The sequence below is a fragment of the Daucus carota genome, chromosome 9 (genome assembly GCF_001625215.2).
Source record: "Daucus carota subsp. sativus chromosome 9, DH1 v3.0, whole genome shotgun sequence".
Classification (NCBI taxonomy): Eukaryota; Viridiplantae; Streptophyta; class Magnoliopsida; order Apiales; family Apiaceae; genus Daucus; species Daucus carota.
In genome coordinates this window covers 39,930,237-39,991,184 of record NC_030389.2, presented here as the reverse complement: position 1 = coordinate 39,991,184, position 60,948 = coordinate 39,930,237, and the positions used below count along the sequence as shown (strand labels likewise).

At 33.6% G+C, this 60,948-nt stretch overlaps 7 protein-coding genes across 7 annotated transcripts; 3 read left to right on the top strand and 4 right to left on the bottom strand.

Moving 5' to 3' along the window:
* The first annotated feature begins 5,341 nt into the window (after positions 1 to 5,341).
* Positions 5,342 to 6,890, top strand: LOC108202843 (S-adenosylmethionine decarboxylase proenzyme 4). Its single transcript, XM_017371408.2, has one exon. It carries the CDS (start codon positions 5,598 to 5,600, stop codon positions 6,621 to 6,623), a length of 1,026 nt encoding a protein of 341 aa, XP_017226897.1. The 5' UTR covers positions 5,342 to 5,597; the 3' UTR covers positions 6,624 to 6,890.
* Positions 6,891 to 7,532: 642 nt separating this feature from the next.
* On the bottom strand, positions 7,533 to 13,875 carry LOC108202842 (AP-5 complex subunit mu). The gene is made up of 8 exons (XM_017371407.2): positions 13,716 to 13,875; positions 13,378 to 13,515; positions 11,911 to 12,222; positions 10,734 to 11,017; positions 9,721 to 10,616; positions 8,749 to 8,805; positions 8,237 to 8,284; positions 7,533 to 7,803 (listed from the first exon to the last, which is right to left on the bottom strand). The coding sequence occupies exons 1-8, from the start codon at positions 13,787 to 13,789 to the stop codon at positions 7,726 to 7,728; spliced, it is 1,887 nt and encodes a 628-aa protein (XP_017226896.1). The 5' UTR covers positions 13,790 to 13,875; the 3' UTR covers positions 7,533 to 7,725.
* A 2,025-nt stretch (positions 13,876 to 15,900) lies between these two features.
* On the bottom strand, positions 15,901 to 19,480 carry LOC108200975 (protein ACCELERATED CELL DEATH 6-like). The gene is made up of 4 exons (XM_017369261.2): positions 18,640 to 19,480; positions 18,002 to 18,370; positions 17,228 to 17,766; positions 15,901 to 16,690 (listed from the first exon to the last, which is right to left on the bottom strand). Exons 1-4 carry the CDS (start codon positions 19,247 to 19,249, stop codon positions 16,028 to 16,030), a joined length of 2,181 nt encoding a protein of 726 aa, XP_017224750.1. The 5' UTR covers positions 19,250 to 19,480; the 3' UTR covers positions 15,901 to 16,027.
* A 1,655-nt stretch (positions 19,481 to 21,135) lies between these two features.
* Positions 21,136 to 24,532, bottom strand: LOC108202154 (uncharacterized). Its single transcript, XM_064084201.1, has 4 exons — positions 23,742 to 24,532; positions 22,976 to 23,335; positions 22,169 to 22,707; positions 21,136 to 21,808 (listed from the first exon to the last, which is right to left on the bottom strand). Exons 1-4 carry the CDS (start codon positions 24,343 to 24,345, stop codon positions 21,140 to 21,142), a joined length of 2,172 nt encoding a protein of 723 aa, XP_063940271.1. The 5' UTR covers positions 24,346 to 24,532; the 3' UTR covers positions 21,136 to 21,139.
* A 6,916-nt stretch (positions 24,533 to 31,448) lies between these two features.
* LOC108200471 (probable protein phosphatase 2C 35) lies at positions 31,449 to 35,472 on the top strand. Its single transcript, XM_017368640.2, has 3 exons — positions 31,449 to 31,865; positions 31,994 to 32,908; positions 35,140 to 35,472. Exons 1-3 carry the CDS (start codon positions 31,809 to 31,811, stop codon positions 35,269 to 35,271), a joined length of 1,104 nt encoding a protein of 367 aa, XP_017224129.1. The 5' UTR covers positions 31,449 to 31,808; the 3' UTR covers positions 35,272 to 35,472.
* Positions 35,473 to 53,742: 18,270 nt separating this feature from the next.
* LOC108201624 (uncharacterized) lies at positions 53,743 to 54,255 on the bottom strand. Its single transcript, XM_017369912.1, has one exon. It carries the CDS (start codon positions 54,253 to 54,255, stop codon positions 53,743 to 53,745), a length of 513 nt encoding a protein of 170 aa, XP_017225401.1.
* Positions 54,256 to 55,998: 1,743 nt separating this feature from the next.
* LOC108200467 (uncharacterized protein At4g15545) lies at positions 55,999 to 60,229 on the top strand. Its single transcript, XM_017368636.2, has 9 exons — positions 55,999 to 56,394; positions 56,487 to 56,555; positions 57,491 to 57,547; positions 57,663 to 57,735; positions 58,599 to 58,673; positions 58,872 to 59,108; positions 59,442 to 59,484; positions 59,648 to 59,726; positions 60,055 to 60,229. Exons 1-9 carry the CDS (start codon positions 56,116 to 56,118, stop codon positions 60,142 to 60,144), a joined length of 1,002 nt encoding a protein of 333 aa, XP_017224125.1. The 5' UTR covers positions 55,999 to 56,115; the 3' UTR covers positions 60,145 to 60,229.
* The last annotated feature ends 719 nt before the right edge of the window (positions 60,230 to 60,948 follow it).

The window sequence follows — 60,948 nt, the reverse complement described above, 5'->3', positions numbered from 1 at the left end:
ATAAAAAAGAAGAAATAAAATTAAAACAACGCAGACCACACATCTTCATTTAATCATGATTTAGGATATCGTAATTCACATATTAAGAACAAATTTTCATCAAAATCATGTTAAAATAGATGAAATGATTTAATAATTTTCAACAATAAATTACAAATACTTTTAATGAGGTATAATATATTTAAAATCTAAAAGGTCAATATTAATTTCAAATATAATTTTGAACATGTATATAATATGATAGTGGATTCTATATCCTAACGAATCTGAATATAGAATAATCAGTTCAAATGGAGTTTTTGATCCATTTTTTTTAATAATATGGTACTTATTGTTAGTATTAATATTATAGGTTGCAAATATTACATTTTCATATTTATATATTTTGTCAAAGAATAAAACGTAATAGTTACATTCGAAATAATATGATGACACATGGATATTATTTAAAATACAAACACGAACTAGGCCCGTGCCTTGCACGGGCTTTTATGCTAGTTTAAAATGAAAGAGAGAACTTTTTCATTTACCAATGAAACAAGATTACTGAGCTCAGTAAAATTTAGAATGATAAGAAAGTTTTTTCATTTAGCAGTGGAATAAAACGTTACAGTGATAAGTTAATTTCTGCAGTGATAAGTGAAAATAGACAGAAATATATCTGAAAACATGTTAAAGAATGTATTGTGCTTTGTGCATATAACAAAGTATATTTATATTGAATTAAAAGATTACGTCTTGCAATTAATACTTTCGAAAAGTATTCCCTCTTGTCCATTATATAGGGTTCATTATATATGGTGTTTGACTTTTTACACGTATGTTTAGGAGGTTTGATCACATATTTGATATTTTCAAAAAAAAAATTCTAAATAAAAATATGTTATACTTTTATTCAAGAAAAATTATAAAAATATTAATATTTGCTACACGGTCAAAACACCTGTAAAAAGTAATACTCATATATGACATGTTATTTGTATTGGTGGGTGAAAAGATAATGAATAATTAAGGTCCCGGACAGCATTTGTAAAACCAATGATTCAAGGGAGTAAATGGTTAGTTAGAGGTTCCTTTCATTGCTATTCCAGCATCCAATATCCTTCCTTGGCATGCCATTAATAAAATGCAGGTCCAGCAACACACAAACATTTCCAAACTCATAAATCAACCCCTTTAGTTTAGACACTTGAAAACAATGAGAGTTCTAGTTTCTTGGAGTGACATTATTACATCCTAAAACAAGTAGCCATTTACTCCCAGCTAATGGAGATTGTTAAAATTGATGCTCATCCATTGTGTGTGTGTGTATGCGCATGGTACAGTAGCACTCACATATGTTCCTTAGTGCTCTAATTGGCTTTGCTGCTATGTGTCATGTGTGCGTACATGCCCGCGTGCAAGCATGGTTGGCGGCTAAACTACTCCCTCTGTTTTTTTTATATGACGCTTTGACTTTTGGCACACACTTTTAAGTGCTTTGACCGGGTAGTTAAAAATATTATTTTTTAAAATTTCTTTTTCTAAATAATAATATATGATCAAAACTTTTATTCAGAAAAAAAAAATTTTAAAAATAATATTTTTAACTACCCGGTCAAAGCACTTAAAAGTGTGTGCCAAAAGTCAAAGCGTCATATAAAAAAAAACAGAGGGAGTATCTTATAACCCACCTTATCTGTTATCTAGGCCGAGCCGCATCCATTAACTCCGCATTATTATGATATTGTTTATTTTGGGCCGGGACCGAAGCCGTATGAATTTATTTTTGGATTCCTTTTTCCACGCGAATTTATTTTAGGGATTCCTCCCAAAAGACCTCATCTTGCAGGACACGTCATCCGACCCCTCTAGTCAGAAATACTTTCGAAACAAGCCGTAATCGACTTTGATATCATTTATTGGACCGCGCACTCTTTAGTCGGGAAGACTTTTGACACAAGTCGTCATCGGCTCTGATATCACTTATTGGCCGCATAACACTTGTTAAATCCATGTTATGATATTTTTCGCTCCAAACTGTGACCAAGCTCACACGAATTGTTTTCGGGCTCCTCTAAAATGCCGATGATCACTCCGACTTAGTTTATCTGAAAAGCCAATTCAATTAAAATTATTTATATAATATAATTTTTTTAACTTCAAAAATGACTCACATTTAAATTTAGCATGGATTCTTTTTTGATTGAGTCGGGCAGACGCGATCACCGTCCGTTTTGATGATGCATGCATCGATTCATCTCTATCAGCATCTTTTGGGAGATACAATTCTTAGTAAGCTAGCTAGTAGGGACTACCTGTCTGTTTCAAAGCAAAAATCTTAACTAGGTTAAGATTAAGAATGACCCTCCTTGTGTCCCTAAACTATGGCACACACATTAGATGGTGTGTGGCCCAGTGGGCCCCATGATGGTGCCTGTCGGCAAGGCAACACATTCAACTGACCAGTGTGACAAATCATGGGTTCAGGATATATGATTCTGGTAGGCCCCAAGAATGTGATCAAAAGGCATCCACTGGGGCCCAATATTAACCTTAAGAGACCTCTTAATCCTCCTCTCTAATCGTGCTTTCTCCATTTAACCACCCTACTTTCAAAACCCATTAATTATCTCCAAGAAAGATTTTGCAACAACTTTTAATGCCAAAAGTTGAGATTTTACCAGAGCTTTGGTTTGCTTGGGACTTTTCAAGTTAGATTTAGGCTGAAAAATGGTCCCCTATGGATTCATCAACTCCAAAGTGTTTGACATTTGTTGAGAGTATCCGATAAGGCTTGTGATGTATTGAGTTTGGTTTGGTTTGGTGGTGCGCGTGCGAGCAAGAGACATGAAATGTGGTCATAAGATACACTTATATAATATGTGTAAGTGTGGCAGCTACCTATAAGAAGATTATACATTCATCATTTCTTACCCTAAAAATGCAATATTTTGGTTTGCTAAACTCACAATTTGGCATGATTGATTAACCCTTGAAATCTTTTCACAAACTCATGCATGCATTTCTTCAACATCTCTCAATACTTTGTCTACTAGCCCATCTCTCCTCCCATCATACTCCCAATACCATTTCAAGATAAAAACATACATATTTAATTACTTATACATATTTTCTATGATGTGTCCAATTGTACACAATAGTCACTAACTCTCATAAGAATATTAGCTTTTGATTGGTGGATGGATAATAAATGTAAATGGCTCCCTGCATTTACACCAATTCCACCAATCAAAATAAGTCATTTTCATAAAAGTTGGTACTTATTGTGTGTCTATAAGCACACATCAGAAAGACCGTTACTTATATATCTCTGGACTGTTCTCGAGAGATATATTAATAAAAAATTATATGTCATGTTACATGTTCAGCCTAAATATGCTCATATTTCATATATTTGATTTATAACAAATATTAATATTATTATAATATTAATTTTGTATGTTGAACATATAACTAAACATATAATCTTTCATTAGTACTGTCTATAAGTTCCTTAAACTTTTGCCTATATATATATAGGCCTATAATTAATTAAGATGATGGAAAACATATACTAACACCCTCACAAATTACGTATCTTTCTAATCTTAAAAGCTAAGTAGCTAGTGGGCATGCTTTTATTGCTACTTAAAGCGAAGTAATAAGTGGTTTCTCACAATCTTACTTTCTGCAACTAGAATTCTCTTGCTCATAAACACCATTTCTTCTTGTAGCTTTACATTCTTCTTTTGTGTATTACAACTTCTACATAACTACTTGCAGTTGCTAGTGTGCATCTCAAGTATCATACAAGAGGTCTTGGATGCGCATCCAAGACATCAGTTTCTGGGTGATGTCTAGAATAGACATCACCGACATTAACATCAGTCGAAAAAAAGAAAGACATCAGCCAGAAACTGATGTATATTAGCTTTTTTCTTGTAGTGCTATAATTAAGAAAGTTATTTTTGGTGATTTTACGGATTTAGACTAATATATATAATTGAATTAGAAATAAAAACTAGAAATGATGATGATGAGAATGCAGTGCATGAAGCATAAAAATGATTTCACGTACAGAAAGATGAGCAGTCCACTAATTAAATCATGTGATATTCTTCATAATTTATCAGCCACGCCTGATTCTTATTTAGGACTAAATTAATTATTGCTTATTTTACTCCTTATATTTTAATTCCTATAGTAGTCCAAGAACTACAAGGCGACGGACATTAACGCTGTCCGTTTTATGCAGCCTTCTTCAGTACATTGTTCATCACAAAAAACATGTATTAATACGTATTCATAGGTTTCGGGTTTCGTTGAGAAGATCGAACGATGAGAACTGTTGTTCTGTACTTTTAAAAAATGCCGAACAATAAGATATAAGATGACATCGAAAATGGGCAGAACAATATATTTTGAATTTTCCGTTTTAGGACGTGTTTATATGGAGGGTGAACACTTGAGAAGAGCTAAAAATGGAAAAATAGGGTTTGCCTCCGAGCAGGAATTCTAATGATGGTTGTCATGCAGTGAAGCATCTTTATGTATGATTATGTCTGCGTTTCTGTAAGCTACGTACCATGTGATAACTTAAGTGTGCATTACATTCTACACCATTAATCAATTTTGATTCTTGTTGGGGAATTCATTTGATTCCTCCCTTAATTTTATTACTTGCATCTTGGTCCCCAATTAAACACTACGGCGCCTTCTTAATGGAGTATTACAACCTACATTGTTAATTAACTCTGTATAATCATGTATGATACAAGTGAAAACTATGAATGCACCGCAACGAATAAGCGTATTTACGACGGATAACTACTAATACACTATAATAAATAGGCTAACTTCAAAATTGTTCTCACTTGAAATCGGAAAATGAAATGAAATTTGTATGGGATGATTATTGGAGAAAATTATTTTAATTTTTATTCCTTCGATCATTTCATTTAACCTATTTAAATTAAAAATTTAACCTCTGTTCAAAAAAGGCGCTTCAATCTACTTGTGCGTCATTTTTCCTGCCATCTTCATCGTATAAAATTTTAGTCACACGTACTTATCACATATATTTTTCTTTCTCCATAAGTTTTTTCATAATTCTTCAATTTATGATCACCAATTGTTCAATCAACCTAAACATTTACGGGCTTAATATTATTAGTATATATAGAATATAAACGAATATAGTAGAATACGCTCAAACTTCCTTGAAAAAGAACACGCTCGTGTCTGCACTGAAGCGTACTTAGATTCAGCTGAACACAACAAAATGTGTGGATAAAAATGTGGTGGTCTCCCAAAAAATACGTTACATAAGTTGGCAAATGAAAATCTTGTATTTGTTGTGCCTGCAATCATCATTCTTGGTTGCCTCAACCGCATGCCCCTTTCTCCCCACTTCTCCCCTCACACTTTCTTCTTCCCTCTTTCACTCCCCTCACTGATCCCCTATCAATATTCACAACTATACAATCCCCTATATAAACAAACAGAAATCTCCTATTCCATAACCAAATTATATAAACTCTCTTCTACCATCTTAATATACACATATACACACCAACAACTACCATATACAAATAGATATATCAATCTTGATCAAGATGGCTGAATCAGGGTTTGAAGGGTTTGAGAAGCGCCTGGAACTCCACTTCTCGGGAGACGATCCCATCACCGGACTCCGACAAATAGAGTTCGAGACACTGGAGGAGATACTCAGTGCAGTGCAGTGCACTGTGGTTTCATCAGTTGGTAACCATTACTTTGACTCCTATGTGTTATCAGAATCAAGCTTGTTTCTGTATCCCACAAAGATTATCATCAAAACCTGCGGAACCACTCAGTTACTGAAATCAATTAGGCCATTTCTTCACTATGCTTGCACCATAGGCTTATCTCTCACACGCTGCATGTACACTCGAGGTAACTTTATTTTTCCGAAATCCCAGCCCTACCCTCATACTAGCTTCAAAGAAGAAGTTATCTATTTAGAGCAAACCCTACCGGAGAATCTTTTCTATAAAAAAGCTTCTGTTATGCCTTCCAAGCTCTCTTCTCATGCCTGGCATGTTTTTTCGGCCGTTGATCAGTCTTATCTGATTGATAATGCTGATGATCACGATGATCAGTTGTTTACTCTTGAGGTTTGTATGACTGAACTTGATTGCTTGCTTGCCAAGAAATTTTTCCGTCGACATAATGATGGGAAAACTAGTGATGCAGCCGGAAAAGAGATGACGCTGATGACCGGGATTTGTGACATAAACCCTAATGCTCACATCTGTGACTTTGCATTTGATCCTTGTGGATACTCTATGAATGGACTTGATGGTGACAGGTACTCTACTATTCATGTGACTCCAGAGGATGGCTTCAGTTACGCAAGCTTCGAGTGCGTGGGATCGGTGTACGACGATTGCCGGAAGATATCCGAGGTTTTGAAGAAGGTGGTGCAGGTATTCCGGCCCGGGACTATGTCCGTGTCAACCACGTCCACTAGCCATGAGCTGTGGACACGTGTTGCCACCGCGGTAGAGCAGCAAGGGATGAAATGCAGGAGTTGTACGGTGGACGAGTTTCCGGCAGCCGGGAGTGTGGTGTTTCAAACCTTCACAAGCCGCCGGAAATAGGTCATGCATGATTAGGGTTTAAGGGGCTGGGAGGGCTTCTTTCTTAGGGGTTTAGTCTTCGAGGGGAAATTAAAGAAATTGAAAATGATGCATGGGTGATGGAAAAAATGAATGTAATCAGAGTGGGGTTGACTTGTCTAAAAAGATATATTTAATTATTAAAAAATATTCGAGATTTGAGAAACATGGATATATAGGATGATGTACGTTGTGGGATCATCATAATATTGCACCCCACTTAAATTTGTCACGCCTATATTTGATTTTGAGCAAGTGTCAGCAAAAAGCTCAGCTAGTGGACAAGAGTTGAAGCTGGTAAAAAGAGGCACCTTTTGTTTTACAAACTAATTTTCAATATCAGAATATTTACTGCTATAAATCCAGAGACGGGAAGAAACTACTTATAATCACTGCTGAAACTATCTTGCTAGACACACTCTCAACACTCTGCAAGACAAGCTAATGTCAACAACTTAAGATATTGTCCACCTTAGAGCAGAGGTGCTGTCACATAGCCTACTAAAAACACCTCAAAAATGACGGGAGATTGGCACTTGTTAACAAACAAATTTCTCTCTCGATCAACATATGATATTACATATCTATTAGTGATTGTTTATATATGTGTATGATAGGCCATATCTAATATAGTACCCTTAGTCCTAACCCTGGGATTTCTAAAAAAATTGGCCGTAATCAATGTGGAACTAGCAGGTGAATTGGGCAGAAATAGATAAAGGGAAAGGCAAAGTGACAAGCATTTCACGAGATACTAACTAATACTATTTCCTCGCCAAAAGAAGTACACGTACATAATTACCATAGAAATACATAGGGAACATCCAATGATCACAGTACTACTGGTTTTCTACATATGACCAACTAGATGATAATCTGATAGCCAGCAACTTTAACAAAAACCAAATATTATACCATGCATGATATGAAGAACATCAAGAGAAAAATCTGTACAAGTCACTTTAAGAGATAAGGGAGCTAACAAATACATGTATTGCACCAAGGTTTAATGTTCTAGTAACCAAACAGGCTAGATTAATACATTCAAGTCTGTGTTAGCTAGAAAGGGGTACTTATCCCATCTTTAGCACATGAGATCACCCCTTGCAGCAACTGGGCATTTACCTAACGTATTCCACAAGATATAATCCCCAGATATGACCTGTTCATGTCGAAAAATAGTTATTATTACGAATGGATGCAAACAAGTAACTTCTTAGAGGACTCGAAGAGGGAAAAAACCCCTTAAAGTTATTTTACTGGTGAAACTATCTAAAGAAGTCTTCACACAGCTACTAATTTTCAGTTGTATCAAGAGCCCTGGACATTATTGGCTCCATGTGCATTCATATACAGTCACTCGATCAGGATTCAAGGCATAGACGACCGAAACAGATTTCTGCTTAATTTCTAACTAACTTTTAAGTGTTGATACATTGTTAATTTGATATTATGCACTTTTTTTATATCATGCAATACTGAATCACGCTAAATAACCCACGAAACTGAAGGATCTATTGCATGAAGGTCACTTACCGGAGAACAGATTAAAAAAAAACCCGACGGATATAGCTGATGACCTACAGACAAATTACCTGAGTTGAAAACTCCACTGGTGCTTTGATAGGTGGAAATATATTTATCTGCACAAAGCAATACTTTGTTAAAACAAAAATATACAGCATGTAGTATCTTATTCAATTTCTACATAAACTAGAGAATATAGCACTGTCTCTCAGAAATCCAAAATTCTTCGACTCATTCCGAAGTAATAATTTGATCATAAGACCCAAAAAGGATACCAATAATTGCCACTCAGTGAGGACTAGATTAAGGTCAGGCTTCAATAATATATTCATTTTATAGATAGGTGATAAGTCTAGGCAAGGCAAACATGTAAAACATAACTTAAGATATCATCTTAATTAATCAAGACTTCACCATTTCAAATATTACGGCTGGAAACCTTTTTTCAGGACAAACAACCTGTAAAATTAATATTTCCAATCCAGCTGCATTTATGTGATACAACGGACAAAAAAATCATGAAGTACGTGTGCAAAACCTTTGGGCTTATAATTTTAATGTTAAATAACGTCGTTCTTACAGATTTTGGATCTATAGACATCCCTGATAGGGATGATCCCACCATCTTGAATGATACCTGCAAAAAAAATTGACAATATCTTATGTAAGAAATTTCTAATGCATCACAAACTTAAAAGTAACTGGAGTACATGTGAAGATGGTAGTACAAATCAAACGCATTACTGAGCTTGATAAATCAAAGTGGCTCCAAAGAAAAATGGTTTAACTTTAAATAATAATCTGTGAATAGTTTAAGTTGAAACTTTTTTATTGATGTGGTATTGGTTTCAACATTAAGTGAAAGTGAAACTTTGGCACCGGATAAATTCATGAATAACCAGCCTAACAATCTAAGAGGCTTATGTAATATATCATAACACCTTGTCAGCAGAAAGCATATATTGCAGTCTGAGCAGTTCAACTTCTAGTTCAGGCCTTGCTAAGGGCTCGTTTGTTTGCATCTTATTGATGCTTAACGAACAATATGCTTACCACATCTGGCATTTAGCTTGTTTGGTATTGGATTTTAAGCAGGCAGCATCAGTCAGATATCACTGAATGGCTCGGTTGTGAATTTGTAGCTCAACGATTCAGCCATGATAGTTTGCATATAACTTTACATGTAAGAATAATGAGTCTTATTTTCCTAAACTATAACCAATTATTTTTTGAATATTCATAACAATATTTTATGTTAAATAAATTTGTTTGTTTAATAATATTATTTTGAATTGATTTCATTCAAATTTTTCAAAGTATCTGTCAAATGATATTATTGATTCTGTAATCAGATAACTTATGAGCTCAGATCATTCAGATAAGATAATGAATCAGATATTTTAAATTCAGATTTGCCAAATGACCCCTAAAGTTAGTAGGTCTTAAATCATGAAACTAAACTGCATAAGCAGGAGTAAATATTATTTTCCAGGAGTGCCTAGATACATCTAATGACACAACAAAGTTAGTAACAATTATGGAGCATGTGTACCTTCGCATAATTGTACGCCTGCCAGCAAAATGGCTCCTCTAAGTCAACGGATTTCAGATCCTTGTTCATTTTTTCCATTAATAAATCCTCAACATTTGCCATGTTATTGGATGACTCCATCTCCGCATCACTATCTTCACCCGCTAAAACTCCATATCCTGGACCAGAGGATCCTGATGTGTGTTGCCAAGGAGCAAACTTAACAGATCCGGAAAAAGTTGCTTCAATACTCTTCCCCGAAACACCTCGACCACTAGTTAGAATTTTCCATTCAATAGAGTGATCGGTATAGCTAACTGTTCCAACTGAAGGTGTACCATCAAAATGTATCACCCTCCTTTTTGGGAAAGGCATAGTCACAGAACAGACCTCCATTGTTAGAGGAGCTTTATAACCTTCCATCAGACGCAATTTAAATAAGAATGCACCTTCATTTTCAGATACCATGGAGAGCTGGTAAAATCCTTTTATCGGAGGCCCAATACCACAAAATGCCTGATAACGCATCAATGTGAAATTACCTAATGGTGGGGTAAACATCACAGACTGCTTATCACCGCCACCTTGTTCCGGAACTTGGGCACAAGGATGGAATGACAATACCTCAACTCGAGCAGTGTCCAACCCAGTCAATGGAAATAAAACATCCGGTAGACCTTCTAATTCTGCTCGACAGTTCACTTGACCAGATATTGATATATTATCTGGGATTTCATCCCGGTCATACATAGCAGCATTAACCGTCTCTTGTATTGTAAGAAGTATCCTCTGCTTTCCTTTGTACAAATATGGTTTCCAAGCAGGTTGCTTACGGTCTGCAGGAGGCAGATCTGATGACAAGAATCCATTGTTTTTAACCGCAGAAAAGTTGGAGTAGTTAAGATCTAGCGGTGTCCCTATATAGAGGAATAACAAAGGAAGCAGGGAATATATTAGACAACTTATTTTTCCAAAAGGACTGCATAACAAATAAAATATTGAAGATAAGAAATACCATACTAGAAATTACCAACCAAAGGGCATTGCAATCGAGATATAAGTTCGAAGAGCATCTTTATCCAAGGGCCTGGTTCCGATCTTAGGAACATCTGCTGAAAGTGCTCCAGTAACAGAAGTACCCAACGGTGATGATGTTGAAACTGGTGCAGCTACAGGTTTTGCTCTTGCAGAAATACCTATACTTCCAGTAAGGGTATCCAACAATCCTCCTACGGAAGGACCCACGTTTACAACTACTTCGGGTTCTACAATGTCACCAGTAATGATATCACCTATAGCATGTGCCACCATGAATGCCCTGTGCATTAATACCAAACATTATATGCAGGATGAACAAGCAATTACTTCAGTACATAGATAAAACTTACAAGACATCAAGATGAGAAACTTGAGTGACACTAAATTGACTTGAAGCTATTCATAGTATATTGGATACTCAAGAAATCCTGTGTAACTGTTGCTAGACAATGAACTTATCAGATATCCAAACATTTGCCACACAGAAATCAGAATTTACAAGGAAAAATACCTAAAAATATGTTTCTTTGCAATAAAAGTTAATAGGGCTATAAAATCCATAAGAGAATGCACTGCTAAATGTCTATTCTATATTAAAATTTCAGAAAGTAAAGGACAAGAAAAATTCACAGCAAGACTAATTATATATTAATAATATGTATAATCATATTAACTTCGTATAAAATGTTCAATTATAATCGTCATATTACTCTATTGGAATAACAGTGACCAACAAGAACCACCACAGGTATAAATCTTTACATATCTGCTCTAGCTTTTAATATTCTGAATAGTAAAAGTGTGGGTGTGCTTGTTTTATATTAAAAGTGTCTTATAAGCTTACCGACACAGAATCAATGACTTCTTATAATTCCGAAGTTAATTTAGAAAAACAGATGAGAGATGGCCAAAAAATATTATAAAATTGTTAGGGGGCACATCCACTTCAATCACTCAACGTATTATTGTTGTAATGTTTTGTGAAGTTTCGACTTTGAGTTTCACTTAGAAAATGCATGACCAACACATTTACATGAAGACATCATAAATCTAATCCCATCAGACTGAGATTTAAACACCACTAGTAAAGCTTAAGCAGAAGGGACTAGAATGTGGCATAGTCTCTGTTATACTGTAAATTATAATGTCTAAATTGCTCTTAACTTACCATACCCTGTCATTGATGGAAGCTCAAGTAAGAGGGTAGATAGACTTTCATCCTCACCAACAGCACTTCCACAGTCAGACCTTCTACACATTTTTCCATATGCTTTCAAATGACGTGGTTCAACTAAAGGCAATACAAGGATACAAAAATGGCCTTTTACGTGCAATATCAACGGCCACAATAACTGATCCTCTCCTTCTGGTTCTTTTTTAATACTGAGACTTATGATATGTCTTGTAATTGGGTCATCCACCCACGAATCCGATCCTTTGACTGACTGCACCACACGTATACCAAACCCACGAGTTGATCCCTCCCTGCATTGTATGGCTAAATAGTAAGGACAGCCACATGTGTTAAACCAAGAAGAAAATTTTTCCATTCACCACATAAAGGATATTAGGATAATAGGAAATAACCCTGACTGTATCAAGTTCACAACAGCACAAGTGTAAATATCAATTATAAGTTGCTCGACTTGGTTATGATTTCAAGTGGGCGAGTCGACTTTAAAAATAATAAAGCAATAAGTACAACAAATGTAGGCGTTTAAAGAGCCTAACTGTTCGTGAGCTACTCTAGATCGTCTCGAAATATAGTTTAATCTGGCTCGCCAATAATCAAGACGAGCTCGAGCTCAAGCTAAAGCTCTAAATACTTTATCGAGCTTTGATTTACTCAGCCCATAAGGCTAAGCAGCCTAATCAAGCTACTAATTAATTATTATTATTATATATATCTTCATAAAAATAACAATATTTATACAAATTTACACCGGTTGAACTTGTCATATTCGAACTTTGTGAGTATGTGGTAGATTCAATTTGAGCTTTTGAGCCAAACTTGAAAATATTGAACTTTTGCTGAGCTGAGCAGAGCTTCAAGGTTGAAATTATGGATGTGACTCGAGCCCAACTTTCTAGTCGGCTTGGAGCTCAAGTCTAACAGAGTTTGGTTTGGCTTGAACTATAATTCAGCAATAAATTTTGAGGTCACACTAACAGGTATACTTTTCTATCATTTTTCTCCTTTTCTAACATAGAAAGTGTATATCCTAATATTGGAAAACTTGTGTGCACTGAGCATGCTATGTGCAGCTGAAATAATTAATAATCCTATTGTGTTCTCCATTCTAACTTGAAACTAACAAAATTCCAAATTCATAACATTAAATGTATACCACCGAGCATATAACTGTAGTGCAATTGATGAAGCCCAAACTCTCTGGCTTGGCTTGGCTCGAACTCTAAATCCAGTTCAACACTATTTAAGGTCACAACTACAGTTAGCACTATTTAAGTTAATTAGAATTATATCGGACACTTCATTTAAATATCTAAATTCACATACAGGCACAAACAATAAAAATAACCTTAACACATTAATTTCACTTAATAGTCATTGCAAAAATACTAATAGATACAGTTTTTCATGATCTTAATCTAGAAATACGATACACGAGAGAATTAGACCTATTCTTGCGATCGGCAAAAGCAGTAGCCAATTCGGAATGAGAAGGAAGAACCGGAGCGACACAATCATCCTCCGCAACACTCTCCTCCTGCAATTTACAAGCCGCACGCCACCGTCTTTCGACAACAGGAAACCTCCTGCAGAAGCAGAAAATTACATCAATCAAGAGTAAATAATTGCAATTATAACAGCAGGTGACAATAGTTAAGAGTCAATTAAACAGCATAAATATAATTGAAAACTGTATGTGTATATGAAATTGCTAATGAACAAACCCTAGAAAATGAAGCAATTGAAGCATAGAGATACAGAAAAGTGTGTGTATATGTGAATATACCTGGAATAGACAACTGTGTGCTGAGAATTGAGGATCCATATAGCTCGAATGCTGCAACCACTGCTACTACTCATTCTCGCTCTCTCTCGGTTGATTCACTGGATCTGCTTAAGCTATGCTTATGCATTACAGGGTACGACGCCGTTTTGAAATACCATTATATCGTTCTATTTGTTAAATAATACGGTGTCATAGAATTTGTTGAGTAATAATTTCAATCATTTTAATCAATCAAAAATTCAACCACTTTGATCTTTAATTTTTTTTATTTTATCTAATAGGTTAGCAATTTTATGATAAAAGTATCCGATTGAGGCGATGCTAAGAAGCGACTACAATTAAAATGTTAACTTATTTTTTATTAATATTTTTTTAAATTATTTATTTTTAAGTTAACATCTCATAAATAATATTTATAATTATGCTTATGTATATATATGTTTGAATTATTTCTAAACATGACTTAATATTTTCATTACAAGTTGATGGATAAAAAATTAATGGATAAAAAACAATTGCATGCGAAGCACGAGGCATATTATTCAGAGAAGCAATTTTGACTGTGACCTATCGAAATAATTATTTTTTTTCATCGTCGATAATCGATAATAATTTAAAATCTTGGAATGGAGTATAGAGAATTTTCGTGTGCGAAGTACGCGCACAAATATTAATTATCTACATGTTATTATGAGAAGTAATTTATAATTATAATATCCGTCAGTAATATTTTGTTTTGTCACCATCAAAAATCTGTTGAAATTTATAAAAATTAAATAGAATATCAACAATTTCCGTGTGCGAAGCACGGGCAAAAAGCTAGTTTGTTAAATAATACGGTGTCATAGAATTGGTTGAGTAATAATTTCAATCATTTTAATCAATCAAAAATTCAACCACTTTGATCTTTAATTTTTTTAATTTTATCTAGTAGGTTATCGTTAACAACATATACAATTAGTTTCAAAAAAAAACCACATATGCACTTAACTATGGAAAGTATTTATTACTTTATGAGTTTTTAGGTAGTGATATAAAAAATAAAAATTCAAATTATTCGGTAAAGTCTTTGTCTAACAATTAATCACATAATCTAAAATTTATCATGATATTTATCGTTTATATCATATCATAGTATTTAATTTATTAGATTTATCATATTAAATTTAAAATATATATTATGATTAATCGAATTTCAAAATCTGGATCGATATGATATTTAACGATATGCGATTTTCAGAAAATGGTTGGCATCGCCATGACTCGCCGAATAAAATGTTGGTTACCACAGTGTTGTTGCTGAAGAGTGTTATGTAAACACACTCGTGACTCGTATGCTTTCTTTAAACACTCACCCTTTCACAGATATGAAGGACTAATTACACTTTGGCTGAAACTTTATGCTTCTTGGGATGATTTCATCTTCAACCACACCAAACCAGTCGCGAAAAGTGCCAATGCAATAGTCTGATCTTGTGTGCTCGTTCTGTTGCTACTCATTTCAGTACATCAAGCATATCGTACAAACATGACTCCCATTTTCGCGCAACATTGCTCCTGTAACCTCCGGTTAGCTCGTTGCCTCGGAATGAATAACAAGACAAAAACTACATGAATGAAAAAAACAAGACATAAACTAGAACTAGACTAATTTATAATAGCACAATTAGTAACTTAACTAACATTGATTAGCAATCAGAAAATTTAACGAGTCGACTGCAGAATTTGCCAGAATCTCATATTAATGCTAATTGGTTTCCAGAAATCACAAGAGCAGAGTAAGACGGTCCAAACTCAAAAGGCAAGGATACAAGCAAAGAGAAGAAGACCTATTGTTTCAAAGCAGAATTCTAAGCTAATATAGCCTGATAAATTCTTTATAGTGTCATGAAAATAGATTAAACAATACATTCTGAAAACTCGAAATACATAAAAACAGTTGGATGTAAAGACTAAGAGCGTCTCCAGCAGTGTCCTAGTGAGGTAGATACATGAAGCGCAAACCATCCCCTCACAAGCATGTTCATCTTAGTTGGTAACTCAACCAACAATGATTAGTAATTAGAAAAAAATTAATGAGTTAACTGCAGAATTCGCTAAAATGTCATACAGTATCAGAGCTTATTGGTATCCAGAAATTGGAGTAGCAAAATAATGCACTGAAGGGTAATGATCTACGCAAACAGAAGAAAAATACTGTCTCACGACACAATTAAGGGTAATTAAGTATTACAATGTCATGAAAATAGATTGAACAATGCATCATGAAAAGTGGAAATACAATAAACAGTTGGAATTAATGACTAGCCTTCTCAAACTTTCAGTTTTCTACTTGTTTTGCAATCAAACATCAACTTAATCAATAAAACAATAATGGAAAGAAAGAAAGTGGAACAGATGATGCAAGCGATCATAGCTAGGCCTGGCGAGTTGGATAGTACAACATATATTCCCGCTATAAAGGTCAACATCATTGCTACAACAGAAACGATGTTGAGACCTGTTGATGCAGCATCAAATCTCGACACTTGTTTGGGATTATCATACAATGATGAAACAAAGTAGATAAACAGAGAAGTTATTGATAGTGCAAGAGCTGATGCATCAGATACCATAAATATTTGGAAAGCTTTTTTCTTCGAAAGAAGTACCAGTCCTTCCTCAGATTCTCCACTTTGATGGTATCCTCCGGGCATGGTGAACCCGACAGTAAAAGTCACTGTTGTGATAAGTGCGGTGACTATTATCTGTGTGGTGGTCCTCTCCCTGTATCGCTTAGTCTCTTCTTTCATCTCTTCAAGCTCTTTATTCATCATTACCTTTATTTGTCTCATGAATTCTGCATCTTTTAAGGCCCGAGTACTTGCGGGCACTGCACTTTTGAAATTTTCCAATGTCCCTTTAGTGCGACTTCCAGGCCAAAACTTAATTTGCTGAGTAGCTTGGATATCATTAAGTAGTATTTTGATTTTCACCTACAAAGGATTATCAAAAAATTCGACCAAAATTTTAAAATATCTTATACACAGATATAATAAAAAACTTATAACTTTCATTTAGATAAAAAAATGTATATGATGTCCATAGTTTGCTTTCATTTGATCAAAGGCAGGGAATCTTTCTGTTGCTGCTTAAGTTAACCATAAACGTTCAATATCTAAACAGATGCATTAAACATGATAGCGAAGAAAATGGTAGATGGGTGGTCAATGGAGGAGATTGCAAAGCAGGCATCTAACCTTCACTGCAGTATGAGAATGATCAGGTCTAGCCCAACCACTAAGGTTGTGTTCACTTCGCATGAATGGAATGGATATAGGAATGGAATTGGAAAGGAAAGGAATGCTTATTCCATTCCATTCACCCGAAGTGAACAGAGCCCAGGAAAACTCATAAATTTAAACAGCTAAAGATAAGACCACAAAAAGAGGGCTTTTTTAACTCAACCACCAGTATAAAGCACAATTTTGTTATCGTAAATAGAAGAACAAGAAAATCAGTTTTTGACATACCTGATCGGCTGTGACTTTGTCTTGAAAATATAACATGTCAAATGGAGTCCAGTCTTGGTTGTTTTCTGCCATTGTATTGACCCTTTTATGTTTAATGAGGTCCGGGACAAAGCAACCATGATAAATAAGCAGATGGAGGGGTGTATCGCCATTGACATCCTTGGCATTCAGAATCTTGTCAGTACAACTTTCTGGACAATAAGCTAAGATACTCTGTATCATATCTTTGTTGCTTTGAACCACTGCGATATGTAATATATTTTGACCCTTATCATTAACAGCTACACATGATAAATCTGGCAATAAATTCATCAATAAGATTAATGTAGATGTATATCCTTGTTTGGCTGCTAGCATGAGCGGTGTTTCTACACTTGCTCCGTACAAAGGTTTGTATTCAACATCTACTTGGGCTTGCACAATATCATCAACTATTGAATCAAAATTGTAAAATGCCGCATAATGAAGTGCTGTCCACTTCGTAAATGTTTCATAAGTGACAAGATGCGCGTCATATTTTAGGAGCGCGAAAAAAATTTCTGGTAAAGAAAATAAAACTTATGTTAGAATAGTGTCTAGCAAATTAGGCAACAAGTGAAAGAGTTACTCAACATTTATAAATAACATTTTATACAAAATCGGTTTCAGAACCCACCCCCTTCAATGTAAATTGTAAATCAAGCAGATACGAAATAGATGAGTTCTTAAGATGGAAGATCTGGTAATGGAAGTTACAAGTAGTTTAAGAAAAGATCTTGAAGATATATTGCATACCTTTATTGCCCCGTTTAATAGCATCAATTAGGAGGGAATGACCTGCATATTTAGTTTTTCCAGCTTCGTATTTTTCACAGAGTGCTTTGACAATACCCTTGTACCCTTCTTTGCATGCTTTGTGAATTAGAGACTTGAGATCACTCCTTTTCCTTTCAGACATAGGTTCATATGCCGGATCTTCTTTTAGTATCAACTTAACCACGTCCAGTTGATTTTTGTGCACTGCTAGACTTAAGAGAGTTCGATTTTCGTGGTCAGTTCTATCAAATAAAGCTTCAAAATTCTTATTTGGTGCATCCTTTAGAAGAGATGAACTTTTGGCCGAACCCATGAGTACCATAACTATATCTTTGTCGTTTTTTCTTGCTGCAAGTGTTAATCCAGAAGTTAAAATCAAAGCACCTATTAGCGGAACCAGAAATCAAAATGACCACGTGCAGAAAACTTCAAAGTAATCAATTTCTTTTACCTATTATCTCAACTGAAAAAATATATTAATTTTTGAGGATATAATATGTCAGAAAATATTTTTTAAAGGAAATCCCTTTAGTCTGGGCTCGGAGTTGAGCCTGGATTAGCCTCCCCAGTTCCGCCATTGATTATTGGTACATAAACATATACTGCAGTATGCATACCTTGATTGAGTTGGCTGATAGCAGCATGCAGAGCAGTTGTACCTGCAGGGCCATCCAAGGATGGACCTGTGCAATTTTTACAAATCATCTTGACTATATCATTGTACCCCGACTTTGCTGCAAGGTAGACTGGAGTATAGCCTCCTGAATTTTGAACGTGTCCATCATTTGGATCGGCTTTCACTAACCGCTTGACAGTAGCCACATCACCACTGGTCACAGCTCGGTGCAAGGCAGTGTCCCCCATGTAATTTGCTTTCCTCAAAAAATCTTCAACACCACTAAGTGAATTATGAGAATCATCAGTAGCCGTAGAAGGCAAACTACGTCTGGCTGCATCGATGAGGATCTCAACCACTTTAGTGTATCCGCGGCCTGCTGCAAGGTGAAGTGCAGTCTGCTTATACTTATCCAGCTTGACCAAGAGGTTTTTGTCCGAAAACTCCCTCAAAATGAATTGCACCCGGGGTTCCATATTTTCATTCAAGCATGCATTGTGAAGGATAGTTCTTTGGTCATCTGTGCTCGGTTGATCAGCTATCTTTGCCAATTCCGCTATGGCCTTAGTATCTCCGGCCAAAGCAGCAGCAAACAAAGCATCAATATCCATAATTAGTCCTCCCAGGAGAAACTTATGCACACTCAATTGTTCCACCTGCTCGATTGATCATGCCACTTGATCAAGGTTACTTATCTTCTATATAAATGCATTCTTGCTAGTGATGGTGTTGACTAACACAGTGAAAATCCAAATAAACAAAGACTTGTGCCTAAAATAAGCAGTCAGATCCATCTCATACGGTCTCTTGATCAACCAATAATCCACAAGTCCGATTTAAAATAAAGAAAACTTGTTAATTAAGGAAAACAAGTAAAAATAAGAAGCTGCAACCACCATTCCTGAGCGCTTACCTACTACTCATAAATAAAAGTCAGCATTCAACGGTAAGTATCCTTGATTAAGGATTTAGGTCCAACTTAAGTATTGAAGTGCTAAAACATACTTCATGTCCCTCACATTTCCTTACAGTTTCTCAACAACACGAATAACAAACTTATTAAAATACAGAATTTTATACGTTAATGAACTCAAAATCGGAAATTTTCGCCACCCGAGTTATTGAAATCACTCGTAGATTAACATATCAAAATTTTACTTCAATTCGTGAAGTTTTGATTTTTCATATTTTTAATTATTTTAAAAGTTTAGTTATCAAGAAATTGGAATTTTTTAGTTCAGGAAGCTAAAACATACACATAAACGAAGGACAAATGAATTAATTTTCTCTTATCATAACCATAATTTTAGCAGCAGATACCTAGCTGCATGAATGCACACTCAATAGATTGATATGCCTGATGCTTTTACCGGAGTAAATGTATCTTGCTGCTGCTAATCATTCAGCATTACCCATCCAAATATTTGCATGCTTGCTGTTGATGGAGTTGACTAACTTAGTATACTGAAGCACTCAATAATTGTATAAATGGTACCTAGAAGAACTAGCCTGCAGATCCATTTCATACGGCTTCTTTATTTCATAATCATCTACCTGCTCCAGGTTGGTTGTAAATTTATGAAAAAACTGTAAATCATTCGTACCAAATCAAATGCAACCTCTGTAGTCTGTTCCTAACAACCATTTAGTTGACCTGCAAAAAAAGAGAGCCACATTTGCCATAAGTGAACTAAGTTAAATTCCGATTTTCTTTGCAACCGCCCTGTTTTACTCCCTCTTTATTTCAAACTAACAGCAGTTATTTTTTTTAAGTAGATTATATTTTAAGGGTCATGTTCGAGCACGATCGGACTGCCCAATTGGTGGGTTTATCCTCTGTTCTCCTGAGAACCCAGAGAACCCTTACCACCTTATTTCTAGTACTCCCTCCGTCTGTTACATTGGGGAAAGAGGCTCGGCACGCATTCTAATGCTCTTATAAAATATAGTTTCATAGATTATTTTGAACCTTTTTTTCTTTTGAATTCAAGAAAAAGTTACAGAACTATGTTTTATACGCGTCTTAAAATGCGTGTCGGCTGTCGAGCAATGCAAAAAAAGTGTAAAGAAATGAGAGGGACAGATGCAGTATTAGTTAGGGTTCTGCACACATGAAAAAAATGTCTTATTTATGTATTATTTTTGAACACACACAACGATGAAAAAACATGTATTTAGATTTAGATCCTCAATATCTATATAAAGTATAGGGTTCTATGTAAAATATAGGGTTCTGCTGCACAACCTTAGTGTTCTATGGTTCTATGTAAAGCATTGTTCTCTTTTGAGCACTATATTTCATATCATATTGTTTAATTACAGTTTTTTTTTGAGTAATTTACTTACAGTTTGTTAATAAGAAAAGTATAGATTAACCGGATAAAAAACAAATAATCATTTTAAATAATGCTAATTAATTTACGAGTTGGTTGGCAGACAAGAGATACTGTGTAAAGGAATCTTACTGCAGTGTAAATACATTTACCAGTTTGAAACAGTGACTAACATTCTGAGACTTTCATTTTCTTACTTATCATACAATCACACATCATCTTAATTACTAAAACAGTAATTGAAATAAAGAAAATAGAGCAGATGATGCAAACTGCCAAGGCGAGGCCTGGTGAGTGCGATAGCACAACATATATTCCGGCTATGAAGGTCAAAATCATTGCCATAACAGAAACGATGTTGAGCATTGTTGAGGCAGCGTCGAACTTCCACACCTGTTTCGGATTATCATACATTGATGACATGAAATAGATGAACAGAGAAGTTACGGATAGTGCTAGAGCTAGTGCATCCGATACCATAAATATATTGAACGCTTTTTTCTTCGAAAGAAGGACGAGACCTTCTTCGGGTTCTCCACTTTGGTGGTATCCGCCTGGCATGGCAAATCCTACGGTAAAAGTTACTGTTGTGATAAGTGCGGTAACTACTATTTGTGTGGTGGTTCTTCCTCGGTATCGTTCAAGCTCGTCTTTCATTTCCTTAATCTCTTTTTTTCTTAGTTCTTTTATACGCGTCCTGAATTCCACATCTTTTAGCCACCGTGTACTTGAAGGCACTAAACTTGTGGGATTATTCGACCTCCGCTTAGTAATTATGTGCCAAAACTTCTGGTGCTCAGTAGCTTGGGTGTCATCAAGTAATTTTTTGATTTCCGCCTGCAGAGGAAAAAAATTAAAACAATCACATCAAATTCTTCAATATATTGTTGAGAACCCGTCCATCTAAAACTCCTCACTCGAAATCCAATTTTTTTGGTTGAAGAGTGGATTACAGACGCCCATCGTGAGGGCTTGAGACCTCAGTCAAACCAAAACTCTGATACCATGTTAAAAACCAATCCATCTTGTTGAAATATAGCATTAGATTCATTTGGGATCTTCTTCTAACATCTTTAGGTTTTAGATGGATTGGTTCTCAACATGGTATCAGAGCTCACTTTATGGTGATGCAATTATATATCCTTTGAGCTGTTTGTGTGGGATTGTAACTTTAAGAAAATTAGTTTTTGTGCGTACCTGATCAGCTATGACTTCGTTTTGGAAATATAACATATCTAAAGGAATCCACTTTTCGTGGTTTTTGGCGAGGAAATCAACACCCTTGTGTTTGATGAGCTCTTTGACGAAGCAACCTTGAGATATAAGTAGATGGAGAGGTGTATTACCATTCTCATCCTTAGCATTCAGAATCTGGTTTGTACAACTTTTTGGACAATATGCTAAAATGCTCTGTATCATAACTTTGTTGCTTTGAACCACCGCGATGTGTAGTATGTTCTGAAGCTTATGATTAACTGCGACACATGATAAAGCTGGCAATAATTCCATCAGTAGTATCACCGTAGAAGTATATCCTCTGTTGGCTGCTAGAATAAGGGGTGTTTCTACCTTGGCTCCATACATAGGTTTCCAGTAAACATTTTCTTGGGCTTTTACTATAGCATCAATTATTCGATCAAAATTGTAGAATGCGGCATAGTGAAGTGCTGTCCACTTTGCATAAGTTTCATGAGTTGCAAGATGTTCATCATACTTCAACAGAGCATAAACCAGTTCTGGGAAAAAAATGGAAGAGTTGTGTTAGAGTAGATCGAGTTAAGTAATGAAGCACTTCCTATTTCAAATTTTAAAATTGTTAAGTGACTAATTCTTCCAAAACCTCAAAGGTGCTCTGGTACCGTGTCAACTAACCAATTCTCCTAAATATCAAGATGTTGGGAGGAGGCTTACGAGGATCGTATTATATTTAGATAAAAATGTATCCTCAAAAAATGGAAGCTGCAAACATTCATGATAAGAGTTGTGAAGACACATATTGCATACCTTTATCGCGCCCTTTAATAGCTTCAAGTAGAAGGAAATGACCTGTATGAACAGTCTTCTTTCCAGATTCGTATTTTTCACAGAGTGTTTTGACAACGTTGTTGTACCCTTCTCTGGACGCTAGGGAGATTAGAGACTTGAGATCACTATTTTTACTTCCAGTAACACGAAATGCAGGATCTTCTTCTAATATCAACTTGACCACGTCCAGATGATTTTTGAGCACTGCTAGACTTAAGAGAGTTCGATTTTCGTGGTCAGTTTTATTGAATAAGGCTTCAATCGGCACCTTCTTCAGAGCTGATGAACGTTTGGCCGACTCCATAAGTACTATAACTATATCTTTGTCATTTACGTTTGCTGCAAGTGTTAATAAGCAGGCTTAAATTAAAAATTGAGTGCTACACTGCCATTTAATGGTACATATATATATACATGCATCATATACAAACCCCTGAATACAAATCAAGACAAACTAGATCTATATGACATCATCCATCCATAAATGACATTATCCACATAGGCCCATCTCCGACCCCACTCAATCCACCTCAGACTCATTACAGTATCACTAAGGCTCCCAAAAAAAATCTAAAAGGTTTCCGACAAACTAAAGAGCCGATACTTAACCCCGCCCCGTCTCACTATCCCCCCCCCCCCCAAAGTCCACCCTCCCAAAAATCTACCATCATCTTCAAAACATTAATTTGTATTTTATTTTGTATTCAGTAGTTTGTATCAGAGTAATACTCTCTATATCTCGTACCTTTATGGAGTTGACTAATAGCAGCATGCAGAGCGGTTGAACCTTCAGGGCCATCTAACGACGGAGCTGTGCAAGTTTCACAGATCACCTTGACTATATCATTGTAGCCTAATTTAGCCGCAAGGTACACTGGAGTAAAACCTCCATGATTTTGAACATGTCTATCATCTGGATCCGCCTCTACTAACCGCTTAACAGTAGCCACAACGCCCTTGGTCACCGCTTGGTGCAAGGCCGTGTTCCCCATGTAATTTGTTTTCCTCAAAAATTCCTCAAACCCGCCAACTCGACTATGAGGATCATCAGTAGCCGTACAAGGCAAACTACGTCTGGCTGCATCGATGAGGATCTCGACCACTTTAGTGTAACCACGACCCGCTGCAAGGTGAAGTGCAGTTTGTTCATGCTTGTCCACCTTGACTAGAAGGTTCTTGCTGGCCAACTTGTTCAAAATGAATTGCACACGTTCTACATGTCCATCCATGCAAGCACTATGGAGGATAGTTCTATCATCTTTGCTCGGCTCATCAGCTGCCATTGCCAATTTCGCAATTGCATTAGCATCTCCAGCAATGGCATCCGCAAGCAAAGCGTCTATATTCATTATAGCAGCAGATACCTAGTTGTATGAGTGCACACTCAATAGATGAGTTGCCTGATATTTGATGTTGGTCGGTTTTAGGCGGTCGGTTTTGTCAAACTTTTGTAGTGATGGTTCTACTGGAGTAAATGTATCTTGCTGCTGCTGATAATTCAGCATTACCTATCAAAATATATACTTGCATGCTTGCTATTGCTGGTGTTGACTAACTTAGTATACTGAAACACTCAATAATTATATAATCGTACCTAGAACAGCCAGCAGATCCATTTCATACGGCCTCTTAAATTCAGAGTATTAATCTACCTGCTCCAAGTTGGTTGTAAATTTATGAAAAAACTGTTAAATCCATCGTACCAAATCAAATGTGTTCCAACAACCATTTAGTTGACCTTAAAAAAAACACTTCATTTATCGTCAGGAACCGAGTTAAATTCTGATTTTCTTTAGAACCACCCAATTTACATGTTATGTAACGGAAAACATTGAAAATATATAACAAAAAGAATACGTAGGTTATTTTAAAAATATTTATAAGATTTTTAAAATTATATAAAAGTAAATTATATATATATTTAAAATTAGATCAATTGGGATCAAGCAAAAATATAAAACAGTAACGGAACGTGTAGTTCAGAATCTTAAACAAAACAAATACGCATACTTAACCCACTCTTGCTTGAGTAAGAAGCGAAGTGCACTGACCACAGAATTATTTATAATATTTTTTGTGTATTGTTTTTTTATTTTTAATTTTTTTCAATGAATTCGGAACTGAAAAAAGTTAAGTGTAGAAACTTTTCAAAATAAAATATATTTTTCATATTTCATTATTCTTTCCTACCATTTGTAACTATATTTCAATAAATATTTTTTAATATAGTACTTTTACAATTTAAATTCCTCCACTTTTTAAGTACATTTAGTTTGCTGGCGTGAGCTCAACCCGGTGCGCATTCGAAGGGTTGCGGCTGCGGGTTCTTACGTTAAAAAAAAAAATTAAGAAAAGATAACTTTAAATTTTCAGTATGATATTTTTAGCTCATTAGAAATTTTCTTCCAACATAATCAAAACTAAAATAACAATTTTATTGTAAATTTTCATCATCTATAATTTAAAATTTAGAAAAGTAAAATCAAACTATTTAAGAGGCGTCCTTTGCATAAATATGCTATGGATTATGTCACGGAGCTGGATTTTCTATACACAAAAAACATATACTTGAAGATTCTGCACGAGCGATGTATATGCTCACTGAAGTAGTTGCCTAAAATTATTTTATAGAAACCTTTTGATATGTCATATGAGTAAGAAATTTCATCTTTGTCAACAAGAAAGTTAATCTACTTATATCTACTTCTACTTACATGTATAATAGCCCAACACGTTCGTGTCAAGCCAACTCAGGACCTCATCTCCGATACAAATACATCACTCAAAGTCTCAAACCACTTGAACTACACAAACAATTAGCTTGTTATTCAAAAGCATTAACCACATACTTTAAAACTTTTGTATTTATATTCGTTTCCGTATCTTATTTATTTGAGATAAGTTATTATTTCAGTCAAGTCTCATATATTGTTTACATGATAGATTAATATCTATAAATTAATTATTTACGTAAATAAATTTAAAATTGAAAAAAAATATGAATAATCGGGTTCGAGTCATGATTCAGGTTTCTAAAAATAGATATAATTCATATTTGAATAAAAATGAACGAATTCAAATCTAATTACCTAATAGTTTAAACGAGCACCGATACAATATTATACTCCCTCCATTTCAAAATAATAGTCGCTTTGACTTTGTGCACGTATTTTGAGGTGTAAAAAAAGCGTATTTTTACACATTATTTTTAAAAATTTCTTTTTCTGAATAAAAATAGAGATGTTAAATTTTTATTCAGAAAAACAAAATTTCAAAAATAATGTGTGGAAGTATGTTTTTTTTACACCTCAAAATACGTGCACAAAGTCAAAGCGACTATTATTTTGGAATGGAGGGAGTAGAAATTTTAAGTCATTAATGTGAGAAATAAACACAAAAACTGAGGTTTAAGCGAGCATCTTTGAAAGGAAAATTAATAGGCTTTCGAAATGGACTATGTCATATTAATTTCTTTTATTATAAAAGGCGATTTATAAATAGATTACAATATTTTGGAGAACACGAAATAAGGTAACTGAAAGAATATTCATATTTAGAATATTTTTTTTATTTAAAACTATGAATTCAGAATTTGATGTGTAAATCTTTTTAAAAAAAATTATAAATATAAGAATAGTGATAATACTTCAAATTTTGTGTCAGAAAATATATCTAAACGATGTCATTTTGATGATATATGTATTTGAAATACTGTAACTTGTGATATGAAGGTGAATTTGAAGAAATTTTATATTGTTAATCAAAAGTCGACAGAAAAATAAAAGGATAAGACACGTCAAAGGTGTCAGACTTTTTTGTGGTGCAATTATACGGTTAGTAGTTCAATTGATACTTTTATAATAAAATAAGGTATATGTCTTTTTACATACAACATATGTTATAATTTTTATTTATACAAAATGTGTGCAACATATGCTAAAAAGAATGTGCTGATGATTTGCTCCATCATGTATCACTTTAACAATTATGCAAACGTGCTCTCAAAAAAGAAGAAATAAATGTAAGGCAACGCGAACCACACATCTTCATTTAATCATGATTTAGGTTATCTTAATTCACATATGAAGAACAGGTTTTCATCAAAATCATGGTATATTAGTTGAAATAATTTAATAATTTCAACAATAAATTACAGATACTTTTAATGAGGTATAGTATATTTAAAATCCAAAAGTTTCAGTATTAATTTCGAATATAATTTTGACCATATATAATTTGATAATGGTCTGTATATCCTAACGAATTTGAATATAGAAATATCAGTTCAAATGTAGTTTTTGATCCATATTTTTTTAAAAAAAATATGCTCCCTTCATCTCATTTTAAGTGACCTTATTTGACTTTCACGGAGATTAAGAAAAATGTAATAAAAAAAGAGTAAATTTAGTTGGAAAGTGGGTAAAGTGGTGGAATATATCAAAATTTAATAATAGATTTGAGATAGTGGAGGTAAGTCGTGAGTGTAATAGTGTTTATTAAATAAAAAAAAGTATAAAATAGAGAAGTATTTGGTGTAATAGTGAAAAGTAGTGTTTAAAAATAGTAAGTACAATAAGTTCATTATTTTAGAGATATCCCAAAAAGGAATAAGGTTCATATAAATTGGGACAGAGGGAATAGTACTTATTATTACTATTAATGCTATTAGGTTGCAAATATTACATTTTTCATATTTACATATTTTGTCAAAAAATAAAATGTAATAGTTACGCTCGAAACAATATGATGACACACAGATATTATTTAAAACAAATACAAACTCAAGACCCGTAATAGAACAATATGATGACACATGAATATTATTTAAAACATAATAAAAACTAGAAGCACGTGCCTCGCACGGGCTTTTATGCTAGTTTACTTTTATCATTGACATAACAGGGGAAGCCAAATACTCCTATTATAAATCAACAGTCAACGGAAATACATATTTTTCAAACATCGTGCAACTTAACACCTTTAAAAAACGTATAGTACAATTTTTCTTTGACCACTCGGATAATAAACACGAAACCAAAGAACTTTCAACTGTCATGAAATATGGCATGACATGAATAAGCTGTGACGTACGCGATCTTGTTACATATAGCAGGGTAGGGGTGAACAAAAAACCGATTAACCCGCCAAACCGACCCAACCTGCCCCTTATTTCGGCCGAACAAATCGAACCGTTCAAAACCGAAAAATAAATGGGTTCGTTTTTTATTAAACCGAATAAATTGGGTTGGGTTAGGGTTTCTAAATTATTAACCCCTACCCAACCCGAACCAACCCGTTTACAACAATTTAGTTCAAAATTAAATTTATAGCACTCTCATAACAACACAGCAGTGAGATGAGTTTCAGATCATGGAGTTTCAGACATAAGTCTCTCGATCCAGTAGGTTAGTTTCACCCTTTTGGCCCTGCCCTGTTAAGTTTTTATTCATAGACACACACACACTAATTGGCAGGAAGCAGATAAGCATTAGCAATCTACATAGAGAGGAGGTGTGAAACAATATAGTAATAATCATTACAAACTAGCAGCAATGTTCTGCAACACACATCTGCTTACTTGTTTTCTTTAAACCCGATGAACCCGACCATATCCGACCCTACCCGATATACGAATAATAGGGTAGGGTTAAAAATAATTTTGAGGGTTAACGGGTTGGAATTCTTATAAACCGACAATATTGGGTTGGGTTGAAATTTTGCCACTAACCCGGCCAACCCGACCCGTGTTCACCCCTATAGCAGGGTATTTGCGAACACTCAATGGGCGTTTAGTGGTATGGGATCATGTTCGTACAAACGCAGAATCATAATTACTCACTTGATCTAAGTATAATTTGTAATTTATTTGACATTTTTCGAATAAAAGATTGAAATTTTTAACTAAATCTGTCGACCTCTCTCTCTCTCAAACCCTAGCCTCCATTAAAAATTTCTGAGGGGGCTTCCATCGGTTTTTACCGGTGGAAAGCCCCGATTTCTTTTTTCCGTTTCGTGTTTGAAATCTTGTTTTCCTTTTAATAAGTTTCCAATTTATTTGAGTTTTGTTAGTCTCTCCTTTTTATGAGAGTTGGTTTTTTTGTTTTTGGTGTGTTTTGATATTATCTATGACCGAGGTTATAGATCGGCATGATTTTTATGAGTTTGATTCAGGTTTGAAGGTTATTATGGAATCGCATTTATGGTTGATTGTTCAGAACAGTCAGGTGAAAGTCAATCCGGTGAAAATCAATCAGGTGAAAACGAGTACATATGTTGAAATCATCTTCAAATCGTTTAGTTGTCTGTCTGAAAAGGAAGGATTCAACAGCGATATAATTCAGCATCTGTCCAATTTCGATTATATTTGTAGATACCGTATGGATTTTAATTAATGAATTCATTCCTTTTTATCAAAAAAAAAATTTGTTAAAGCATATCAAGTCTTTTTTTATGGGGTGCTCATCTTTGGGACAAAGAGTCGAACTTGAGATTTTTGTCAAACCAGAGCTTTGATATTATGTTGAGAATCAATTCTCCTAGAATTTCAAAATGTTAGAAGAATGGTTTCATATAAAAATGATAATCGGAATGAGTTCACCATGACGGAAATCACAACGAAATCAATGTATGTGATATTATCATCGTTGACTAAATTTATGAGTTCTTTATTTATATATTACAAATTTATCAATTAAATTCTATATTTAAAATTATTGAAATTTTTGAAGTATAAGCTAGTAGATTTAAGGGTTTGAAATTTATAATATTTTATAATTCAAAATATAAATTTTTAATTTATATTAAGCCAAATTTCCGTAATAGACTACTGAGTCGCCAAACCCTCTACAAGACCTGACTCTTTTCGAGATGATAATTGCACCATTACTCTATAATGGGTTGTCATAATATCACTCACCGGATAATCTATAATGGGTTGTCATAATATCACTCACTGGATAATCTATAATGGGTTGTCATAATATCACTCACCGGATAAAACAAACACAGTAATCCAATCATAATCGCGACAATACTAAAAGGGAATTGTACCTCAGTTCGCCTGAAAACAGTGTAATATCGAATGAGAGGAGAGAGAGACAGAGAGAAGAGGAGGTTACAGCTAGGATTTGTGTTGTATGTTACATATGTTTTTGTTTCATTTTATAACCAAAACGTGACTGAAATATATACACAAATCAACAAAAATAATTATTGGATATAATTAATTTAATGCAGAATATTTACCAACACATCAGTTACGATTTTCTATAACTGACACAATTTTTGTATATATAATATGCAAAAAATTCTGATTAACATTCACACTAAAATAATATTAAATTTATAATTATTTTTAATTCCATTGGATGAAAAAATTCATCACTTAAGACACTCGCATACGTGAGACGCCAAGACATTCGCCCTTCGACTAGAGTCATGACGAGGTTAGGCGGCGACGCTCGTGAGGCACATGATAATACCATGCACATTTACATGAAGCACACACCTCAGTAGTTGTGCAATACACTTGCATCTGAGGTAATATAAAGCCATCAACCTCCCATTCTCAAATTCATGTGCGATTCAAGTTATTACTACCTAAGCAAACTCATAACCCACTTCACTAGTCTTTTCAATTTAATTTATTTATCGATTACACTAAGAAAATATCTTATATCAAAATATCAAGATTTAAGTACTCATAACGATGAACAACTTCTGATTTCAAAATTTTCAAAATTACATCAAAAATATATTAAAATATGTCTCAAAATTTTCATTTGTTAACACTTGTCATGTAAAGTTACCATAAATTATAAATTATTGGTTTAAATCTATATGGGCTGAGAAGGTAATTGAAAGTTTGAGATGGAGACACTTGTGAGTTGTTTCTGCTTTTTGTGGGGAGCAAGGTGTCAAACTTTATTATTTTTATTTTCCTTTTCATATTCTCAAACCAAACGAAACTTCCAAAAACACACATTAGGCCGACGTCAAGTCCATCCATCAGAATCATGCGGTACCGATTAATAACCTCACATTTCAATACAGATTTTTAGCAAAATAGCCAAATGGTGAAATTTGAACTGTTTTATTACAATAATTAGCCTTAAACAGTCAATTTACAGATAACACACAACTATTATAAAACTTTTAAAACTGTAATAAATATATCTGATCTGTACTTTCTAAATAATTACACAAGAGCAACAAAATAAATAGCAAAACTCAAAAAAAAAAAAAAAAAGACAGAAAAAGCACAAATCATTTCTTATTGTCGTTTTCTTCACATTCATCTGCATCTATGTGAATTCCCCATACATGTACCATTATTTCTCACAGTTACACACACAAACATTATTCTGAGATTTTTTTTAATTGAATTTTCTAGGGTTTCATCCTCAATTTCTTTTGTTTATCCCTAAAATCAATTGATTGGTTTTTATAAATGCCGTGATCAATTTCTACTGTAAAAAAATACAGATCTTTTTGTTGGCCCCACCAACAATCAACACAAAATCAACCTCACCTTTAATCAAAATTTCAAGAATATTAATATTTGATATCAAAACATAAAGTTAGTATCTTTTGCTTATTTCTTTGGGATTTCTTCAAGATTTCCCCGAATTTCACGTCTCTATTTCGAATTTGATCTTGATCTTTTCTTGTTGATGGGTTATTCTTTTCTTGACACTTTCTTGATTAAAAATTCAAAAATTTAGCCTTTTTTGAGCTTTTGGCTCTCGGGTTTTGTCAATTGTGTGGCAATCATTGGGGATTAATTGCAAAAACCCATTTGGTAACAGTCGCAATGTTAAAATCTTGGAGGGCCCGTTTCACCGTTTTCACCAAGAACTGCGTATATTGTGTAAGTTTGGCTCATAATCTTGTGCTTTTCATTTAGGACTTTTCTCAAACATTTGTTGTACATATTGAAATTGTTTGTTTTTGGGTCTTGTTTGATTGTATTGAAACATGGGTTGTGTTTTTGGGAAGTGTTGTAGCAGATGTACATCGAATTCGGATGGGCATCCTTCGTCTTCTGATGGGCGGGCTTCGGATGATAAGGACTCTCCATATCATGGCCAAGGGAAACATATAATTGTAGATAGGTCTGTGGAGCCTGTTCCAGTGCCTTCCCATAATTTTGAGTTGGATTATACGGTGCTCACACAACGGGGATACTATCCGGATATGTTGAATAAGGAGAATCAAGATACTTTTTGTGTTAGGACTTGTATGCAAGGGGATCCTAATGTGCATTTCTTTGGAGTGTTTGATGGGCATGGTCAAACTGGAGGGCAATGTGCGGATTTTGTGAAGAGGAGGTTGGTTGAAAACTTGTTAAAGGAGTCTACTTTGGTGGATGATCCTGTTAAAGCCTATAATGCGGCGTTTTTGGCAACGAATGATGAACTACATGATAGTGAAATAGATGATTCAATGAGTGGTACAACAGCTATTACTGTTCTTGTTGTTGGTGATATGCTTTATGTGGCCAATGTTGGTGATTCAAGAGCTGTGATTGCTGTAAAGAAAGGTAATCAACTTGTTGCTGAAGATTTATCTTGTGATCAGACACCCTTTCGGAAAGATGAATGTGAAAGAGTTAAGCTTGAGGGGGCCAGGGTTTTGAGTGTTGACCAAGTGGAAGGACTTAAGGATCCAACTGTTCAAACGTGGGGTGATGAGGAGACCGAGGGCAGTGACCCGCCAAGGTTGTGGGTTCAGAATGCAATGTATCCTGGAACTGCCTTTACACGGAGTGTAGGGGATAGTTTGGCTGAAAAGATTGGCGTGTTTGCTGTCCCAGAGATAAAGACTGTTAAGCTGACACCTGATCATCCATTCTTTGTCGTGGCAAGTGATGGTGTTTTTGAGTTTCTCTCTAGCCAAACTGTGGTCGATATGGTAAGTAACAACTTCTCTTCTAAGCTTATTTGAAATAGTTCATCATTATATCTTGAGTTAATTAAGTTTATCGTATGAAGCTAGTTAATATATTTCTTTCATTTTTGCGTTTGTATATTGACATTTTACTTATTTAAGAATAGTACTTTTTATATTTTAAAGGCTATTTGCTAGGGATCTTTAAATTTTGGAGTGTGTTGCATGTTTTAAGTAGTGCATAGAGTATTCAGTTCCTTGGGACTTGTCTGAATAGTTATTCTGTGCAATATGTTGAAGCTAACATTTCTTTTATACTTAAATGTGATATGATTGGGTTATTTTCTTTTCAGCATATGAATCTACTTGACTGTTTTGTTACCATCAATGGAAGGATGGTGACATATTGGAATATAATAAATCCTTTTTGCAACTGTTTGCATTTCTTCCAAGTATTAATAACTTATAGGATATTAGACTATAGGTCCTTTTGAATAACTTGTTTCTTAAATATATTTGTCAGTCTTAAAAGTGGAAGAAAGGGATTGAACTGTAATTTGCTGTTACACTTGCTAATCTTGTACAGAAAACTAGTGTGCTCTTCCATTTTAACAGTGAGAACAAGGAACAATGGGATGTTTTTTCTTCGAACAAGTTACTATCAGACCGTAGTATATTCTTGTGTAATTTAAGAACTAAACATGAATGTTAACACTGCACAGGAGGTTCTTGCAAATGCAAGTACAGTTTCATGTCTTTAGTGGTCTATTTGGTTGGAGAGTATAAAATGATAAATTATGAAGGGAATAAAAAAGAAGGTGAAACAAATAATAGAAGAGGGAAAAGTGAAAAAATATTGAGTGCAAAATTTTCTATGATGAGATCTAAGAAGATAACTTAGGAAGTAGAAGTACAATGGAGAATTCTTTCGTAGGGATGGCAGAAAAAATTGATTCGAATGGATACCCGACCGTTTCGACCCGAATGGATCTTACCGAACCCGATATTTTGGATTTGGATTTGATTTTTAGACCCGAACGAGTTTGGATTTGGATTTGGATACTAGGTATTCCGTATCGAAACCCGACCCGAAATCCGAATCCGATCCAAACCCGATCCAAACCCGAAACTCGAAAAAAAATCCAAATATATATATGTATATGTATATGTATACTAATACACTTTTTTTAAATTTTAAATCTACTAAATTTTGTTTATATATACATAGGTAGAGTGTGAATGTGTATATTCTTGGGTTATAGTGACTTTTTTTGTTTAACTAATGAATTACTTTAAAATTTCATACTCCATATACTGAAGATTTGTGTTCAGAAATTATTAAATACGTTTCAAGATTTTATTAATGTGTAATACTTTATTATTAAAGTAGTTTAGTTTTAAATATAATGAAATTTAAGGGTGAAAAAATCAAAAATAATATTTCTACAATACTATATAAATTTCGGAATTCAGGTTTTGGATAAACCCGAACAAACCCGAACCCGATCCGAAACCCATGGATTTGGATTTGATATCTGAAACCCGATTGGATTTGGATTTGGATTTTAAAAATAATTTGGATTTGGATTTGGATATCTCAAATATCCGAACCGATCCAACCCGTTGCCATCCCTAATTCTTTGTCATCTGATGCAAGAGGTTCCTTGGCATATTATTGGAGCAGCCAAAATATATCTAGTATTTTGTGATGAAATTTAATAGTTTTAACTTATTCTGAACAAAGATTGCAGATTCTGTTTCTTAAGTGTTAGATGTAAGCAATTTTCCCCCACGCTGTTTAGGATTTGGTGTTATAATTGAAATCCTTCCAAGATATAAACCCAAATGGAAATTCTTACAAAGTTTTGTCGTTGTTAAAAATTATAAAATAACAGGGCAATCTTTTGCTTACTAAAAATGTGAATTATTGTTCATTCAAGGAGTGTACCTTAGCATGAAGTAAATTTTTGTTTGAACATCTGTTAGTTTTCTACATTACCCATTGGCTAACAAGGATAATAAATTACTGTAGTACAGCATATTATAGGAGGCCTTTTCTTTTCCTGGTTTTAGAAGTTTGCATAATAGGAAACTCAAAACAGTGCGATTATTCTCAATGTTTAGTTGTTTGCTTGCACTGAATCTCAACCTCTGTAATTCTACTACTGTTGGGACAGCTAGAGATATATACCGTTGAAACTACTGAAATCGTTTTGAGTATGATTCCCTTTCCTGGTTTCTTTTGTCTTGTACAGGTTGACAGAAATCGTCAAGATGCGTGTTATACAATAGCAAGAGAATCATACAAACTGTGGTTACAGCATGAGAATCGAACAGACGATGTAACACTTATCATTGTACATGTTGAAGGGTTATCGAATGTATGATACCTTGACTATATCTCCTGCTAATCACTGGCTCCTTGCATTCCAAGCCGATATACTGTATTGGTGTCTTTTGAATGATGAATGTATGTCAATTTTTTGGCAATTACAGGAGGCTAACACTAAACACTTGGTTTCTAACTTTCATGCTTATCAGTAACTTTTATGAAGGGTAAATGTTCAAAAGTGAGCTGTTTGTTGTTCCATATGTTTTAAATTACTTGTCCATTTCGGAGAAAAGAATGCATATTCAGAAAAATTAGTTTTTTTAGGAAACTTTTATTTATAGTCATATATATTGCGTTGACTAAATATAACATCTGGGATATAGTTAGAAAAACAAATCAAAAATGTCAGTGTAAAGTTGATTGTGATACACATAATGAACAACATTGGAAACTAACTTTATATATATATATATATAGAAAGTAGAGATGAAACTTAGAGTGATTATTCGATAAAAATTATATCCGAATTAAGAATCAGGGAATCAGAGTTATCTCTCTTGTTTTACCGAACTGAATTTAATATTTCAATTAAAATCAAATACCGAAATAAAAATCAAATTCCTAGAGTAGAGAAAACTATTACAAAAATAGAGAAAAAAGGAAAAATTAAAAATAACAAGTTTTTATTAAAATTATAGTTTCAAACTAAGTTACTAAGAATCAGATTAAGTGACAATACAAATTATTAACACTTATATTTTATAATTTAGTAATGCACAACTCATATTACGTTTACATGAAAAATTGTAAACTATCGTAACATTAAATATGAAATTCAAATATTATAAATCATCAACATGAGCTATTAAAATAATCGAAATTAAATTTTAATAAATACTATCTTTGCTTATATAATACAAATATTCATGATAACTTTATTTTTCTATTATATTTCAATAAATTAGGTTTTCCAGTTAATTAAGTAAAATAATCAAAATAATAATAATATATATATATATATATATATATATATAAATAAATATAACCAAATTAAAATCAAATTATTTCAATTCAGTCAACACAATCAAATTATTCCTATCAAGTATTTAGTTAACTTAATTGAACCGAATACTCACCCTCTAATCAAAGTATTGAAGCATTAGTTAAAATTTTATTCGTATTTTTAAAATTTTTGAGGATTCCAGACTTGAGGATGATTGTAATTATAGTTTTTTGATATTCTCTCTTTAAAATATAAATCTTTAACTGTTTGACACATATTTTTAAGTTTTAAGATATTCTTATATAATTATTAGTTTTAAAATTTCATTTTTTAAATTATAATCTTAATTATATATTATTATTTTGAAGATAAAATTCTGAAAATACATTTTGGTTATACGGCAAGAAAATTTAAAAATATATGTCAAAAAAATCAAATTTCTTACATTTCAAAATCACATAATTTTAGTCATTCGAGGTCCAAGCAGTATTCTAAAAGTCGGCGATTAATCGGGATTAATCGTCGATTAATCGCTGTTCGGTCGGCCATCGTCTCGATTAAACGTTAATCGGTGAAAAAATCGTTTTTTCTGAATATCGGGATTAATCGGTCAAAAGTCGGGATTAATTGGAAAAAGTCGGTCAAAAATCGGTAAATTTAAAAAAAAGTAAAAAAAATTTAAAAATTAAAAATTATTTTTAAATAGAATAAAAGGCACGGAAATGACAAAATACAGAAATTAAAGTTTTTTATTACCTTTCACTCTTTCAATATTAGCTCCTAATCTCTAATTACATAAATTTGTAATATCTTCCTATTCAATCAAATTCAAGTTTATATATGAGATGACTGGACTTGTATATTATATAAAGGCATGTTTGTGTTATAAAAAATCATTAATCTTTTAATTTTATATGACTATAAATTTATATTATATAGAATTATATATATATATATATATATATATATATATATATATTAATATATATGATTTAAAAAATAATATTAAATTGATTACGATTAATGATCCGATTAATCACTCCAATTAATCTTCGATTATCCGATTAATCGCTGGACGGTGCCTTCACCGACTAAGGGTCTGTTTCGGAGTGTTGTTAAAAATTGTTGTACGGCCAGAAAAAGTGCTGGTAAAAAAAGTGCTGTTGTAGAAATCAGATAACTGTTTGGTAATTTTTTTGATATGTGCTTATTTTGAGTTATAATATATAAAAAAATAACTTTTCTGGTGGGTTTGATAGTGAAATTTGTAACAGTTTTCTGAAAAGCTGAAAACAGCTTTTTCTAAAAGCATCAGAGGACCTGCTTTTTCTAAAAGCAGTTTTTCAGCTAAAAGCTGCGGTTCAGAAAAACTGTTTTCAGATTTACCAAACAGTTTTTCACGTGCTTTTCATCAAAAAACTGCTGTTGCTATCTGCAACAGCAGCTCCAAACAGTACCTAAGTCCGATTCTCGTTTTTTACAACACTGGTCCAAGTACGAAGGGGTTAGTTTTTGATGATTTTGCACTACGGTATATTTTCTTAGAATAAGCGGGTTTGGTGTAGTTTCTTTTTAAGTGATCTTGGACTTCTTTTAACACTGATTATATGATAAAACAAGCACTTTAGCTTCTTTTTTTTTTAAGGCAGAAGCGAGAAATGAGAAATATTGGTTTTTTTGTTTTTTTAGTGATTTGCACTTTATGACGAAGTTTTTAAATTTTTGATATGTGATAAATTTTACTTGTTAATAAAATTTCTTTTATTTTAATAATTTGGATTTTTTATTTATAAATTTAAATTATCAAACATTCAAATTTCAATTGATTTATAAGTAATGTTATCCAAACACTTATAATGATTTATAAGTCAAGTTTACCACTTATTTTAATCAATAAATCACTTTTTGTAAGTTAAGTCAAAAGACCTCTAATTTTTTGATGATTTAAACTACATAATTGCTTATTCAAATCAGTGTTCGAAAATCGATGATTAATATTGATCCCTATCTTGTAATTTAGTCGAACAAATTACATCTACGATTATTTAATTAATTGTTTGATTAATCCGATCTATCTCTGATTAATTCTTGTTTCATATCTCTATTGTATAAATTCGATTCCCACTTTTACAACATTGATTTAGAATTGTAATTGAAGTTTTCAAAGTTAAACACCCCTGATACTGTATCTGTACGTGTTCATCTGAATGAACCACAATACTGTATCTCAGTGACTCACCGCCGCATGTTCTCAGGTCGATACCGGGTTTTGTGGTAGAAATGACACGGATAGACTGAATGCTTAATAGTATTGTGGCATGATATGTTGAATAGTTCGTCTGAATGCTCTGAGCACACGGGACACTCATTTTCTGAATGACTTGGATTATTTTAAGAGTACTCATAAGTCATAACCTCATATTCATTCTATTTTGTATATAGGCTTCACAATTCAACACGTAACACGTTAACATAAAACAAAGCGATCCGAAAAAAATGGATATGACATGAAATACGAAAGTACATGAACACAAAATTACGAACACGAAATTACGATAGATTTGGTGTCGGATATGAGTTTTCATTTTGGATACACGAAATACATGAAATATTTGTAAATAATTTTTATTTTATATATGTTATAACATGTTAAATATATAATTATTTAAATATATATATATATATATATGAATATGTAGATATATATTATAAATACATTAACAAATTTGTAGAAAATTATATACAAGTATAAATATATCATTCACATTTGGTAGAATTATATATCATTCACAAGTATTAATATTTTTTATATAATGTACACGAAAAGTACACGAAACGTTTTGGATTCAATATAGATTTCAAATTAAGTACATTAAATTAATAACGGGCGGATACGGGTTTCACCTTCGAGTACTGAAAACAGGAAAATACACGAAACGAAACGATCTTTTTTGGTTTCTTTATGTTTTCTCATGTTTCTTTTCTGATTTGAAAAACCTCTTCTGACCTTTCTTTGGAAAAATGTCTATAACTTCCCCGATGAGTGGAATAGAGAAAAGCATATTATATGTACCTATAATGGTGTTCAAGTATCAGAATTCGAACTTCCCAAAAATTGGTTTAAAGATGGTATTCAGATAAAAATAGTATTTTCTTTTTATTTGAAACCTTGGCACATATTCAAATTGAGGACTTTGTCAACTCTACTTGTATAACAAGAAAAGGGAGTTATTACAATTAATTTTTTTATGATAAAATAATGTTCATCATATTTGAGTAACGGATGAAATCTTTAATTAGAGAATTATAAATATAAACTATCATATGCAGAGAATAAATATACTGTTCATTCATCATAGCAAAATAAGTTTCGAGAATTTTATTCTGAAAATTTTCCATCCAACCAAGATTTTTGAAACTAGATCGATTGCGATTTTAGTTTTCAGTTTTGATTTTAAAAATTGAAAGTTTGCGATTCTTTTTTGGTTTTATCACAAAATCATAGGAGAACCATTTGGGACGAAGCTGAGACAATTGGAATACTTGTCCCAATTGATTTCTATATTAACTTTCATCAATTTTGACAATTTTAGTGTTGGCCATACTTAATAGCTATCATATTATCACCGGCCAGACATGTGGCCAATTTTTTTTACCCCACGATCACCGATCTCTAGATCTGTCTTAATCTTATCGCAAAATTTTTATTTAAATATTTGTCTGTGACGTCTTTTCAAAAAATTATATTTAAAATAAATACAATTATAAAATATAGTTTTCCCCTAATATCCTATATCATTTCATCCTAAAATAATGAATTCATTTATTACTCTTGAGGTGAATGTAATAACTAAAAATAAAATGTAATATATGCTAAAATTTTATAAATACAAAATGCCATGTTCATGATGATAATTTACTTTATATATATATATATGAAAGTCATGAAATTATAACCAGACTAGCTTAAACATAAATATAATGATATAATATTATATAGGGAAATTCTTGATGATACACTCATAGAATTGACTTTTCTCAATGGTATCATCGCATTTTTGACTTCTACCAGTGGTATCTTCGTACTTTTAATTTACTCTCTATGGTACACTTGTGTATTTTTGATCTACTCTCTGTTGATTTCAGACTGTAAAACAAATTGTATATTTGAAATTCTTGCGAAAAGTTACATAAAATAGACCCTTAAATCATGTAAAACAGAGTCAAAATGAGTGAGATATTAATGACAAAGTTTGATTATTAAGTTTGAATATATCTCACTCATTTTGACTCCGTTTTACATTATTTAAGGGTCTATTTTATGTAACCTTTCGCAAGGATTTCAAATATACAATTTGTTTTACAGTCTGAAATGAAGAGAGAGTAGATCAAAAGTACACGAGTGTACCATAGAGAGTAAATTAAAAGTACGAGGGTACCATTGATAGAAATCAAAAATACGATGGTACCGTTGTTAAAAACCAATTCTATGAGTGTACTATCAAGAATTTCCCTATTATATATCATGAATTTTCTTTAAACATCAGAATTTTTTTTAATATATAATTCACTATATCGTAAACAATAAGTGGATAATATAAGGAATAGAGTAAATTACAAATTGATAGCTGAGCTTTAGTGTCTTTTGCATTTTGGTGGTCAAAATTTCAAATTTACAATAAATTTTGCCTTAACACTTTTAAAAGGTGGCTAAGAGTCATTTTTTTAAAGAACTATTCCAAAAGTGGCCCTTATCATATAAAAAGATGAGTTCTCTAGTGTTGTTAAAAATATGATATAATCATATTTAAGGATTACGCGTTAACGATTTAGTATGATTATCAGATGTGTAATGAAATCGCGCAACACTCCTATTTCTGTAGAAAGACTAAATTGCTAATACAAAATATTATCATTAAATATTTATTTTTTAATGCGTGTTAAAATTTTCCTTCTTAAAACAACTCAAAAAATCTGTTAACATTTAGATATTTTTAGTAATAATTTTAACATATTTTAGAACTTTTCTCATTTTTAAAATTATTTTAAGTACTATTTAATAGTAGAGCAAACATTTAAAATAGTAATTAAGTATAAATTTTATTATTATATATATAATACATATAATTGTAATGGATATTTGAAGCGGATCATGACACATCAACATGGAGACATATATGATATTCGAATTAAATTTTATTATGTCTAAAAACCACAATAAAATATAAGATCGTCATTGATGACCTCATTTATAAAAAAAACTAGTTGAGAAGCCGCGCGTTGCGGCGGCCTATAAAAATTATATGGATAATTTAATATTAATATTTGTAGAATGCAATAATCCCGTGGATGTCTATAAAAAGTATATTAATGATTAAAAATTTGGGCTTTTTTTTTATTCATGACCAAGTTTAAAAGGATTTTTTCGAAAATACTACTACCTTTTAAAACAAATTGCAAAAATACTACCTTCCCTAAAATCTTTTCAAAAATACTATCTTTTTGAAAATATTTTCAAAAATACGGTGGTTATACATACATACATACACACACACACACACACACACACACACACACACACACACATATATATATATATATATATATATATATGGAAATATTTTCAAAAAGATAGTATATTTGAAAGATTTTAGAAAAGATAGTATTTTTGAAAATAAGATTGGAAAAACAGCATACAAGGTAATTTCCCTAAAAATTAATATTTGTAGGATAAAAGAAATTTATATTATAAAAATCTTGATGTAATACCAATACTAATATATAAAATTGCAAAATTGGACTATAATTCATGGTGAAAAAATGAAAATAAATTTCTACACGTAATTAACAATTTAAAACACGACGAATCTTAATTTTATTTGTGTTTTTTTTTTTTAAAAGTAATCATGTTCTTACATTGTCACTTTCCTTCAATTTTTTGATTGGTTGTGCACAAAAACATCTAACTTAAATCCGTTAGATAGCAGTCTATAACTACCGTTGCTTGTAACGACCTTTATTTTTAATACTTTATAAACAGCCCTCACTTAAAAGTTGCTTGAACGTAGCAAACACATAATGCATGAATAATAATTTCCCGTATATAAAGTAAATCATATAAAAATTAACAACAACAAACATGTCCGATGAACAAAACAAATATTATAAAAGAATAACCAACAAACATACATCACTAATAGTTAATTTATTGATATCATCCATCAAAATCATGTCAAGACTATATTCTTCTCCCGTGTTTGGATTTGTCGACTCCCACATAGCGGTCTACCTTTGCTTGCAACAACCTTTACTTTTTTTAATACCGTATAAACAGCTTCAATTATCGTTGCAGCAGAAGAACGGCACCATCGAGTTAGAAATCGAGGAAAAGAACTATCACCAGAGAGAGAGATAGGGTTGTGGTATTGAGAGAGAAGGTTGTGTTTAGATGATCCAAAACCCTACAACCTACAAGGATATTTATAGGTGCAAAGAGACTTGTGTGCTACTCTTTCCCATAATTAAATAATCTGAAACAAAATCAGATTAAAACTTTCAAGCTGTTATATTCCATAAATAATCTAAAATAATTCCATAAATAATATAAAACAAAATCAGATTCTGAAACTTGCTTCTAATATATCCGAAACTAAAAAAGGTAGTTCTAATTTATAATATTTTTCATTCGAAAATTCCAAAAAATTAGAAAAATAGAACGGAGCGATGTGAGAGGCGCCACCTACACGCCCCCGCTTCTCCTTTATATAAGTATATTGATTATTGAATTTCTCTTACAACGATTAAAAATACCTAGATAAAGCTTTTGTGTAGCGTATTGTGTATATACTTATTCATGTTATTTATTTATTTATTGATTAAAAGAATAGATTCCATTATTTCAATCGATCAAACAAGAGAGTCTCCAACAAACAAACAATCTGGAGGAGATTTAAAATCAACATGATCATAAACAAAACAAAGAAATCGAGCTAACAAATGAGCTGCCTTGTTCGCTTGTTTTCTAACAAAACTAGCTGAGGTATGCAACATATTTTGCAACTTCGAACAACATTCTCCAATAATATTTCCACCTCTAACAAGTTCAAAGTTCGGCGATTAATTGCAGCAATAGTTAACATGGAATATGTCTCGACCTGCACTCTTTCCTCCTCCTGCTGCATATCCACAACTTTCCTAATCAAAGAACGTTTTGATTAGGAAACGTTCTTAGTTGGTGTAACTGATGGATACGAACACTGGTCTATCACCGGTTTTTTAAGTGCGCAGGTCAATTGTGATTCTACTATTTTCAGTGATGTTGGTGTCGACTGGATTGCTCGAGAAACTTCTGTAATCGTTTTTATTATCAAGAATATTTATATTCTATATGTTAAGCAATCTGAAAACAAAGCGACTATTTGTTTAGCTCGATTTTTGTTTCACAAGCAGGTTGTAATTGTCAGTTTAGGGGTTTGTCCCGACTGTGTTCTTATGGTTTATGTTCAATAAAATTTTATTGTTCGTCAAAAAAAAAAACGTTTTGATAGTTTTGATAGTGTTAACTGCAACATGAAAATTTATCATGCAATCATGAAGCTATAATCTATTTATATCATAATTCCTGAACGATGCCACGTCAAGAAATCCACGTAATTCGTAAAATGCCACGTCATAAAGCCACATATTTTAATTATGCCACATCAGCAGCACCATCTAATCAACTGATTTATATAAGTCAAGTTTTAGACCGTCCCACAAATTATGCATGTATTCTTGCTTTTGATTTTAATTGTCTTAAATAAAAATCATTCCATTTCTAATTTTTAGCATATTTTTTAAATGTAGTTATTGACTTCCTCTATCTCTAATTTATGAATGAAAAAACTTCTCAAGTACTCTCCAAGATATGAAACTAATAATCAAACAATTCTTATCATTTATTTTAAAAATTCAAATTCATTTTACCATTTATGGGAAGACTTCCTAAGCACTCTGAAGATTTTATTGTACGATGTTGCATGAAAAATTAAAAATTTAAAAATATAATTATCTCTTAAATTGTTGATTGCCTTTTCTAAAAATATTTAAAGCTAAAATTTATTTTAAAAAATTTCAAACAATAATTTTCAATTATACATTTAATTTATTCACAACTACATGTATATTTTGTATATTTAAAAATACACGTAATTCGTAAAATGTCACGTCATAAAGCCATATATTTTAATTATGCCACATCAGCAGCGCCATCTAATCAACTGATTTATATAAGTCAAGTTTTAGACAGTCCCACAAATTATGCATGCATTCCTGCTTTTGATTTTAATTGTCTTAAATAAAAATCATTCCCTTCCTAATTTTTAGCATATATTTTAAATGTAGTTATTGACTTCCTCTATCTCTAATTTATGAATGAAAAGACTTCTCAAGTACTCTCCAAGATATAAAACTAATCATAATTAATTATTTTTAAATTCAAAATCAAATCAATTCTTATCATTTATTTTAAAAATTCAAATTCATCTTACCATTTATGAGAAAACTTCCTAAGCACTCTGAAGACTTTATTGTACGATGTTGCATAAAAAATTAAAAATTTAAAAATATAATTATGTCTTAAATTGCTGATTGCCTTTTCTTAAAATATTTAAAATTAAAATGTATTTAAAAAAATTTCAAACAATAATTTTCTTATCTTTATACATTTAATTTATTCACAACTACATGTATATTTTGTATATTAACCTATTTTTAATTGTAATTGTTAGGTTATTATCTCTTTCGAATTAAACATCAAAAGACTTCCTAAGCACTTAGAAGAATTTTTGTATGATACTGCATTAAAAATTCAATATATTGAAACAGTGATTACTACTCTTAAACTGCTAATCGTCTTTTCTTAAAATAATTAAAAATAAAGTAGTGTTAAAATATTTTCATAAGATTATACAAAAAAGAATAAGGTATGATGCACCATTAAATATGTTATACTTTAAAAAATTATGATTAGACTATTGTTTTGTTAAATTTATTTATGTGTTATTGTTTTCTTCATTATTTTATTTTTTTTCAATCTTAATAAAGTAATTCTTATATATGAAAAATTTAAGATACGTCATTATATATGTTTTACTCTCTAATTTTTTATTTTAAAATAAATATGAAATAAGTTCAAATTTATATATCAGAGCAGTAACAGAGCGTCGTAATGGTAAGGTGTGTAAAGCAGCATTTAGTTGATATTTAAGCATGCTCAATCAGTTGCATAATCGGTGTTTTTTAAATATTTAATTGGTTTAAATTTTTTTTTAATTTTATTTGAAAAATAATATTTTTTATGGATCAAAAATTGTAAGCAATTTAGAAGGCAAGTGCTTGATTATATGCATGATTGGTGCTTCAGAATGAGAAGGGAGTGAATTTCATTTGTTTTTTTCTATTACCATCTAAAAATTTGAATTCAAAGTAAGTATTTGCAAAATTGAAATCATATTGGTTGTCTCTCTTCAATTTGATATTCAAATTTCCTTGATTATAGCTTTCGTCGAACAATAGTATGACAAGATTTAAAATATTGATTTTATTTATGGTAATTTGTTTGATTGATTTCATATCTATTTATATGTATATGTCTATATATCTATATATTTGGTAGAGAGTGGGTATATATATAACCATTATCAAGACCTCATGCTCATATCTTTGATTGTTTGTATTCATCTTTGTTTTCCTTTTTATTTTCCTTTTTTGACTTTATAGTTTGAGATTTTCATTCTTTTTTGTATATCTGTAAGTAATTCTTTTAAAATTTCAAACATGTTTTTAATTTACAAGATATGTGGATGTGAATGTTAATGGAATCTCTTTTTACAATTTGTAGCTATCAAAGGCCGAGGAAACTACATTACAATGAAGAAAGCATGGCTGAGACAAGTCGTGAGACTCAAATAACCTAAAGGCATCGTATTTCCTACTACATTCAACTGATTGTCGGTGTTATCATATGTTTTGCTGGCTTGATTATCATATTTATCATTGAATTGACACTAATTATTAATTTTTGTGTATGTGTATATAAAATACTTAAACGACCATTTGTGTGGTCGCTCAGTTCCTCTGATTAGCAACACACCAATCTGGCTATACAGATTCATCTGATACAAATTTTAAAGTTGTCAATAAAAGGAGAATGATATATTGTTGTTTCACTTGGTAAATTGAATCTCAGCCTTTTCTGTGCAAGTTTGTGAAAAATTTTATTAATACTTGTTGATAGAGGAATTTGGTAATCAACAAAGATGAGGTTCATGGTCGGAATCAAGATCTGTGACGGTGGTTTCGGTCGTCGGAGTGCGGTGGTTGTGTGTTTTTAGGGGTGGCTGAGATTAGGGTTTTGAGTTGGTCTCACGTGCTCTCAACTCATGATCCCCTAATGTGCCTACGTACCCCTATATTTATAGGGGATCAAGCCATACGCAGTTCTATTGAACCAAGACTCCTAGTTTGATCAGGACTAGGCCTCTTGGGGATAAGACCAATCTTAAGCTGGTGACTTATCACTTAGAGTTCTACTCCAGTTAGATTAAGCCTTGAGGCAACTACCTCAGACTTCTAGTCCAAGTACATCACGGATACGGCATCATCCCCACTACGAGAGATGACACTAACCGCTACTTTTCGTAGCATGGAGGAGACGTCTGATAGAGCCGTGACCAAATCCTTGAGGTGTAGGGACGCGCCCTTACCCCCTAGTGAAGGTTCTCACTAAGAGGTAAGACAAGTAAGGAGCCAAATTACACGATCGTCTCAGTCCCCCAATGAGGGCTAACTCACCAGAATACAGGACCCAAACATATGATCGGCCTTCATGTCACCCCTGAGGGCCTTCTACAACCGTGATCACCCCAAGCCCCCGCACGAGGACAACCCGGCAGATAGCAGGATTGGGGATTATAGATCACGCCCGGTCGTAACCCGGGAACTACCAGATGAGCCTGATAACTTCCAGATGAGCCTGGCACTAGTCTTCATATCCCTCGGAAGGGTTGTTATATCCCCCGGAGGGGTAGGTCTTCGTATCCCTCGGAAGGGTCGTCATCGAGACTCGCTCATCCTCACACATAATAAGTTTACCTGTGGACTCGCTCATTCTCGTTTCTCCACGCGCCTTCAGTCAACCCCGCACTTTAGGGCCGCGCCCTCGGAATTACTCCGGGAAGGGCGCGCCCTTGTCCTTTCCTTCATGCTAAATTCAGTCATAACAAGTACTCCCCAAATTTTCTTGATATTGAAGATATCAAGGGAATTTTTATACCGTGCCACACACATTATTCTGAGGGCGCGTCCACGCATAGAGGCTCGACTTAAGCCGCGTATTATTCCTTGATATTTCAAGGTGCAGACTGTGCCACACGCCTTGCAAACATATAATGCCAGTGTCTTTGGACATTTAGCAAATTGCTAAGTATGAGGCTGGCACATTTTTATGATGTGTTCATAAGTAATGAGCAATCTTTATGTAGATAAAAGAAAACAGGGAGCGCGGCCTATCTGTCGTTGACAGTGGCGCAGCTTCGTTTATTCCTTCAAAAGGACACATTCAACCATAACATTCGCGCCAATGAACTTCAACAAAAGAAGGGCGCGCCTTCGCGGTGCGAAGGTTTGTGGCTGTTTTTCAGCCTTAGTGTGTCCATGATACCTAGGAACAGTACATATAAGGCGCGACTTACAGAATGGCGCCGCCTTGTTATAACATGACATCTTTTTTATCTTTTTGTAAAGAATTGCCTAAGCAGAGGGCGCGGCCGATGGCGCTTCCTTACCTGCAATATTTCTTTTCTTCCAAGGACTGTATAAGCAGAGGGCGCAGCCTACGGCGCAGCCTTACTTGTAATGTGGGCTCTTTTGATCTTTTCAAAGGATTAAGTAGAGGGCGCGGCCTTTGGCACAGCCTTACTTTTTCACGCGTGAATCACTTGCTTAAAAAATTTAAAAGGACCACTCCCCAGTCCATACATCATCCCATATGGGGCATCACGAATCTTATCGTGGTTTAAAAAGCTCCGGTGCATCGCACGGGTCCCAAAGCTCATAGCTCAATAGGGAATCAATAGTATAAAGTGTTATCCAGAGCATATCATGGATATGTAAGATCTAGAGCGTATCATGGATGCGCAAGTATAATGTCCAGAGCGTATCATGGATGCGCAAGTATAATATCCAGAGCGTATCATGGATAGGTAAATAATCATAGCATCCAGAGTAGATCGTGGATGACATCCAGAGCGTATCATGGATGGTTAAAATTCATCGTACCCAGAGTTGGTCATGGATAATTAGGTAACCTTTGAAAGGCCTTAAGTGTACCTTGATCAAAGACCTTGCAGGTATCATGCTACGTTCCTGTCGAACGGAGGGCGCGTCCTAATCAAGAAAGACAGCTCCTCTAGAATGTTGGACTTGACCTGCACACAATCATACGTATATATGACTTCCTTAGCGATGCTCAGCGTTACCTCATGACGCGGCCTGTTAAGGGGAGGCGCGCCCTCTCAGGAATTATTAATCCATGCACATGACTTAGGAACTCGGGGCGCGCCCTATTAGGTGAAGGCACGTTTTTCAAGTATCTTCATTCTCATAATTTTCATCCGGGAGCGCGCCTTGTCAAGGGAACCTACATATCACTCTTAAGGGGCGCGCCCTCTGGTGCCTCATGAATACTCCCGAGAGGGCGCGTCCTAAGAAGTGATGTGACCTCCTCAAGACTATTGAGCTCCTTCCTGCGTATGTTTGTCTTCACACAAAATCATGTTAAGCAATCAATGCATTAAACATACCTGAGGGCGCGCCCTGTCAGAGGGAGGCGCGCAATTCGCTCTCTTATAGAATACTGGTTGGATATGGCGTACCCCTTTATGAGGGCGCGTCTTGTTAGAGGAAGGTGCGACTATTCCTCATGGCGAAGAGGTGTATTCCTCATACAGGTAACACCATATTACCTGTGATTTTATACATGCACCAGTCTTAGGGAACCAAATACTGAGGGGGTTCAGGATTTACCTGAAGGCGCGCCCGGTCAGGGGAAGGCGCGCACCCTTACGACTTTTAAAGCTAGGTTCCGTCTGAATAGCTCGCCCCTCGTAACTTCCCCTTTCATATCATCACCTGTGGTCAGGCCTACAAGATACGCCTCTCCTGAACCTTGAATCATTCGCTCAGGGGAGGGCGCGCCACTTCAGAAATCCTTTGAGTCCAAGGATGCGAACTCCTTCCTATAACGGATTAAACCACGACAAACTATATGGTAATAATATGTGAAGGTGATGCAAAAAACTTACCTAGAGGCGCGCCCTGTCAGGGGGAGGCGCGCCTTCTTCAAAGGTGTAAAGGGGTGCATTTTTTATGGTGGTAGTCGGACACCACATCACCTGTAATTAGATATACGCCATACTTTTCTAGAGAATGAAATAATGAGGAGGTTTAGAATGGAGTTTTACCTGGAGGCGCGCCATTCGAACGTGTCAGGTCTCTGAAAATCGCATCCTTCGCTGACTCCCCATTCCGAAAAACCCTGCTCGCAGCTTAGGTTATCCCTGGAATTTCATTGAAGATGGTCCTCCTTTGAGCTCCCGGTAATTTGACGATAGAGGCGCGCCCTGTCAGGTGGAGGCGCGCCTTAAGGGATTGAGATGCAGCTCTTTTTCTTATAAACCGTGACTGTTCAGACCCTTTTATGTGTCTTTCGACCAGAAAGTAGAATACCAAATCACTCCTGGATTGTAGAGAATTTTGCTATCTTCGCGTGAGCAGTAAAATCACTCAATTCTGACTCCTGGAACTCAAGTTATAGCCAAAACCGTGATTAGTGCGCAGACTCTCCCACAAATCCGAATTTCATCTTGTTTAGGCCAAATTAGCCTCAACTCCTTCCAACTTTAAGAGTATCAGGACATCTCCAAGAGCCTTCTTGTTGGCTCCTTTTATCATCATCTCCTTCTCTGAATAGGGTTTAGGTGTCATCCTAAACCGATTAGCAACAGGTTTTCGAAAATGAATATGATTCTTGGGTGAAAATTCGTAACTGTATTTCGTCCCTATTTTCAGACCGATTCCAGCCCTTTTCTCATGATGATACCACCTCTGAATTAACCGGAATTTGACAAGCTTCGCGTGGGCTGTAAGATCATCTAAATCGGATGTCTAGAACTCAAGATATGACCAAAACAGTGTTGGTGACACTTGTAGCACAATCCCTACGAATTTTCTTGTATGTCCACCATGAAAACCTTTAGAACATTAGATTTGATTTAACATCTTTCCTCCACAGATGTAGATCTTGAATAGGGTCCTCCTTCTAGCGCCAATTTGTTGATAGAGGAATTTGGTAATCAACAAAGATGAGGTTCATGGCCGGAATCAAGATCTGTGATGGTGGTTTCGGTCGCCGGAGTGCGGTGGTTGTGTGTTTTTAGGGGTGGCTGAGATTAGGGTTTTGAGTTGGTCTCACGTGCTCTCAACTCATGATCCCCTAATGTGCCTACGTACCCCTATATTTATAGGGGATCAAGCCATACGCAGTTCTATTGAACCAAGACTCCTAGTTTGATCAGGACTAGGCCTCTTGGGGATAAGACCAATCTTAAGCTGGTGACTTATCACTTAGAGTTCTACTCCAGTTAGATTAAGCCTTGAGGCAACTACCTCAGACTCCTAGTCCAAGTACATCACGGATACGGCATCATCCCCACTACGAGAGATGACACTAACCGCTACTTTTCGTAGCATGGAGGAGACGTCTGATAGAGCCGTGACCAAATCCTTGAGGTGTAGGGACGCGCCCTTACCCCCTAGTGAAGGTTCTCACTAAGAGGTAAGACAAGTAAGGAGCCAAATTACACGATCGTCTCAGTCCCCCAATGAGGGCTAACTCACCAGAATACAGGACCCAAACATATGATCGGCCTTCATGTCACCCCTAAGGGCCTTCTACAACCGTGATCACCCCAAGCCCCCGCACGAGGACAACCCGGCAGATAGCAGGATTGGGGATTATAATCCATGATTTTAATTTATTAATTTGATCTCTTATTCATTTAGGTAACATACATAAGTAGCAACAATATAATTAGTTTACTTCTCTATTAAAGACGTCTTTATTTTATTTAATTGTTAATCAAATGAAGTGTAGAAACGAAATCTATTTATATTTTTTTATAAAAGACGTATATATTATATATTTTTTTAGAAAGATTGTATTTATGTCAAGTGAAGTGAATCAATTATATATGTAGGTTGACTATCCCTGAATTTCTGTATACATTATAGCATTTGTATTTAATTGACATAACTAATTGGTGTTATTTGATTGTCATATCTGAATGCTCGATGAAATACAAATCATGTATTCTGACTAATACATGGAACATCAGACCTAAATTTCATGGATGATACTCGATCTGAAAGATCTGAATTGCTAGCTTGCTAACGTATTTTTTTATCAATTTATTAATTTGTGATAAAATAAAGTGTATAAAAATAATATATATATATATATATATATATATATATATATATATATATATATATCACTTTCAAAATATTTAAATTTAGTTAAATAATTTATTACTATTCCCAAAACGATACAATTCATTAGTATGCCAAAATATCATAGTTTAGTTGAATAATTCATTATAAAAATATTATAATATAGTTAAATTTTTTAGTTAAATATTTTATAAAAAATCAATGTCTTAATTCAGTACAATGCCAAAAAATATTACGTAATTTAAATACATTATTATGCCAAAAAACTGTAACAGAAAAAATATCTATTTTAAATGGATTTTAGTCATTGATAATTCTGAAAAATAAATTCCATCTATTATAAATTTTGAATTTGAATACTCATCAAATATTATAATACAAAATCCCATTCACTATTTTACTCGCTAAATTAAATCTGCTACTAACATAAACTACATAAATCAAAAACTCTTATTTATTTAGTTTCCTTTTTATTGAAATGTTGTTTTTGTATATATTGCATCTCAATTCTCACAAAAAAAACTGCACATCTACTATCATAAAATACCTACGTCAATTCCAACTATAAAATTGCATATGCTACAGTAACAACATATATACAAAGATATTTGCCGCTACGTTAAAGAAATATATAAATTTACAGTTACACTTTTTTGGTATAGTAATGTATTGTAATGGGAGGTAAAATGATAAATAAATATACTATAAAATATTAATAAAGAAATATTTCATACTTTAACTTATTACATGTATGTATAGGTATGTAGGGAGTCAATCATTGTTGACTTGAGTGGAGAACTCGCAGAATATTTGATTAATATTTATCAAGACGATTTAGAAACGGCGGTGATCTTGGTTCTAGCAAGTATGAAGGTTCAAATGTTTGAAGATTGGATCATAATTTTCGTTCGTCACAATCATATACACATCTAAATACATTTAATTCTCAAACATGTTTGGTGACAATCTATACAACTACAAGAAATATCAGCTTTATCAACACACCGATATCAAAAGTCGATGTTAATTTAAATTTGAGTGCGGTATATAGCATGAGACATAGTTATTTATTTAATTTGCTCATTTATTAACACAGAATTGTATAATTATATATTTCATATCAAAATAATATGAGAATAATTTATAAATTTTTTATATTGTTCCAGGCTTAATCGTGATGGATATGTATAGCTTCTAGATCTCTGATTATAACATCTCCAAGAATGCTGAATAATCGTACTACAATATTTAGATTTTTATGAAATAATAATATAATAAGTATTTGAGATTATGCTCAAATTCTTTATAGACTATGAGGTTATCATCCGGATTATGTTTATTTTGGATTATATATTTTTTTAATTTTATTCTTCATTTGGGATTATTTGATAGTTTAATTTTCTATTCTTAATCACAAAAATTATTTTACTACGCCACAAAAAACCAATTACAATATCAAGACACCCGTGCGCGGAGCGCAGGTAAGAAAAGCTAGTATTTATATAAAATAAGTACAACGGCTTTTCTAAACGAGCTCCTAAACTCAAATATTCACAACTTTCTGAATCAGGAACTTTTGAATTTTGGTAATGTTGACTGCTACATGAAAATTTATTATGCAATCATGAAGTTATAATATTCATATAAAATAAATACAACGGTTTTTTTCAAACGAACTCCTAAACTCAAATATAAGAATTGGGACACCTATATTATACTGGTGGTTATCCAAATCAGTTAATAAAATTATGAACTTGATTTAACAATTTTTTTAAACTGCATGCAAGCTATTCGTATCATTCAAACAAGAGGAAGAAAAAAACTGCTGAGTGTTGATGTACATTGTTGTATTCCGATAAAAATTACAAATTTCTATATCAACACTAAAAAAAACTTTTATTCAGCAAGCAAATTAGATACAATGTGACGTATTCGTTAGCGTGATAAAATAGCCTAGTGATACGTTTCGTGATTTCAATCAAGTCGGAGCAGTCGTCGTAAATCTTTCGTGGCCAAATCATCGACGAGCATTCGATCAGCTCCCTTTTTAAAAAACGACGGTACAGGCAATGCCCTCGGAGACGGCGACATTGTCGCAGTTGATCCGGAATATACATCCGCTAACCCGACCCGAACCGCCTCACATTTCTTCTCATTCTCTCTGATCGACATCAGCGATTCACCTCGCCGCAATATTCTCACATTTTCAGATGCAATCACGTTGTTTTTGCTGTTGATTTGTGCCTGTTTGTTCATCAAATCGCCGGAGCTCGCCGACCGTTTCGAGATCGCCGATTTCTCCGGCGATCGCTTCCTCTGCTCCGGCCAGCGACGATCAGGCTTCTCTGTCCTAATAAACGGCTTATTTACCGGAGGAACACGGTTTGTATATCCGGAAAAAGTTGTTTTCCGGCGATGAAAAGCCGCCGGAGGGACTCTGATCCGGTGAGTCAAACAATCCTGTGGTCTCAACACTTCCGTTCCCATTATGTCGATTACAATAAATAAGAAGACTTTGTTTATATATTGTCGTTACGAAACACTGTTTTTCGAAATCCTGATTCCGTCACGCTTGAATAAACACTGATGTTCAAACACGGATGTGTAAAAGAAAGAAAGAGGAAAGGGGATTAATATTGTTATTGTTTCTCCTCTTCCTCCCTCTTCTGGAAAAGAAGAATGAATCTAAAAGATTAAATTGAAAAATTAGACGCAACTAAAATTTAAATATGTATTGTGTTGTTGATGCTCTAGTTTGGGAATGGATGAATTAGGGGATGGTGAGAATATATATATACTTGTTTTTGGAGGGTATTTGTGGTTGGTCTATGACCTCTCAAATTTGAATTCAGATTGGAAAGAGAAATCATAATAGGCTTAGAATTTTCCTTCGTTCTCGACAGTTGCGGTTAAAATTTAAAATTTTAAAGTAGTTATAACTATGAACAATCCTTTTGTACTAGGATTTATTCGTCATGATAATGCATATCATCTGCATGGGCACGGGTGATGTTCGAAAAAGAACCATAAAACACCTGCTTTATTTCTAGTATTAGTTAGAGTTCAGCAGCAGAACTTCACCGGCAAAAAATGTCAATATCTATGTATTATATTTTAAAATTATTTTTGAACACACACAACGATGAAAAATCTATTTAAAATTTAGGGTTCTGCAACAGAACCTTAGTGGTTCTACGAGTTTATTTTAAGGACGAGTTCTTTTTTCAGCGCGACCCTCATCTTCATATGTATATTTAATAAATTATATATGCATATATATAATTTGATTTATATTTATATCTTTGTAGTATTCGACTTAAGTCTGAACAATCTATCCGATACTTGAGTAAATGATACCCGATATAATTTTAATCATTTTACGGTCTAATGTGGATGATTTTTTGATATGAGACCCGGTATCCGAGACAAATCAAGATATCTCTCAAATTCAAATTCAGCCCTTTAATTTTCATAAATCATGAATTTTCAAAATCATAAAATTATTATTAACTGAAATCCCGTTAACTATATCAAACCTTGTCAAATTATGAGCATCTGCATACTTTGAAAAAGTTTAAAGCATGATACTCGAGTTTAACCAACCAAGAGATTCACTAACGCAACATTTAGTATCTCTCCCGCACAGACCAAAAGCTAGCAAAATCATTTGTTAGAGACAGGAATGTGAGATCCATAATCATCTCTGTACATTGGACTATTAGGAGTATATCATAATGAGATCACCATTTAAAAAATAGTAACTAATTTAAAATTTTAAATAATTTTTAAAAAGTACTTAAGTCATGTACCTTTTTCAATATTATTATAGATATAAGAATGTGAGATCCATCATCATCTCCATTTATATATCACAATGAGATTTGGAAAGTACTCAAAATATGCATCTTTTTAAATATTGTTTTAGAAATTTAAGCTTTTTTATTTATTTACAGTTTTTCCCACTATTTGACAGGTATCTTTAAATCTTATGAAATAAAATGTCATAAGTTATTTTCAAAATAAAAATAAAAAAAATTTAAAAATTAAATTTTAATTTTTGGAAGAAAAAATGTTCAAAAATTGACAACGATGCTATTTATCGAGTGAGTAATTTTTATTTGACGAGATTATAAACTTAGCAGAGATCCAACCACAAAAAGGCGACAGGGAACAAAAGCCACTCGATCTGAAGAATGACAGGAACCACAGGTCACACTTCACTCTTATCTAATCATAACTAACTAAATAAAATAAAACAAAAACCATAACCAACCAACCAAGCAACAAGCCAGCTTAGTCAAAGTAACAATACTAAACAAGTCCTAGTGGTTGTGTAATAACATCACAATGCTAGCCAAAGAATCTCTAGGGCCAAGCTTCGATCTCCCTGAAGAAGTTCTCGACGTTTTGCCAACAGATCCTTATGAACAGCTCGATGTTGCTCGTAAGATCACCTCGATTGCTCTCGCCACACGCATCTCTTCTCTCGAAACTGAATTGTCTGCGCTGAGTGATGCGGTTAGTGAGAAAGATGATATCATTGGTCAGCTTCAGGAGCAGGTTGAGTCTCTTGATGCTTCGCTGTCAGACACGGCTGATAAGCTGTCGGTTGCTAGCCAGGAAAAGGTCAATTAATATCCAACTTGTGAATATGGTTATTTATGTCTTGGAGAGTCGGTTACAGAAATTTAAATACTCAGGCTCGGTTGATTGTGCAGGAGAGGTTATTGGAGGAGAACGCTAACTTGTCCAATGCAGTTGAGAAGCTCAATCGCGATGTTGTCAAGGTATATTTAAGTGTTTCAGAACTCTAATACAGATTAAATTTGCCTTATTAGAAATTCTCAGTGACAGAATGTTTTGCATTCTTTAGTATATTATATTATCTGTTAGAATTAATTTAATTCAAAACTCAAGCAAATTTTGTATTTATGCTGGGAATTTTGCTTGAATTTCTGGTCTATAGGGCAGAATGAATTGCAGCAGAGACATACAGAAGAAACAAATTTTTTTATTCTGCAACAGCTGAATATCAGTAAATTCTGCTACTTTTGTATAAAGAGTGAAGACAACAATAAACTGCCAAATCTTATCTCTGGACTAATAATTGCAATTAACTAATAGTATTGGTCACCTAATCTTTGGTACTTTGTGATGCAATTTTGTCTGTACTAGTCCCTTTGCTATGTAGTATCAGAGAAGTACTCACAGTGTGCTAACTATAAAGTTCCAATTTAAATATTACCACAAAATATACTTTTACTAAGGGGTTCGGGTCCCTAACATACGTATGTTAGTAGCATATGTTCAGCGGAAAATAAGCGTTGGACAGCTTAACTCTAAGTTTTTGATGTATATATAGGGATGCAGTATCATTCAACACAAAATTACCTCATCTTAGGAATTTTCATGTCCAGCGTTTTTTTCCCGTTGGACGTATGCTACTATCATTCGTATGTTCTGGACAAGCTGCCTTTAATAAGTACTGGTAGAAGTGAATACCGAAAATAGGCTGGTATATAAAGAACTATGAAACAGGGTACTTGGCAAATGTAGGATTGTTAGTTCTTAGATGTTGAATACATGTTATATGGAACTAATTAATAGGGTCACCAAGCTACACGACATGTCTAAATCACCTATCAGGTATGAGAAAATAGATGTAATTCGGTTTTTAGTTTCAAATTTTGCGTGCTCTGAAATTTAATCATGATGCTTGCAGTTGGAAGGCTTCAGAAAAACACTCATGAGATCACTTCAAGATGATGACGGAAACTCTGTAAGTTACCTTGGTTCGAGACCTTAATGCTACCAAAGTGCATGAATACTGTAGCTTTGTTCCCTAGTACTTTGAGGGTAAACCAGTACTGAAAACATTTTCTTTTTTATTGCAGGGAGGAGCATTGCAAGCTGCTGCCAAAAATGCAGCAAATGATGCTGGTTTATCCACTCAGTCAATTGTTAGAGGTCAGTCACTTGTTTATTTATATATCTGGTACTTTTAATGCTCTGTTTGGTTATTGAGAATGAATGACAAATTATGAATAAAATTGAAGGTAAAAGAAAGATGCAAGGGAGAAGAGTGAGAAAATGAGAGAGTACAATTAAATTTCCTGTGATGAAGTTTCTAAATAAAACTAGAAAAGTGCATGGTATTGTCAAATGTAGAACTCTGTTTCACTTGTAGGTTTCACTTGTAGATTAATATTGTGTTTGGTGGGGGAGAATGGAATGGAATTAGTAGAAATAAAAGAAGACAATGGAGGTAGAAGGGAAATTTCAAAAAATGAGTACGAAAGTTGTTGAGATTTATAAGGAAATAGGCATGGAAGAGAATGAAGAGTTCCTTCTCAAATTGGGGGGCTTGAGCTCTACTCCAGCTTGTAAGGAATGGAATGGGGGGAGGGAAGAAATATTTCAACATTCGTCAATTAAGTTCAAATCTCGTCCCATTCCATCCAAATTCATTCACCTCAACCAAACACAACATATGTCTTTGCTGTTTCACTACTTTTTCCTACGATGACACTGGTCTGCATTAAGTTATGAGCAAGACTGTTTTAAGCAAGTTTCTGAAGATTTACTTGGACCACTTTAATGGTGCAAGGCTATAGTGAGTAGTTTTAAGTTTTTTAGAAAAAGGTTCTTTTGGATTGTTGCACCCCATGTCAGTCTATCACCAAAATTAATCTCCCTCACATCGAAAACAATTTTTCTTTTAATTATTTCTACTTATTTGTATGTTCTTAACCATGTTCAGCCTTTAAGCTAGTAATCTTTTTACGAAAGATTGTTCATAGTTAATCTCAGATAAATGACATTGGTCTCAGATGATACTGCCACATCATCACTGCAAAGCCAGCCGCATGTGGAACATTCAAGCACAGAAAATCACGAGACAGATGGTGAGTTCTACATAATACAGAAGTTCTTCTTTTAAGCTACATCAGTTACTACTTCCCTTACATCACAGTTTTTTCTCATTCTTGATTCATGTAATTGGCATTTGGATTGGTCTAGTATACAACTTTTAAGTTACAGGCTGAAATCTTTCGAGTGCATTAATTTTATTTGCTGCTTACCTGTTATTTTACATCATGCAGTTTCAAGGCCTCCCATAGCGCAAGGTCTACTAATAGCATCCCAAACAAGCACACCTCGATTTACTCCACCTGGTTCTCCTCCTAGTAAGTCATCATCAGCATCTCCTAAGGTAACATCTCGGCCGCTGTCCCCCAGGAGACATTCGATATCATTTGCTGGAACAAGGGGCATGTTTGATGGAAGGGCATCCTTTTCCTCTGTGCCATCTAGTCACAGTTCGATGGGCTACGACTCAGGTTAATTTAGAAAACCATGCTAGATTTTTTTCTTGTGCAAACTGTGAAGACTCACTTAACTAATTAAGCATAAATCACAAAAATGTTGTATGTAATTTCTCAATGTCATTGGAAAGCAAAACTAAATAATATGTATACACAAATTTAGAAGATTGTTTATAGTCACAATTCTTTTGGAACTCACTTCGTCTGCATCTGCATCTAATGACATAATGTGTACTGCTCCAATTACAACATTCTTTCCCGTCTCAGACTCAAAAATCTATAGAATCACTAAAGATATATATTTATGTACGGGTACGTCATGCTCTTGCTTCTTTGTGCTTGTTTCAGGACGAGCTAGAGTTGATGGAAAAGAATTTTTCCGCCAAGTCAGGTATAGTTATGTTAATTTCAGTAATGTCAATAATTTCGTGCCAAACTTTAAGTTTATGTTTTCCTATATCATACTCATAATGTAGTCAACTATCAATGTGTTCCTTGTGCTAAGCATCTCAGATGCCAAAACTTTTTCTTCTGATCATTGTTTCGTTTGCCAGGAGCCGGCTGACTTACGAGCAATTTGGTGCATTTTTAGCAAATGTTAAGGAATTAAATTCCCACAAACAAACTAGAGAGGTATGTGACTTCATATGATCAGTTCAATGTCTATTACTGGGGGTGTTTGTTTTGTTTTCGAGAAGCAGAATCTTCTTTTGGCTTCTGCTTTTGTTGACTCGTTTGTGTAAATAAGCAGAAGCACTTTTAAGAAGCTGAGAATGCTAGCTTCGGTCTCAGAGCTTCTGCTTCTTTTCCAAAACACTTTTTTAACTTTTTCTACTTCTCACTTCTAATCCACTTCTTTACTCTAAGCACGAAATCAATTTTTTTAAACTTGGCCAAACGGCCCCATTGCCATACTCTTGTACTTATCATTCTTATACTCTCCCTATTCTGCAAATTGTAGGAAACTTTAAGAAAGGCAGATGAGATTTTTGGGCCTGATAACAACGACCTCTATTCAGTTTTCGAGGGCTTAATTACACGTAAAGCTTAAGATGTGCCTATATTTTGTTGTAATTTCATTTGTAAATTATAAGTGTTACATTTCAATAAAATATATACACCAGCTTTTCCCCTTCTGTACTTGTGATTCAAACACTAGGAGTGAACACTTGAAATTTCTTATTTATGTGTTTATTTATTATTAAATACAATATAGAAGAAGATTTTTTGACAAATTAATCCTAGTAACTACAGGCATGGCTATGAAAATTAGGATAGATATTAAAATATTGTTATGACGATAACTTGTATTATTTTTACACTATAATATAACTATATATAGTGTCTGTTCATATCATATCTAATACATGATCAAATCCATCATTTAATACAAAACTGGAAATAGTCATATAATTTGCAAAGTTGTAAACTATGGATGTAATTATATATCAGCACTATATTAGCATTTTGCCCGGAAGAATATATATACGAGTGCATCACACATTTCAAGGTTATAACGACAAATTAACATTTAAATAAATTATCCTTCAAAAATACCCTTTCAATAAATTAAGTTTATGACACAATAACTGTATGAAGAAATATTGTCGTGCTGCTCAGAATTTCGGAACTTGAGCTGCACAGTAAAATTTTGTCGTATAGGTGCGGAGGTTCTGTAGCTTCTGTTGTATACTCGCTTAGTCGCTAGGGAATGTATACGTTTAAAATGGATATGGACCCTAAAAAATGTGTATAAAATAGTGTAAAGTAACGAAAAAGAGAAAGAAAAGCGTGTATATTTCAGTTTTTAAAGAGTTTGAGATGATCAATTTTTAATTATTGATTAATTTTTAAT

Coding starts and splice junctions, on each gene's coding strand:
- LOC108202154 (XM_064084201.1), bottom strand. CDS start 24,345: ATGAATATAGACGCTTTGCTTGCGGATGCCATTGCTGGAGATGCTAAT. Junction 22,708..22,975: donor TATTAAAGGGCGCGATAAAG/GTATGCAATATG, acceptor TTTTTTTCCCAG/AACTGGTTTATGCTCTGTTG. Junction 21,809..22,168: donor ACGAAGTCATAGCTGATCAG/GTACGCACAAAA, acceptor TTTCCTCTGCAG/GCGGAAATCAAAAAATTACT.
- LOC108201624 (XM_017369912.1), bottom strand. CDS start 54,255: ATGGGAACGGAAGTGTTGAGACCACAGGATTGTTTGACTCACCGGATC.
- LOC108200467 (XM_017368636.2), top strand. CDS start 56,116: ATGCTAGCCAAAGAATCTCTAGGGCCAAGCTTCGATCTCCCTGAAGAA. Junction 58,674..58,871: donor AGAAAATCACGAGACAGATG/GTGAGTTCTACA, acceptor TACATCATGCAG/TTTCAAGGCCTCCCATAGCG. Junction 59,485..59,647: donor GAATTTTTCCGCCAAGTCAG/GTATAGTTATGT, acceptor TTCGTTTGCCAG/GAGCCGGCTGACTTACGAGC.
- LOC108200471 (XM_017368640.2), top strand. CDS start 31,809: ATGTTAAAATCTTGGAGGGCCCGTTTCACCGTTTTCACCAAGAACTGC. Junction 31,866..31,993: donor CCAAGAACTGCGTATATTGT/GTAAGTTTGGCT, acceptor GTTTTTGGGAAG/TGTTGTAGCAGATGTACATC. Junction 32,909..35,139: donor GCCAAACTGTGGTCGATATG/GTAAGTAACAAC, acceptor TGTCTTGTACAG/GTTGACAGAAATCGTCAAGA.
- LOC108200975 (XM_017369261.2), bottom strand. CDS start 19,249: ATGGATATTGATGCTTTGTTTGCTGCTGCTTTGGCCGGAGATACTAAG. Junction 17,767..18,001: donor TATTAAACGGGGCAATAAAG/GTATGCAATATA, acceptor TTTCTTTACCAG/AAATTTTTTTCGCGCTCCTA. Junction 16,691..17,227: donor ACAAAGTCACAGCCGATCAG/GTATGTCAAAAA, acceptor AATCCTTTGTAG/GTGAAAATCAAAATACTACT.
- LOC108202842 (XM_017371407.2), bottom strand. CDS start 13,789: ATGAGTAGTAGCAGTGGTTGCAGCATTCGAGCTATATGGATCCTCAAT. Junction 12,223..13,377: donor TTTGCCGATCGCAAGAATAG/GTCTAATTCTCT, acceptor CATACAATGCAG/GGAGGGATCAACTCGTGGGT. Junction 7,804..8,236: donor CAGTGGAGTTTTCAACTCAG/GTAATTTGTCTG, acceptor CGACATGAACAG/GTCATATCTGGGGATTATAT.
- LOC108202843 (XM_017371408.2), top strand. CDS start 5,598: ATGGCTGAATCAGGGTTTGAAGGGTTTGAGAAGCGCCTGGAACTCCAC.